General features: G+C 37.5%; 5 protein-coding genes across 7 annotated transcripts; all 5 read right to left on the bottom strand.

The window, feature by feature from the left end:
* Window positions 1–16,838: 16,838 nt before the first annotated feature.
* LOC128260591 (achaete-scute complex protein T5) lies at window positions 16,839–17,830 on the bottom strand. The gene has a single exon (XM_052993732.1). It carries the CDS (start codon window positions 17,723–17,725, stop codon window positions 17,066–17,068), a length of 660 nt encoding a protein of 219 aa, XP_052849692.1. The 5' UTR covers window positions 17,726–17,830; the 3' UTR covers window positions 16,839–17,065.
* Window positions 17,831–28,919: 11,089 nt separating this feature from the next.
* On the bottom strand, window positions 28,920–34,578 carry LOC128260588 (protein yellow). Its single transcript, XM_052993729.1, has 2 exons — window positions 34,152–34,578; window positions 28,920–30,510 (listed from the first exon to the last, which is right to left on the bottom strand). Exons 1-2 carry the CDS (start codon window positions 34,387–34,389, stop codon window positions 29,126–29,128), a joined length of 1,623 nt encoding a protein of 540 aa, XP_052849689.1. The 5' UTR covers window positions 34,390–34,578; the 3' UTR covers window positions 28,920–29,125.
* Window positions 34,579–38,584: 4,006 nt separating this feature from the next.
* Window positions 38,585–38,939, bottom strand: LOC128260594 (uncharacterized). The gene has a single exon (XM_052993734.1). It carries the CDS (start codon window positions 38,890–38,892, stop codon window positions 38,671–38,673), a length of 222 nt encoding a protein of 73 aa, XP_052849694.1. The 5' UTR covers window positions 38,893–38,939; the 3' UTR covers window positions 38,585–38,670.
* Window positions 38,940–42,459: 3,520 nt separating this feature from the next.
* LOC128260592 (uncharacterized) lies at window positions 42,460–42,981 on the bottom strand. Its single transcript, XM_052993733.1, has one exon. The coding sequence runs from the start codon at window positions 42,941–42,943 to the stop codon at window positions 42,557–42,559; it is 387 nt and encodes a 128-aa protein (XP_052849693.1). The 5' UTR covers window positions 42,944–42,981; the 3' UTR covers window positions 42,460–42,556.
* A 688-nt stretch (window positions 42,982–43,669) lies between these two features.
* On the bottom strand, window positions 43,670–53,871 carry LOC128260587 (mucin-19). Of its 3 annotated transcripts, none has more exons than XM_052993727.1 (6): window positions 53,752–53,871; window positions 52,919–53,087; window positions 46,950–48,520; window positions 46,476–46,634; window positions 45,137–45,847; window positions 43,670–44,372 (listed from the first exon to the last, which is right to left on the bottom strand). In XM_052993727.1, the coding sequence occupies exons 2-6, from the start codon at window positions 52,930–52,932 to the stop codon at window positions 44,143–44,145; spliced, it is 2,685 nt and encodes an 894-aa protein (XP_052849687.1). In that variant the 5' UTR covers window positions 52,933–53,087; window positions 53,752–53,871; the 3' UTR covers window positions 43,670–44,142. The 3 variants fall into 3 exon arrangements, with proteins under 3 accessions (XP_052849687.1, XP_052849686.1, XP_052849688.1); XM_052993726.1 differs by having other exon boundaries at window positions 53,723–53,870; XM_052993728.1 differs by lacking the exon at window positions 53,752–53,871 and adding an exon at window positions 53,553–53,650.
* Window positions 53,872–72,089: the final 18,218 nt, after the last annotated feature.

Here is a 72,089-nt window from a genome sequence, read left to right as displayed (position 1 = left end):
ACGACATTATTGATCTCTAGCAGGCCGATGATCGCTGGCGGTAGCGCCCTAATAGAAGATCACAAGCGATCAATTTACCCCTGAAAGGCATTCAATTTAAAATGGGTGGGAAAAGAGGTTGGAGCTTTGAAATACCCTCGCAGATAATTCGTTTCGATGGCAGATAAGGTGTAGAGAGTTGTATTCGAAGGTTGTGGAATCATATGAGATGTCGCATAGGTATGCTTAAACTTAAGATTTTCAGTCACAAGCAAAAGTTGTTATTACGGATTGTTTACGTGCATTTGTGATCACTATTATTTCATTATTGATTTCTCTTGGTTCGAAATAGAGACTTAGAGATGGTGATCTACAATCTTCAACAAGTTCCCCTAAAAGTGTCACTCCAAATCGATATGCATATGCCTCGGCAAAAGCTGAGCAAACACAAGGACTAGAGCAACGATGTGCAAACAAATAGACAAACACGAGCTCGAGTATCTCATGGGTTTGTGTATCTCTATCTGTGAGGTAGCAAAGGACACACACGCGTGCCCTGGACAAGCTGCAACTGCAACAGGAAGACGTGCCAATGTGCAACGCGTGCGCCTGTCTCAAGTGATAAGGCCTCCTCAAACACACAATCGTCTATATGTGTAGAAGAAATGCTTAGCCGTAGGACACGAAGAAAATATTAATTTACACTAGGCAGAATGTCAGCTGCCCGCTGTCATAAAAAGGGTACAAACCCCGAAGAAGGCATACACTCAAAAATGTTTTATATATAAAATATATAATTTATATATTAACGTGTTCAAAGTTCCTTTTGTTTTATACAAAATAACTACACTTGTATTTTCTATTCTTTTCATATACTAAAATTATTTAAAATATTTAATTCGTTTTAAGAAAAATGAAAAACAAACTTTTTTTATATTGCTTTTTGTTTTGTCCAACATTTTTTTTTAGTTTGCCAAATTAATTTAACTTTGTTCTTTAATTTGGTTAATTTTTTTAAGTGTAGTAGAGTATGGTGCCAAAGATACAAAATCAGAATGCATCTGCAGTCCTGGCACGCACGCCAAAAAATAAATATGAGAACCATCCATTTGCTAACCCCATCGTACCCACACCTTGCACACCTTTTTCAAGAAAATTTAACCCAGTGACATAGGAGTCGCAACCCAGAACGGGATCTATATAACTTATATCAGGGTGATCGAGGAAACGGAATCGAAATCAAGGATCAAATGCTAGTTGACAAAAAACGCCCCCGACATGTGCAACGATTTTTGCAGCTTGCCTGCGATTAGGAATCTGAGTCCCCACACAGAAGCAGATAGATCGGTTCAAAAGGAAGGAAAAAAGGGGTTATTCACTGGATTCCGTCGGTTGCAGTATGCAACAATGTTGCGGCACAGGGTGATAAAAGACAGATATAAGTTTGGTGGAGGGAGAGATACAGATATGCAAGAAACAGTCAGAAATAGCCTATGTAAATGATCTTTAAAGTTAGCTCAACACTTTGGTAGTTGATTCAATAAGTTTTTTTTAGAGTTATTACTTTTAATGTATATCTTTTGGAGCTAGTTTTAAATTTTAAGATCTTAATTTATACCTGAAATTGTTCTTCTTTTATCTTGAACAATAGAATGTTTTATTATTGTAGAACATTCTTCTTTAAAAATAAAAAAAGTGACAAAAATAATCGAATTTTTAGAGAAAAAAGTTATATACAAATTAAATTATATCTTTTAAGATATTTGTTTTTTTGTTGATTTAACCTCTTTCCTAAAAACCATTCCTCTAGTAAGAGTAGAGCACTCCCTTCAGTCTGCTGTCTCTAAACAAAGCTTCGTAAACTGTTTGCTTTTCGGCCTAGTTCATCCCGCATTTATGGAACGTACGATGTCTATGGATGCATTTGTCATAATTGCCCAGGGGATTCGAGGAGGTGAAACGAAGGCGGTTTTATGCGCTTTGCGGTGGTCCCTCGGTGGTCTGATCCACTGCGATCTGCTGGGATCTCTGGGATTTGCATTACGCGCTGGCCGCAAATGATGCAAATTTCCTTAGAGATTGCCGCTAAGATTAGGCAAAAGATCCTGGCGGCTAAGCCGCAACTAAATGCGGCTTAAACAATGTTCTTAGGCGTGAGATTTTCATTACGATCTGTTTCAGGTTCTCTCGGTCTTTCTGGATGGTGGTTCGCCCTCCATCCATTTCCATTTCGTATATGTTTGTTGTCGGCGAAATTTCAAAACCCGCTTCCCGGGAAAAACGGAGGCTGAGCGAACAGAACCGAAAAATAAAATAAAAACACAATGATCGGTATGTTTTCCAGCGGGTTTTCCTTTGCAGGTCATCAGGTCCTTTTTCGTCCGGCTGCCAGGATATGTGCGTGTCCACGGATTTGTTTGCATGCAAAACAGTTTGCAGACATGTGTGTGTGTATGAAACCTGAAACCCTCTGACCACAAAAGTCAGTCCACAAATCCAGATCTCAGCCACAGCATAGCATACATGTATGTATGTGTATATACCTTGGAATTATTCCCGAAGGAACAAGATGGTCCAAATGGCCGCGGGACATTCTGGGCTGGCTGCCAAAATAATTAAGTCGTTTGCTCCGACAATTAAATAATTCTGCAAATCGCTCCAAACGTTTCAGAACTTTCGGCGGCTCCCTGTTTTTATTTTCTCGTCTCTCGAAATGCCTGCGAAATATGTTTAATTGCGTTTTGGCTGCGAGCGACAGTTTAACATACGAGATGCAAAAGGTGGCGCAAGCGTGAGAAAAATGCATAATTTTTGTAATGTGATTTCGTTTTGGGTGCCGACCGGCCAACCCATCGCACATTCATCATGGATCACGCGAAACAGTGGGCCACTTGACCAACGAATAGAAATACCAAATGGAATACAAAACTATCAGAAATTGTACATTAAAACTGTATAAATTAAACAAATGTGAAATATTATTTTAGCAAGGCACAAAATACTGGAAAATTTTAATAAATATTAGCTAAACTTAGTATACTTCATTGAAATCATAAAATATCAAAGTACTTTCGAATTGACTAATTTTGAAGACAAGAAAAAAACGTTAAAACCCTCAATGTGTCCATATAAAATTGCCAAAACGTGGTAAATTTTATAATAATCCAATTTTAATGAATAATTTTTACGAAAATATAAGTAAAACGATAATCCCTTAAATTTGAAACCACTGTGACGTGTGGCGCTGGCTTTCACTGGCGTTGGCAGTCGGCGACTACTGTGCCACGCCTCCCATATTTTCGGCACAAAGGCGGTAGCATAATTACACTTTTGTTTAACATTTTGTCGGCCAGGCCAGGCCAGGCCAGGCCAGGCCAGGCGAATTCCAGGAGCTGTCCACATCCACTGCCACATCCAAATATTCCAGTTGCCAGCTGGTCATCTTTTTCGTCAGCCTCGGGCGTGAGTCGCAATCCTCGGTCGCCAAAGACGACATGCCTTGTGTTTGTTGTGCTGCCTCCTGGACAATTGTCATGAGGCTTTGTGTCCTTTGTGTCCGGACAATCATTGTTCTTCTCTTCTCGGACCACTCGAAAGCCATTGGAATCTGATTTGTGGGCGGACGAGATGTGGAAATCGCCTTTGAACACCGACTTTGGGATCTTTCTTCGGCGATTTTGTCAAAGGCAATTAGGATTCTTTGACCCGAAGGCGTTTGCAAAGCGGTTTAGGGCCGAAAAATCGGAAGACTCCCTTGATCTAGTTAGCGATTGCAATTGAACCAAATTGGGTTAGCCGGTGGTTTGTCAACATGTCTGGCATTTTTGACTTTGTCACCGTGTGCTGATCCATATCCGATTTTGCGGTTTAGTTCACGTGTCACGTGTGGGCGTGGCATGCGATGATTAGCCTCCCAAAGTCGCTCACTTCTTTGGGATTTAAGAAGACGACCTGCATTTCTTTTGCATTTATCAAAAGAAGGGTAACCGGAATGAACAAAAACAAAAAAAAGAGCCGTCTCGACTTTCAGTCGTCTGCATCAAATCAATCAAATTGATGCGCTTCGATCGGGGATTATTTAAACTAACAAAGTTGAAACCTACGATTGATGGTCTGCTTTTCATATACTCATTAGATTTTAAAAGGTATATTGGTTTCGGTAAGAAATTGTATTTTATAAAGTTTAAACTGTTAGAACTAACTACATTTTTATTTATTCTCCTTCAAATGCTTCGTACATAACAATCTTTTTTATTTTTCTTTTTATTAATAGTTATCTGGTATACAGATCCTAAATATTATTTGCCACTTCGCTGAAAGACAATGGGTATCGTTTAGTCCAAGTTCCGAACATTTTACTTTCTGGTTCTGCCCTCGATTTTTTTTTCTGGTTTAGCATAAATGCAATCATAATCCGCACACACTGAGCGCTGACAAAAAGTTGTCAATTAAGTTCATCAAGAGCGCATGGCAAAGACCCAATCTCAATCCCGAAAACCCGATCCTCTGGGTTTATATACATATGTTAATGCAACCTGCATGTAGTCAAATGGAGCATCCACTGGATTCTCTGCTGTCTACAGGGTCTTCCGTCTTTAGTCTTCTGAGTCTCCAGTCTTCTGCACAGAAAGAAAATCAAAGTGCGATTTTTAGAACCTTGGGTCAAATATATCTATACTTTGCTCATCACAAATATATGCATTTTACACATTGCTGATCGGAGGTTTCATTGCAGTTTTTAACTTTTCGTTAATGATATACATTAAAAACTCTGCCAAAGCGAAAATTAGTAATAAAAGGCATAAGTCTTATGCTAATGCATAGAATATATATCTCTGAAGTGCACCATTTACGAATCCGTATAAAGGTTTTTATTTTTTTTTACTATTGTTGGTAAATGCTATGCTTGGCCATTCCTGATCGTAATCAATTCACTTTTTTCTCTTATATCAGCATTATAAATAATATTTTAGTACTATTGAATTTATAATTTCAAAAATATCTGGTATAAAATAATGAGTTAAACCATCTAATTGATCACACATCTTATCGATTTTCTTTCTGTGTGCTTATCTTATGGATGGTGGATATGTCGTCACCACCCAGGCAGCGAACGCATTTATTATGATTGCATTTTGGCCAAAAATGTTGTTATATTTTTTTTGTTTTGCCCCGACTGCCGACTGCTGACTGCTGATGTTGTTATTGGTGTCCCGCTGCTTAGTTAAATGAGACATCAGTTTGGTTTAGTCCCTGGGATTCTCGACCCCATCATCCAGCAAACTGGATTAACTTGGCTACCGGTTGGTATTGGTACTCCTGCTTCTTATGCAACATATACGATATGTTATATATATTTTCCATTCCGCCGGCTCATTTGGGTGGGCGCACTTGCTCTTGTTATTGTTGATAATGATGATGTTGAAGCTGCTGTTCTCTGGTGGCTGTTGTTGTTGTTTTTGCATGTAATACTCGAAAGGGGGAAATTCCCCTTTGCAATAAGGAAAAAGAAAAATAAAAAGAAAGAAAAAGAAAAAGGGAACTACTTCAAGGCTCCCACAACTCGCAAGACTGTGAGAAAAAAAAAGCGAAGGAGCAGTTTTTAATGTCTTCATTACGCGCTACCCAACGAAAAAGACAGCAATATGGGAGAATCCGTGGACCAAGACGACTTCTGCTACATATTGTTTATTTATGAATGTCATTCAATTTATTATATCATTGTATATTTGAGCCGAGTTGCGTTGAGAGGGAAATGAACGCACAAATCTGGAATCCTCTGTCCGGTCTTCAGTCCTCGGTCTTCAGTCTCCAGTCTCCAGTCTTCCGACGAGATTTCAGACTCCAGGCTCCAGAAGAAAGGGCGCTGACCAGCTATCGAGCATCATCATCATCATCGTTCTCCTCCGCACTAACGGGCTTTTGAGGCTTTTGAGGCAGAATCTCATCGTCTTGTCTCCAGAGCTGGACTTTTCTGGACATCGGTTATCGTTCTGCCACAGCCATTTGCATCACTGACCAGCCGAGTCGGATCGGTGGTGCTCTAAACTGTATAGGGTATAGTTGGATCTAAAGGTTTTATTCGGTGGCGAAATATATGAGAACGATATATTCTTAGTTGCTGCTGAAAAATGTTAGAAACCTATAGAAAATCATGAATAAACTTATTATAATAATCTCTGTAATCTTCGGCACTACATCATTTTTTATTTTCCCAAGATCCTGTAAAATCTGTGATAAAATTATGTGCATTTCTTTTTCAAATATTAATATCTTAGATCAAAGAATAGTGATAGTAGCCTATAGAAGGGAAAATTTGTGATAGTCTGGGTTTGTATAACGTTTTACCACTTTTTATTGAGAATTAATTCTCGGTTCTGTATATATTCCAAGCCATTAAAGAGTGAGTGCCTTACAATTTTTAAGTGTTAAAGATAGGTCTTTATATAATCTGTTGTTCAGCTGAAAATCACGATTTTTTGCTTTTCATAACGCTTGATCAAATAGTTTAGAAAGTCGAAAGAGCATCCCTGAGTCAACTGTTCCCCTCTAAGCCAACAGCACTCTGCGATTTAAACCCGTTTCTCTTCTGGTTAGTTGCTCGTTTAGCGCAATGTTCTGATCGCTGCCGCTGCCCGATTATTGTATATCATCATGCCGGCGATTCTTCGATTCGTTCCGTTCCGATGCGGTTCTGCGATCCGCGACAAGTTGTCAATGCTTATAAGTCTGTATATAAGGCCTCCTCCCTCGCTGCGACTGTCGCTGTATTGCATAAGATAATTGGTGATTTTCATATCGATTTATGCATCCGCTGCTGCGACTGCGACTGCGACTTATTCTCCTGGTCGTCTGGTCACTTGGCCATTTAGCCAGTAAAACATTTTACCATCTTACCATTTGGCCATTAGAGAGCGTTTAACGCTCAGCGGGAGCGAACCAAAACAATAATTAAATCATAAATTTTCATGCTTAGATTCTGAGGGCAGTGTGGCTCACGCCCCCAAAAACTCCGACTAAGCTAAATCAACGTCAACACTTGGGAATTTATTGCTCTATTTGGTGAAAGTTTGCCCCAATCGAATCATAATAATAAAAATAGTCACACGCCCCCCAAAAAAAAAAAAAAAAAACTATCATACTATGGCTATGAAAGATTTTAAAAGACAAATTTATTTATTTATTTATAAAATAAAATTAAAATTTATTTATATATTTAAGATGCCACAAAAAATATATGTCTTTTTAGATTTCTGTTTATTTATTTATAATTATTTTCAACATTTTTGAAGGCTTTTGTTTTTAAATTCCACAATAATAATTCTGAGTGCACCCACCAGATTTGAGCCTTAGATAATCCTTAATTCGAGTCCTAGTTGCGAGTCCTACGAGTTTTAGGTTGCAGCGGGGGTCAAACGTTTTGTAAACAATTTCGAGACAAAAACGCCCGCTGCGATCACGTTTCACTTTCTCTTGCGATCGCGAAAGGGTGGACTGGACCTTCGACTTTGACCGCGCGATCGATCGGATGGGTAAAATATATAAAAGGAGCAGTGGACAGCGTTCTCGGAAGGCCAAGATGATGGCTTGTTAATGGCATTTTATGGTGCCTCATAATCAGCGCAATTATGTTGCATTTTCAAATTCCGAGAGCTAACAAGTGCCGCGAGTTCTGTGGCCGTCTTCCTTTGTAGCCCGCCGACCGATGGCGTCGTCGGCTGGTTTTTCAGTTTGCCAGTTTTCCAGTTTGCCCCGTTTTGGGTTTTAGTTTTTCGGCTTTCGGTGGCATATCCTTGTTATCCTGGCCAACAACCGCAAATGTGCTAACGAATGTTGCCGCCGACGCGACCCGCACACTTGCCCAATTAACGCGAAAACCCAAAACTGAAAATTGTCGGGGGAGAGGCGTTAAACGATCTCGCACCTCGCTGACTTGGCAAAAAATTAAGTAAAGGTTCTCGAGCCCTCGATACAGCCACGTTATATACGGTGTTCACTGTAGAAGCCATCACATTTTTGATACCCTTTGCAGGAATATAGTGTTAAACTAAATCTTAAAAAATTTAAAGAGAGAATTTCAAGAAAGATGGCTAAATACACTCCTTGCTTAATTTAAAGGACATTAATACTAATTTTATATATTGTAAAAATTTAAACAATTAACGTAGAACACTTTAAATGAATACGATAAATTACTTCAATGCATTTAAACCTTTTTTTTTTTTTTTATAAAAATGTCTCTTTTTGGGATATGCGTATTTTTTTGCGGTTTCTTTCAAGCATCTAAAGGGTATTGCAAGTTTTTTTCTTGGTTAATTTCCTTCCCCTCTGTGTGGAACGCACTTTTAGCAGAAATCTCGATTTCTGGGTGGTGATCGTGTCCAGTTGCTTGTTGGCTGCCCCCAAAAGCGGCCGGCTTACAAGATCGCCAGAGTGATCGACACTAATCCGCGGCAGAATCCGCTTACTGACAGTCCGCGTCATGGTGGCAAGTCGGTCCGATCGCACTAAGAAGCTGAAGCTGTTGAGTGGCCGGGTGACAAGTGAACGGATTGCAAAGGCTTGCTAAATAAATGCAATCGATGCCCAAGAAAGTGCGGGAAATTTATGCAATGAATGGTAATTAACATTGGTTGTTAACTCAAATAAATATACCTGACAAAAAAGGGAGTGAATATTATTTCATTTGTTTATTTCCATTACGGAAATAATTTTAAAATTTTTGAAGTTTGGTTTAAGATGAACTTGAACTTTGTTGATGATTTATTTAACTCTTTTCTAAATTTTGACATATTTTAGTGAGTCTTTTTAAATAGTCTTAAATAGACTTTAGTAATTTTGAACAACTATTTCCACCTAGTTAAAAATTTAAATACGTTGAATAATATTGAGTTACTCAAGCACAGATTAATAGTTTTCGAAAGATATATTTAACTGATTTGCTTTTTAGGTACTGGCTTGTAAATTAATGAATAAGTTCAGATTACTTTCTATACCTTTAATATAATTTCCAAACAAAGGGGAGACAATATCAATGTTTCATTTGTTAAGGACCCAATTTCACCGTCGAAGGTTTATTATTCTGGCATTTTAATTGTTATCACTTGTTGCGCAAGTCAACTTTTGTGCCCTTGATAAAGTCATTATTCACGATTATCCAATTGACTGGCTCTCAATGATGCTTGCGCAGTTATCCTGCGGCTTTTCGATCCACTCCTTTGTTCGATTGCGGCATTTCTAAACATTTTTCTTTTTTGTTATTGTCGTGTAAACCGCTTTCGAATCGCGCGCTGCATTGATCCCATTAGTACGCCCCATTTAGCACCTTTTTGTGGCGGATCAGGTGCATTAGGTCCTTTGATCTTGGCCCGCAGGAGCGTGAAAGAGGATGCTTGTTAGGCCATGATTACCGCGGGCATCTAGGGATCTATTGTCCTTGAACTGCACGCCCCACCAAATGCAGTTTAAGGTGTACTTTAACCCACTAATGGCATTATGGCAATCGAATCGATCGATTCCCACGACTCATATTCTGTGGACACAATCTTTTCCGTTCCGTTGGCCAAATATTTGCATAAGCCTTTGCGGAAACCGGAAATCGAAATACCGCCAGATCGATTCCCAAGCTAGCGGTTTTCACAGCTAAACAAACATGAAAAATAAAAGAGGAAGGAAGTGCTGTTGCAGTTCAACCCACATCACAACAAATTAAAAAAAAGATTTAAATCCAGGCAAAAGATTTTCAATCAATCCACTGACTCAAAATTGATTTCTACGCCCACCGAACGATCCCAATTTTTATTCTGATCCCAGCTCATCAGCATAACAATCAAACTATCGAAACCCTTTTGGCACTTCCCGCCCTTCTTTTTTCTTTACCTTTCGGAATTTGCCTGTTCTGTTTTTATAATTCCACTTTTAACACCACTCTTTGGAGATCCACCTGTTGAAAAAAAGAAGTGGAGGCAACAAAACAGAACGGGAGGCCTAGGCCATTAAAAAGGACTTTTTCGTAGAAACGCATCGAATGTGTTCGATTTGCTTAATTGAATTTTCGTATACCAGGTGGAGGAGTGAAGGAATCAGGGAACCGAAGGGATCGGGATCAGCGGAAGAATCAGAGGAGGATGCTGCTGTTTTAATAGATTCACACGCACGTCGCATCTCGGGATTTTCGTATGACGGGATGGGGGAAGTTAGGGGAAGTCTCGACTGTTTGCAGAACGGTGCATATACACCTAGGTGAAAACGGGCAGGAACTGGAAAAAGTATGCACACATTAGCGGCAAAATTTGGTGTGCCTTTGGTCTAAGCAAATTTCAAAGGATATCGGGCAAAACATTTGTTCCCAAATGATTTGTCATGGGAAAAAAATGATAAATTATTTGAATATAAAAAAAAAATGTTTTTTGAAAGATATTTTTTGTTTTGTTTTTATAATAAGTAAATTATTGAAAACTAGTTTATGTTATATACAAATATTAAACACACTTTCATTGCAGATAGCCCATTTTGATCATAAGTTTTTACCAAAATTATTGCTATTTTTGGTACTTGGCGCTTATATATTCGGGACCTTCCTTTGATGCGCTCCCATTCCTTTTGCACCATTAGTAATTTGCAGTTGTTCAAAAGAATTATTCATAATGGGCATTCAATTGAGGGGCTACCCACTGACTTCCTTCGAAGGCGATGTCCAACTTGAAAGTGCCGAAGGCTGTGGCTTCTGCTCCTGCCGCGTGTCGCCCGGGTGATGAGGAGGAAATCCCGGCAAATCTCTGGTCACCGGGTCAATTAGAAACACACAGATTCTTTGGGCGCAACCTCTGAAGAGGCTTACAAACGCCTTACACCACACTCCCTTTACAAATCGGACAGTGAGCCTTATGTAATTTGCGTTGACTACTTTTACCATTTTACCATTGTTACCATTCACAATGGGCAATGGGTAATGGGCAATGGGATTCCGGTATGCCTGGCATTATCCTCGTTGCGAGCCACGTGCAAAAAAGGATGTGTGTTTGTTTTCTTTTTGGTGCCAATCGGTTTCTCGGACATTCGACGCACGCTGCGTCCAGGACAATTGTCCATCCGAAAATCATATGCATAACTGTCACACAATCTTGGCCAGCGAGAGACTAACTGTCTCTGTTCGTCCCAGCTGGAGGCAAAATCACAGACACAACTGGCTTATGCAATGGGGCACCATCTCCTTAACGGAGGAAGAAGGAGAGCTTCAAAGTAGCCGCTACATTTGTGACCTTCGAGGAGGAGTGCTCATTGCTCAGTGCTCAGTGCTCAGAGTTTTCAGCCCAGCATTGCAAGTCGTCTGTCACGGGCGCGGTCATAACATTTCATTGCCATAATTTCTTATGCAAATATCCTGTGGCAGCGTTTCGAATTTATTAATTACTCGCCAAATGCCCGCCACAAGTTGGGATTCTCCTATGCAGCAGTTTCCTCTGCCTGCACTGCGAGAAAATCTTGGAAAGTTTTTTCAATTGGTTGGTTAGTTTCATTGATTTAGTCAACCTATTAAAACTGATACCAAATAGATTGCTTCTGTACTTGGCAAATTAATTGTTCTACGTTTTAAAAAGATTTTTTGTTTGATAAAAAATATTTTAAAATTGGCATCATTGGTAATATTTTAAAAGACAAGAACAACCATAAATATTAGGAAAAAAAACGGAAACATTTCTAAATAGATTCTTTTTAAAGTTAGGGAAAGTACTACATTTTCTGAGAGTGTATTGGGCTACCGGTTAAGTCGGGGCGCCGCTGAACATAGTGGTATCAACCGAAAATCTTCTCTTCACATCCAAAAAATATATCTCGCGTCTGTCTGTGTGTATAATTAAAATGTTCAAAAAAGCGACAGTGTTCATTTTTTCATCATAAATTTCAAAAAGATTGCCATTTTGGCGCTGGACGCGCGCGTCTCCCATTTGAAGTAAACCGCGGCGGCAATGACAACGAAGTCTGAGGATCGGGGATCCCGACGATGTGGACTGGACCACATTTAATTGGCATCGGCTCGGCTGCAACCCGTTTTTGCTGTTTTGCAGTTTATATATCCTTTTTTTTTTTTGTTTTTCCCTGCTTCTGCTGGCCGTGCTTTTCTGTTTTTTCGAGTAATTTTCAAATCAAACCAAGGTCTCTTATCTCCACCTTCGAGTCGCTGCCTTTTGGCATGCGCGTGCGCAGCGGCAATTTGATGAAATGCATATGAAATCAAAAGTGAATTTCGACGGGACGAGATCACATACTAAATACAGCTGCAGCAAAAACAAAAACACTTGTAGATTTAACGTTTCTGCTGTAAATGTAAAAGTCCGACTTTATTGCATAATTTTCTTTTAAATTATTACAATTAAAAAATATTATTATTCTTAATTATACATGTTCAAGTAAATTAAAAACTAAAATATATTATGTTTTATTAAGCATTTTCTTCTGTTTTCTTTATAATGGTTGATATAAATTAAAAATAAATATATATTTATGCAAAATAGACAAATTAACACTGCTATTTTTGTTGACGCCACTGTTCACTATATCTGGTGCAAAAACCGAGAGAGAGTGCTTGGCGACTAATTAGCCAAGACACGCAGTGAATGCGATTCGAATCCGAATGCATTTAAATATATAAAAGACTCATATTTTCAACGGCGTAATGCCACGCGACTTCGTCTAGTCTTGAGGACCCTGAAATGGCCCGCCAGCAGTTGAATGTGTTCGCAGCTCTTTTCTGATCCAATTAAATGTCGTAAATTTTATTAAAAAAGCGATTTCAATCGTCTGCACAGCCTAGGGACTTGAAAAAGCCATAGAATCCGTCTAGAAAAGAACCAAAAACAAACAAAAAAAAATCGACACTTTGAAAACTGCTTTTGTAGCCTTGGTACTAATGGTAAACATATAAGCCAAACAATTAATTTAGGAAACACTATAAAAAGCATCCAAGGTGCCGATGTTGTTAAAAACTATTCATATTTTGGTTAATTCTTTTAGTTTTCTTTTCATGCAAAATATTATCTTTATTAAATAATGATAATATTAGATTAAGAGATTTCTTCATATAAATTTAACAGGATGACACTTAAATGCAGTGAGTTTTAACCTCTGTTTTTTTAAGTAAAGTATTTTTTTTAGATCTTACTCGAAAGTTTTCCCCAGCCTCCAATGTCCCCAATTTATTTGTTTTCTTTGCTCTCTGGCAATTAAAGAAAGGTGCTTCCCGCACGAGTCTATAATTAAAGGAGGAAAGAACGCTTTTGATGATTGCCGGATGCCGCACTAAAGGTAATTAATTTAAATAATTTCGCAAAGTGAAAGCTTCGCGGTTGAATTGAGACATTTTGGCTTGGTAATTAAAGCATTGCCAGTGTTTTTTTTTTTTTTTTTCAGAAAGATAATGAAAGAAAGGAAGAGTCGTCACGTGACTCTATTTTAAAACAAATTAAAAAATACATAACATTACATTAAAAATGTAAAATGTATATATAACATATATAAAAGTTGCCCTTTTTTTTTTTTTTTTTGAAAGTACAAGTATCAAACTTAAATGTTACTATCCAAAATCGTAATCCCTTTTGATAGTTTTATTGGGCCCAATTGTGCTCTCACTTTCAATAATTTTTAATAGCCGTCAAATGTTGCTGCACCCCAGAGTAATCCCCCTAAAACGGTTTCCATTATGAATTACGTACCTCGAGGGACCAGAACCAGAACGCATCATTATCATTTCACCTGCATTGTCAAGTATAATCAGCTTATCTAATGAAAACTTCAGAATTCAATTTCTGATCCTGAAAGGCAGACGCACGCAACAGGAGATCCTTTTGGTAAAATCGAGTTTGGTGGGCGTTTTTAATTGCAGGGGCTGGGAAATTGAACATTATTTTCGTCGGTCAGGGAAACACTTGGAAACACTGGGAAACCCGGGAAACTGTAACAATGACAAGTGCACCTTTGTGTGTGGAAAATGGAGGACCGGCCCGGTTCTCTATTGTATTTACTCTCTTTGCCGCGTTGCACTTGTATTTCGCAAGAAGTTACATAACATCACAATTACGTGAACAATTGTGCACGCGAGCTATTGTCGGCTTTTTGTTTTTATCTTGGGGCTAACACACCCATTTAGAGATATAGACATCTAGATCTATCGGTGCGAATATCTCTAATTGCAATGCGGTGACATCTCTAGCACTCTTTGTCAAGAAAGAGGGGTGAGCTTCTCCCCCTTTTTCTCGCTGTGGAGAAATCCTGGAAAGATGTCAGGGCCGAACATAAATTACATTATTCTTTGTCAACATTTGTGAGTCAAAAAGTCGCGTTCATGTTAAACAAATAACTCACTTGTTGCTCCCTGGAAGTTATTTACGAGACATCAGTCAGCATCAGACGGTGTCTGGAACCGTGGTTGTGTTGTAATCAGAGCATCCTTAATAAATCATAAATTTATTCGCCCAGCGTTGCATGTAAAAAGCAACGCTGCTCCGAACATAAAAAGTAAAGAAAACCCAGAAAGAATGAGATTAGTTGTGTATTTCGAATTGGAGATACCCAGGGCTCTTCTATAACAAGAATATGTCACCTAAAAAGTATGGATCTAACTTTGGAAGTAATAATATCAAATCGTATGAACTGAACTGAACATACTTAAAAATAGTTTGAATTTATTTTTTTCTTAATATTCTGGCAATTTAAAAGTATTTGTTCAATCATTTATATACCAAATATATATGGTACTATTATCAATTTATTTAACTCCTTGTAATACTTCTGTATACACCAACTAGGATTTTGCTATTACATGCTTGAGCATACATTCAATATACCCTTAAAACAACTGAAGGAGGGGTACATTTATACGGCCAATACCCCTTTGGGGTTTTTAAGCGGCCCCGGGGCGATCTGGAGCGATCTGCTACATATTTCTGCATATATTTTTGCGATCGATCCCCTTTTCGGGGCCATGTCAAACGTATTATTAACTTCACACAAAAAGCGTTCGATTTTGCACTGTTTGCTGTCGCCGAGACATTGTGTCGTATGTCGCCCATTGAGACCGCCAATGGAGGAGGGCAACCCCCCTTGAACCTTTTCCGTTTTCGAGCTTGAAATCACCATCTCCCTCGCTGGGAGAATCCTTCCTTCCTTCGGCCCCGGAGATTTTGTTTTTGGTTTTTGTTTTAGTGCCAAGACAAAACGTTTCATATATGCAATGCAAAAACAGGAAAAACGCCGGAAATAATAATTTGATAAATGCGCCATGAAGAGAGCTGTGGGCTCCAGAACCGTTCGATTCTTCTCCAAAGGTGCCCCCAAAAAACATTGCGCGAAATTTAAGGCAAGCAAATATTATAGGTTATAGAAAAAATGTATTTACCCAACAAAGAAGCTTATATGTAAAGGGGTATAATTAGATAACTAATCCACATTTGATAAAAAAAAAACTGGACTCTAAAAAAGCTGTTAAACGTACCTATTCGAGAAGGCATTGGATACTTGTAATTGTCTAACCTAAGCCAATTTAATATAGATTTTAGGAGAATTCGACAGGCGGCTATGCCACTTTGAAATCCGGACAAGTTATGACTTCATTGGCAATCTTGAGTACCAAATTTAAAATAATATATAAATGGATTACTTTATTTTTTCACTGTGCAGCACCGTTCGAATTGACTGCTCTTATTTTGCACCGCATGTCGAATCGATTGGCATGGAAACTTGCCCGAAACAGCAGATCAGTTATAGGTGCAGTTATTTAGCCTGCGAGAGTCTCGATTAACGGAAGTGCGTATCCCCCAATATTCATTGATCTATTTAGGAGTTTAAGCTCTGGGGAAAACACAGGAAATGCGCGTGGGATGTAAAGAACTCCATAGTCCTATCCCATGGACAAGTTCAATGTCGTTTGGTATTTGGCTTGTGTAGCAAGGTATATATTGCTTATATGTATTTTATCTGTGGCAACTTCATCGCGACAGCTTCCGTTGCAAAAAAGACCCCAGCAGATTCCTCTTTATTTCTCAGCTTTGTCGGGGGCGATCTGAACAATTGCCGACCTGTGTTTTTGCCTCTTGTTTCGCCTGCATTGCTGGAATAACTCAAAATTAGTTCAACAATCGATCGATCGATCGCTTGGGAATTGTCGGCACTCAGCCTCTGATTAACTTTGCCTGGCCATATGCAAAAATGCGGCAAATAAATTACTTGGCTTCTTTTCACCCTACTCAATCTGAGTTTATTTATGCAAAGTTGCTTTTTTCGATCCAAAAACCAAGGTCCTGACAAATTGTTAGGATAATTTACTTTCAAGTGATCGGTGATCATGTAAATACTTAACGGTAACAGTTTCTGAAACTTTTCGGTTATTTCAGGCAATGAAATCATTTATTGAAGAAAATAACTGGATAACATAAAAGAGAATTGTCCAACCTCCAAAACTAAAACATACAATGTATCAATTCTTGAAATCGATGTCCAAGTGCATGCTACAATTTTTTTTAAGAATAGAAAATAGTAACAGATAGTTAACATAATAAAATATTTATAAGTCTAGGTAATAAAATATTTGAATATATGCTTTAAAGAAAGAATTGATTAAACTATTTTGTTAAGTAGACTAATTTTAATTTAAAGTCAAATATCTCACAATGACCATAAAATGACCTCGAGTTTGAAATCCAATTAAATGTGTACAATATTTTTTGTATAATTTTTTTGCTTAGAAAAGTTTTAAATTTTCTAAAGACTTTTTAATCATTTTCATCCAATTCTCCCACCCAATAAGAAAACTCATAAAATATTTCATTATAATTATCAGTTTAATGTCCTCCATGTTTGTTTAAAAAAAAAGAGATTCTTAAGTGTACATTGTCTTCCATTTACAAGCTAGTCTTATAAACTATATAAAAACTTAAACACTAATTTGTACAGGCAAAAAAAAAGTTGGTTTTGGGGAATATAAATACTTTGCGGCTGAGGTAATACTTGTTGGCCAATCAATGGTTCGTTGTGTTTTTTGATGGTTGAGTGCGACTAGCAATTGCAGGGAAGGATGTCGAAATCGAGATCCCTACAGATCGTCCTGCCAGAGGGATATGTAGTCGAGGATGTCCTCATCTTCGGCACCAGAGCTGCAGGAATTGTTGCGGTAGTCTTCGTAGCTGTTTTCCAATTTGGTGACAATATTGGAGGACGGTGTTGCTGCTGCGATCGCCGATGCTGCTGGTGTGTAATAGGAACTGCTGCTGCTGTTGCTGTTGCAGGAACTCACACTACCAGTGGGCGATTGCAATTGCAACTGCTGCTGCCAGGCGTAGAAGTGTTGCTGCTGCTGCTGCAGCTGCTGATGCTGCTGCTGATGCTGTTGTTGCTGCTGGAAATGCAGATGTTGTTGCTGCAACTGTTGCTGCGTCTGCTGCTGCGTCTGCTGCTGGTCGTTTTCATCAATGACTTTCTGCAAACGGCGTATATACTCTACGGCCATTTTGAGGGTACTGACTTTGCTCAGTTTTTTATTGGCACCCGGTCCAATTCCCCGACGACCATTGCTCAAATCGGCAATTACGGCCACGGGAATATGCTGCCGGAGTTGACTGAAGCCATTGTTGACTTGCTTGACGCGATTGCGTTCCCGGGCATTCCGCCGGATGACGGAGGGCCCGTTGACCGGAGAAGTTGCCTCCTCCTCATCGTCGTAGAACAAAGACTGATTCTCGCTGCCCAGAGCCATTTTTTCCAGAGATTTCGAAAGATTTCGAATTTATAACGTTGAGGTTGAGTATATAATAATGACTGGGATCGTCTCTACTTGAGCGCTGGCTCCGTTCTGATGCCCTTCCCCGTTCCGTTCGGGCTATTTATAGGGGTTCCAGGGCCTAGGGATCGGGATCTCACCTGCGTCATTATCATCTACCTGCCCCCCGACACAACAAAAAAGGTGCAACAGCATCGTCATCACTCAAGGATCGTCTCTTGAGCGGAGTCTTTTTCTCTGATTTGTATAAAGAGCAGAGCATTGGTGAGGTAGTAATATCTCCGGTTCCGTTCTCTCTGCAAATTGCAGCTGCTTTCCGGGCGAGTGTTCCCCTTTTCGAGTGAGAAGAGTTTCTTTCGAGTGGTTTTTGCCCATTTTCAGCTGCCAGCGTCGTCGTCTGCAAACCAAAACTTAAAACCCGGCTCTGTCGCGTGCCGGCTGCCAACCGGTTTAAAAAGCAGACAAAAAAAAAAGGTTCAGACCCCAGACCCCAGACTAGAGACCCCAGTAACAACCCCTCTGCGGACAAGGAGCTCCAGCGCCTAATGAAAGTGGCCAGCCAGCTTTAATGACTCTAATAGTTGAGCCACAATAAATCAGAGGGTCTAAACAAATCAAATACTAAAGTGTAGCGTGTTGACGAGGTTGTAAAAATTTAGTTCAATCCATGAGCATGCTTAAAATGTGTGCCTTAAATCAATAAACAGATTTAAAGCAAGGTTATCCATACAATTTTAGAATAAATAATAGAGTTAAATATATATATATATGAAAATGATAGCATAGGCATTTCTAAACCTAATCAACCTAATAAACTACAACTTAAAAGTAGGCGTAGTTAAGTTAAAAAACCTAGTTCTTTTGAAAATGCTTCAAGAAAAACCTTCATTGTCCTCAAAGATGACCTTCTTTTGATATCTTGAGCCATTTCGCAATCATTGAAAATTAGACCTTGTGCCGCTGGAATCCAAAGTTTTATGGCCCTTCAAGGCCGTCCCCTCGTCAACACCTCAAACGGTGACCCATTCGGATCTATAGGATCCTCACAGATCCTGCAAAGAAACCTGATCAGCCGGAGGCACTTTTCTATTAACACTCCTAATGCCCCGGGGTCCTTTATGTCTATCGTAGCAGTTGGATTTCCACTGGGCCGAAAGTCGAAAGCATTTCGAAAGCATTTAGGAGAGGTTGGTTGTGTTTCATCCAGTATTTCTGAAAACCATTGTCCATCGATCGCCGCTGGAGGATTGAGGATTCTGGTTGCACGCTAGGAAACCGTGCCGAAATAGATTTGAATTGGCATTTTCTCGGCCATAACCCACGCTGGGCCTCGTTTAACACTTCGTTTTGCTGCAGCCGCGGGGGATTGCATCGCATTGCATAGGGCAAGGACATCTAAGGACATCTGAAGGCACAGGTCACAGGGCATCCCCGATTTTAAACAGATGTCCTGTCCAGAGATCGAAAGAATCGATCATATCCGGTCGGTCATGCAAAATCCATGTTGATGCAATACAAATTCGCTTTGGCTCGTTGGAAAGAAAGGGAAATTTCTTGCTTATTTTTAATGTTAAATATTTTACCAAAATCTGGTTTATAACACTTTATTATTCAGAGAAACTATAACTTTTTCAGCCATCAATAAAAAATCAATTCAAAACATTTTTAGATTTATACAATGGTAGACACAGAAGCAAACATTAAAATTTTAAATTTTAAAATACACCCAAAAAATATTGTTATTGAAACTAAACTTCTGTTATATTAATTATAAACTATTAAGCATGAAACATTTCTGCTGCCATATCTTTCCTTGCCCATTTCATATATGTACATTTCGGACTGCTGCTCCATGCAGATATATTTTGTGCGGGGATCGAGGAACGACGATTGGTGATCGGCGATCGGCAGCAGGAGGCGCTATCATTATCTGACACAAAAATTTAATATAAATTATGTTGACATGTTGGCTTAAATATGTACGTACGTCGTGGCTTTTGGGTTTTGCCTTTTGCTGCTGGCTTTTTGCCTTTTTGCTTTTTGCTTTTCTCGCTTGCTGCTTTGCTTACGATCATAATTGAACTGGAGCCGAATCGAGGATCGACTGCTTTTCTGTCTTGGGGCCGACTAACTAGTTCAATAATTGCTAGTAAGACACGGCGACAGCAAAACGAAAAAACCTGGGGGATAAATTTGCTGCGGGGAATTAAGGGGTCTGCTGCATATATGGCATATCCAGCGAATGAAGATGAAGTCGTCATTAATATCGACTCGGCCTGTCAATAACTTGACATCGCATCATTTTTTCCACACTTCTTAAAAGCGGCACCCTTTTCGCCACAGTGAAGCTTCGATTAAAGGACAGCTTCCGTGGCATTTTGCGATGCAAGGTCAGTATATTGTCATAACCCTACGGATTGTGTCATTTTCGGTGCAAGAAAACGCTGGCTCACGATCACTTGGAGAGTTTCGTTTTGATTAAAAAGCGAAGGCGATTTAAGGATATCGTTTAATAAGGGATCGGATTTAAAATGTTAAAAGTATCATATGAGAAGAAACTGATCTTTTAGGTTTGTCTTGGTTTATTACAAATCATAGATAAACTATTACTTTATGACAAAAAGTACAAAAAATATTATTTAAGCATAACAGATCTATTAAATCACAACCATAATAGCTGAAGAGGGTTTTTTTTTCCTACTTGGTATGTTTTGATTTATGAAATATATAATATAAAATATTATTTGTGTTTATATTTATCCAAAGAGAAAACGGCTTTCAGTGGTTTTTTGCCCGCAATTTAAAGTCTTTGATAGGATCTTCTTAAACAAAAAACAAAACCCTTTTGTCTCGATATTGAGCCTAGATATCATTGAATTTTATTCCATTTGCTGATCGAATCAAAAGTCAACTGTCAACTGTTCATGGCCATCAAATTGCCGCCTGATCACCGATCCATTGACGATGAAAGAGCGAAAGCCGCTCTCGATTTCGATATATATATATCTGATATCTGATTTATGGGAGCAATGCGAATATGTCAAGGAATCGGTGCGACATCTAAGGTGAGCGTTTTGACGCCGCCAATTCTATTTGGCCAATGCCTTGGATTGCCAACTGGCAATGATATTTATGGCCAGAAGCAAAAGGCAGCAACAGCACCTCCAGAAATCCAACGAAGAAGGATGGCGATTTTTGATTAATTGTAATGCGAGAACTTTGATTAATTGCGGGCAGCAAGCGGCCCCAACATAACAATTTGTTTTGGCATTGCATTAAATCAGGCAAAAAGCCGGGTGAAGTCGGGGGATTTCGGTTTTCAGGCATCATCACGGCGTGAGATTGTAAGGCCAACACCTCGATAGCCTTTGCTGCCGTATTTATGAGTTGGCTCAAAATTTATGAATGGTCCACGGCTTTTGGCCTCGACCATCAAGCGGCTCTTTTCGCGGCGAAACACTTCAAAAAATAAGAATATTTTATCATGCCTAAATATTTTTTACTTCATAATTGTTATTCTATGAAATCTATTAATAGTTTTATTTTAATGCCCTAAAATCAGTCATCTTATTCTATTCTTTATATTTGTATGCAAAAACTGTTAAATTATTAAACAAAATTTAGTTAGACACATCGCAAAGACTCAATGGCTCCCCGAATATCAGATTTATTTATTTTTTTTTTTTATTATAAAGTAATTTTTTTTCCCTGTGTTTTCGCTCTTCTTCTTCGCATTTCATCTGCTGGCAATTGCAATTATGCAAAAAGTTGTCAAATACGGGAGGCACGGGGCGTGGCACAGCATGACTATCAACAAAATACAATCAACAACAACAAGATCAGCCGAAAAAATTACCGATACAAAAATTGTACCAGTTTTTGTATTCTCCGGCAGAGCTCTCAGCAATTTACATGTCTCATGGAATCAAGAGCACTCCGCATTCGCCGTACCGGAACCGCCCAACAAAACCAATCAACGCGTCTGTCAAAGCCAAAAAAAATAAAAATAATAATACAAAAAATATAGAGGAGGCAACTTGGAAGCGGTTGCTTATCGGTAGCCGCGCTGAAATCAGCTTCTGGCACTCACGATCAGCAGAAAACCCGCCAGTCGACAGTGGACAGTGGACAGTGAAGCCCCCCTAAAAACGAAAACCCCCCCGCGGGAGTACAGGTGACCAAGTGCACCTTCAACTGGAGATCGACCCTTTAGCGATCCGTGCTCGTTGCTCCTGTCACAATTACAACAGCAAGTGCAGCGGACTAATGACAACCACGGTGGCAGTTGCCCCGCACAGTGGGCCAATATTTTATAAAGTGATAACGATTTTTCAATATTATTTTTTGTTTCTGATATAATTATTATTTGACAGAGACAAGAGATTATATTTTTATTTTTTTAAAAATTTTAATAGATAATTTTTATGAAAACCAAGATCCTTAAATTGTTTTTGTCATTTAGGGTCTTAAAGAGAAATTTGACTTTACTTCTTTTCTAAAAATAATAATAATAAACAAATAAATAAAATTTTTTTTTTTCTTTTTCAAATGTTTTTATAACTAACGTTTGCTTTAAATATTTTCAAAAATAATTCAAATATTTTTATAAATTAAAAATCTCTTGTTTTTTCCCACATCTTAAAACCACTGTGCAAATTGACATGGAAACCTGATATTGCACACACGCGCCTCGTGGCCCGAGCCTTAAGTTGAGGTCTTGAGGTCTGGAAATGGGATGGGATTGGTACTGAATACTGGGTATATGGGCACTGGTTACTGGATACTGGATTTACTGGGCTTTGGGAGCCTTTCGTCGAGACTCAAGACTCGCGACTCGAGACTCTTTTTACCTTTTGGCGTGCGCGTGCAGTGCAATTAACTTTTGTAGTAAGTCAGCCTGGGCAACACTTGACATTGACTTGGCTGAAAAAAAAATACTATAATAAAGTGGAGGGGGGATAGGGATCCAAAAGCGTGGACTTGGGGCGACAATTTCACCTGTTGCCTTTTGCCGCTGACACAGTAACTTATATTATTTGCATGCGTCGAACAGGTTTATATACTATATGAAAAAAAGAGATAAAATGGCGCTGGCTGCCACGTGCAAAAAATAATAGCACAAAAAAAACCCAGAGAATGGTCTAGTTTTAGATTATAGTTTTTAGCAGGGGGCGTGGACAATTAGGGTCATAGTTCAGGGGTCATTTCAAGGGGTCACACGCTGAGAGCAAGACAAGGGATTAGTGAGGAATATCGGTAGGAGTGATTGTGGTAGGCGTTGACTCATGTCTGCCAATTTAATTCGGGTCACTTGCGACCCGTCGCAATTACAAATGTTTTCCCAATTGCCAGGTTATTTATTCCCTTCCCTTCAGCACATCATTAGTTCATTTTTATTGGATGCAATTAATATGGCTTTCTGTTGAAAAAAAGATCACCTTTATTTTGCAGATCGCAATTGCAAATAATAACAATTTATATTGTTTATAGTTTTTAATTTTATAAAGTAGTCATATCAATTGCATATCTGCCTATCTGGTAATTTTTTGTGGGGCAATTGACTCCGGGGCAATTACAAATGTTTTTCCATTTGCAGGCTATTAATTTTCCAGATGCCCAGCCACTTCAGCCCATCATTAGAGTGCAGATATTGTTCAATTTTTTGTGGCTTATTTTTCGCATTTTTCTGGCTCTGGTATTTTATTTTTTTCAGTTAAGTTTTTTTTTATTTATTTTTTTTTTCTTTCTTTGGTTTTGCTGAATGGGCCGATTGCGTGCGCTGCGTGTGCTGGAGGTCCTAACTGATTCTCATTGATTAATTGCCATCATTAGCATACGGCAACGACGGCATGATTGATATGGATATGACCAAGTACGCATATATATGTATAGCATATTTATATATGCTATATATGGCTGGACCACCGGCGAAGTTTCACCTCGACGAAGTGGAATGTGGAGCTCTTAATGCCGCTCAGCACCTTAAAAGGCAAGTGACTCTGAGTTTTTGGCATAGAGAGATCCAATGGGCGCTAATTGTTAACAAATTGTTGGCCAAAAGGGTAAAAGAGGGGCGAAAAACACGCAAGGTTCCTTCAGTATCGGCGTGTATATCACCCCATGTATTTTTTGTTTTTGGGCGGCGCACGCAATCCTCGCGTAACTGAGAAAATCCATTACAAGTCTTACAGGGTCACGCAGCCCAAATCCTGAACCCCTTTCCGATTGCATATGGGTGCGCACAGTAGTCCACAGAAAGTCGGTGCAGAGCGGCATTGGCAAGTTTATTAGACCATTCCACTGGATGGATGGCATAAAAATAATAATGATGAAGCACATACCGGAGATAATTTCAAGTCCCTGGGAACCGTAATTGAATATTAAATGCAAATTTTACATAATTTGAAACACCTGAAGGTCCAGAAAGCGCTAACAACATTTTGATTAATCACAATTAAATTACAGGTGCTTTGATATACATTCTGTGTTCTTGTCAATATTATTGTTATCTTACTTGAAGCCTCAAAAGATTATACGTTTTATTGGAAACTTAGCAATAATAAGTAGAAGGTTGGTATTGGTTAAGTAACTCGCTTTGATTTTATATACTCTAGACTCTATATTATTTGTAGCCGTTTTTGAGTTCACAAATTATCCGTATAGCAGTGATAAAGTCATCAGCTTAGTAATTAAGCTGATCAGAAGGCAATGATCCCAAACTTAGATATAAATTCTCCCCATAAGTTTTCCCCTGATATCGTGATTTGTCCTGCATTCAGTGATGGATAGACTCACCGAACGGACTCGATTTCTCGTGGATCTCATTCACACGTTCTCATGTTTCCTGTCCCCACTTGGGCACCCATTTAATGGCCTCCACCTGCTCCTCCTCCATTCCCACTCCCATCGTCAATTCATATGTGATCGATTGAATAGACGGGGCCGCCCCATAATCTAGAGCCATCGTGATGATCGTGGCTCGTCATCATTATGCGGCCCATGGAGCTGCCATAACTTTCCATCAACAGTTTCAATTTCAATATATGCCCCTTGTCGTCCAGTTCCCTTGGAAGACCCCCGATTTAGCCTCCATGTCCCCTGGCCACTGTCAACGATCGGGTAAAAGTAGCTAACTACCAGTTTTTCCTTCCTTTTCATTGCCTTTATGTTTCTTTTTGATTTAAATACCCTCCCAGGGAGTATGCAAAGCTATCACTCAATGAGATATTCGAGGAATATTTTCTAAAATCTATATAATCTATAGCTTTCACTAAAAATATATATTTAAAAATGTTATCAATTATGAACAAAACTTTAAAAACTTTACAGTTTTCGACTCTTCAGTATGGAAATGAATCCAAAAACTATAGGCGCTATATTATTAAGTATTTAATAATATTTATGTTTTAATGGGTGTACTAAAAAACAGTCCCTTAAATTTTTCCAAGCCTATATTAAATGAGATACATTGTTAAAGTACGCTTTTTTTTAATCATAGTCAACTATGACTTATTTTAATGCATTAAATATAAAATGTGATTTTGGTTTACGAATATCATTAAGTGGCTATAAAACATTGACGAATTTTCTGTAAATTGATTTAATTTATTTAAAGGGTGTTGAAAATTCCTTTTCCTTTCTTATCTTTTTTTTTTTTTTTATTTTGTTTTTGTTATTTTTGCCGTTTGTATTTTCGCTGCTGGGGCTTCGAGGAGGATGAGCTGGGGACTTTTGGAAACACCGCCTGGGGCAACAATTTCATTTTCACTCCTGAGGCAGCAGCTCATGATGATTATGATGACGCGGATGATGATAACGAAGTTTCGGGGACCGCAGGCAAAAGTGTGCCCCAATTTAATTGAAAGCGGTTTTCGATCGGCCTTGGCCACTCATTTTTTTTCTTTTTTTTTTGTCTTGCTTTTTTGCAGTTTCATATCGAGGTGTTGCATTTTAGCTTTAGCTTTATTGATTGAATTGACGAAATGGAAATTTGTCAATTCTCACCTGGCCATGTGAAAAAATATTTGTGGTTGAGTGTTGAGTGTTATTGTGTGCGTGGAGTCCCCGTTTTTCCAGATCTTTGCGGTCGACTTTCAGTTTTACGTCTTTCGTTTGCGAGGCAAGGTCAGAAAGTCTTTAAGATAAGGGGCTGAATAAATACCCTCAAAACCCAGACAACTCAATCGAAATCCTTGCGGCTAAAGTGTTATCCTGCCTACAAGAATAACCTTTTAATTAAACCATGACGATAAGCGCGACGAAAAAAAAGAAAACGTTTGACGCTCTCTTCACGCGTGTTTGTCATATCGGAAATGAAGAACCGGACTTATCGCCACAGTCCTCCATGAATGAACTCTCTCACATTTTTAGGAAGGAAAAAAAAGGGAAAAGGGGATTTTTAAGAAGACGGGGTATCGCCTCATGAATGAAACTCGTTTGACATTTGGCAAACGATTAGATTGGACTGCAAGTGCATTAGTTTTTATCCAGCTGCACAAGTGGTCTGCCCTCTTTTATACCTGCAGATACAATTGTATCTTTTTTATTTTTGTGTGGCTACACGCTACACGCTCGCTATCCTTATCGCAGTTTTCTGGAGTTTCTGGTTCTCTACTGGACCGTTCTTCCTTTACGATCGTACCACCAACAAAGTCTTTTTGGCCAGCAATTTCGCGGTTGCCCCTTCTGATGTTGTCATAAAGTGCGGCCATTAAAATGCAATTTCAATTGCAGCGGAATCATCTTCGCATCCCAAGGGGCCAGCCGATCCCGAATTGAGCGATTAACTTGCACTTTCCCTGCTCCCAATCGCGAGATCTCTCTTCCTATTATGTTCAATTAATGCATGAACTTCTGTTAAAAAAAAAAAATTGGGAAAAATAACAAACATAATGCTTGAAAGGCATTTATGAATGTTTGTGATCTTTAAAAAATTGTATTTGTGGTAAAAACGTATTGGAAAAACAAAAAAAAAAAAACAAATTATTAAATGGAATTTAGTTGTGTTCACTTTTTGCGAAAATAATTTATCATAAATGTAATGTTCCAAAGTATTTAAAAATATTATTTGTATTTTCAAAAATATTTTTTTTTTTTTGTTATTGTTTTTCGATCTATTCATTAGTAATGAAAGTTTTTTTTAAATCCTTTGTGGCACCGCTTTTATTTCATCCCCAGTTAAATTTTCCATCCGCTCCTTTAATAATTTTTTATGGGGCTCCTAGCTGAGCTCGCATTTCACGCCTTCTTGCGACCTGCTGCAATCAATTAAGTTTTTGATTAATAAGCATAAAACTTTTGATTTGCTATGCTTTTAATTGAATTCAGTGGGAATGCTGACTGTCAAATACGCTGTCTACACTATGCTTAAAATTGCCTCTTTTTAACGTAGCAAAACGAAAGACTTAAGCGACGAACTTGATTTCTATAAAAAGGTATGAAAAACAGCTTGAGATGACTTTGTAGCCACTGCAGTTTTTCATTTTTTTCAGCACAGCGGTGGTTCAGTTTGAACTAGGAACGAGATGGCGCCTTCAATTAAGCTCAAAAACTCAGCGAGTCGCTGATGAAGCAGCAAAACAGCGGCGGTTGTTTCTTTTTTCTTTTTGGCCAGCGTAATTATGAAACCGCAGGATATTCAAATTGAAAATGCAAATCCCAAAATCCTCAACCGAAAACGAAAACTCATGCGAAACGGAAGCCACAAATGGCAGCGTAAAATTAAAGGGCGTCTAACGTGAAATTTGCAGCTCGTTTGTTTCAGCGGATTTATGGCATTTGAATAACTCAAATTATAGGGCCCCACCGACTTTTATCTCAATATTTGTTTTGGCCGAAAAAGCTGAAGGGAAATTTCTATAATTTGCATGGACTGGCTGTTGCGGTTTGGCTTTATTTTTTGGCTATGTAAATCATGCGGCCTTAACCGCAAATTAGCCACACGTACGATGCTCTCATTTCTCGTTAAGCCGACTCCCTTAATGTTAACCAATAAATATCAGACAGTCTGGCGTGTTAATAGAGCAAGTGTTGTTTTGCTCACTTTTGGCGTTAAGTGTTTCGCACAGGAGGCTTTTTCTTCGTACGTCCATCCATGTCCGTACGTAATCACTAAGTAAATAAATGTTGCCTGCTCCTTATTCCTCTGTTTGTTTTTCGAAAGTTGGACAAAATGCCACGCCCCCGAAACTGGGGGCATAAATCATCGCCTGGGTGTGGGGTGATGTGAATAATTGCTGCTGCACAGAAAAAAAAACGCTTTCTTTTAATTTTATTTAAAACTCAAATAGTTCAAAATTAATAACAGCAAGCCCTTATAGACGAATCCCCCTAATTCATTTAAAAAGGAGCAAGTTCAAATCCGCCTGCTGTCCTAATAATTTGTTTCTTACCATTGCTGATACAATTTGACAGCTACAATATTAAAATCAATATTTTTGATCCAAATTTCCGTATATCATAAAAAGAGTAATCATATCACCTAAATTTTTTTTCTCTGTGATTTTGTTGCCGTTAAGCCGCAAGATTCCATATGTGAGGCCACACTTGTAATTATGTGTGAAATCCTTACACTTTTGGGGGGCGTTGAAAACCGAATATTTGCATGCAAAAATTAAACTGGTTTGCTTTTTGGTTTTCTTCAGCCCCAAAAATATGTACCCTTTAGTAAGTAAAAAAACTGCTATGTAGAATCTAAATACCACCATCTATCGGCTGGTTGCTCAAAATGTAAAAGTCTACTTTGTGAACTTTAACCAACGCCCTCTATCGGAAACTGTTTCTTAAAACATTAAATATCCTCATTTTAATATTAATTTTTTTTTAAATTAAAGAAATATCTTAAGCTTACCAGTAATTGCTTAACAGCTTTAAATGAGAGCATAAAGAGAGTTTAACATATTTTTTGAGACTAAAAGTATGCAACAATAAATATTTATAAGTCTGTAAAAAGACATTTACATATCGTCAAAAAAAACTCATTTTTAAAAATTAGAAAATCTTAACCAAATAGAAATACAACTATCCAATAGAATTTATAATATTTCATTATATTCTTAATAACGTTCAAAGGTTAGGTATATTAAGATCATGCTTACTTTCTTGTCGGTTTTCCTCTCTTTCGATAAGTTCAAAAAACGCCATGCTCTTTTATGTTTAAAAAAAATTGTTTTATTTCTTGCTTAAAATTCAAAACTAGGTGAAATTCTTGATTTGCCACTTGCGAATCGAGTTTTATTTATAAAATAACCGCTGTTGCCCTGGGTATATGCTTCGCTGTTCATGAGTGTTTTTTTTGTTTTTTTTTTTTTTTTTGCGTGTTTTTAAATATTCTATACAACAAGTGTGATGATCCCCGTATACCAATGTGGGTTAATATTAACCCTGATGCTGGTGGTGCCACCATCCAGATTGACGGGCATTCACATAGGTTTTCAATCCATTCTGTGCGCTCGATTGAGCGGGTTGATGGGTAGGAAACAGATGTGGACCGCTGGTCTCATAGTTAATGCCATTGTGCTGATTGAAAATGTACGCTTTTGGGACCTCAACTCCGGCCGGTCCCACTGTATTTGTAGAAACACTGATGCTGGAGACCACATTTCCCGGATTGGCTGGCAAATAAGTGCGACTGGGAGGCGGCGGTGAAGAAACCCAGCTCGTCTGCGGTTTTTGCGGCAAAACAGGACGATATTGTTTGGTATACAATGGTGGACCAATGGGCAGAGCGGCCTGTTTGGGACTAGAAACCGTATTCGATGGTCCAAAGGCATTGTTACTCAAATCGCACACCGTATTCTCGATTAAAGTGGCCAATGGAGCCGTGTAAATCCGGAAGTTGGTATCTGCATAGTCCAAATCAGAGAGCAGGAAAACAGGCATCCGATCCGACAGAACCCAGACATTTTTGTTCTCATCAATCTTGACGTCGGCTGGGAATACCAAACCCACATCATCGCGATCCACAATGCCGTGGAATTGTGGGGTGTACGGCATCGATGAGTGCCAGCAGCCCACTGCATTTTGATCGATTAAATTAAACAGTTCCACACCGTCATCGCTCATTACTCGCGAAGTGGTATGGCCATTCGGACCACGTTCATCTAAGGCCACAAAGTCATGGTAACTATCCTCCGTTCTGGTCTCGTCCCTCAAAATCCTCGTGGAGACGGCAAATTGACGATGGCTGGCCAAGGGACTAAAGTACAGGGTGCGATAGCCATCCGATCGAATGGGCGAAAGGGACATTCCAAAGATACCCTCCTCGCCCCATTGGAAATTAAGCCCAGCCACATTGAAATCTCCCCTCAAGGGATCGGGGAAGAAGTACGAATGCGCCGAGAATCTCCAGGATTTATTCAATTCCCATGAGTAAGTGATCAAACCATAGCCCAATTCATCGGCAAAATAGGCATAAGCATCATCGCAATTCTTGCCAATATCCACAGCAATATTGGCAATAAAAGTATTCGGATTGGTGTCCACGCCAGGAAGTTCGTACCTCCGAATCCGCGTATCCGTGGCCAAATCGAACACGTTTACGGCATACGGACACGGATTGGTGGTGGTATTGCCAATGCCCACGGTTCCGGTGTCCAGAACCCACAGACGACCGCACTCATCCACCTTAATGCGGTAGGCGGTGGTGATGCTATTGGCGCAATCTCCGGCCGTGTTTGAACGCCAATCCGGATACGGAATCAGTTCCGGCGAGCCCGTCAGACTGCGAACCATATCTATATACGTCAGAGTGGCGGGGATTCCTGAAAAAAAAGAGGGAAAGCATTAGAGGGTAAATAATGCTATTAATATTATCGATAATTGCCGAGTTAGCGTAGTTATTGGATTTTAAATATATAATATGATTGTCTAATCCTCGATAGAAGTTTAAATAAAAGTATGTGAATTCAAAAAAAACTTGCCGCCAATAAATAAATAATAATTATAATTTAATATGATATTTATATTATATTTCTAACCGTCTTAATAATAAATAATTATTAAAAATTAATTAAAATGCAAAAAGCAATAGTATTAGTGTTAATCAACTTAAAATGCATTATTCAGTTTGCAAATTCCTTTGTCCGCAAGATAATGTATTCAATTGTCCATAATTCTTAGCTAGAAACTAATAAAAGTCTTTAAACCCGTCTTGGTAATGTTAAAGAAATGTGGGCCATAAATTAAGTGCACAACTTCGTCATCGTTTTCGACACGCGGAACTTGAAATTAATAACCATTGCGCTGTGCTAACGACACTTTTAATTTCTGGAATTGTACAATTTCTGGAAGTTCTAAATTTGGAGCCAGCAAGCCCCCCACTGCTTTTATAAGCTTGAGTCATATAAATTGGCTCGTGTTTGTGGCACTAATGCAAGTAGCGTGCAATTTTCGATGTCATTAGCGGGGAAACTGAAGCAACTCGCTCTGACATCATCATCAATGTATATACTATAAATCGGTGATGTATATATATATTTATATATACATAAATGAACGACTAGCGTCATCCGCAGTGTTTCAAACGATTTCCGCTCCAGTTGCTTCTTTTCTATATATCTTGGTAAATTGATTTCCCAGGCATTTCTGGTTTTTGATGTTCTTTAATTTGTTTTTATTCGACCGCTAGTCGACGGATATGGCCACGTCCCCTTTGTGAACTATTACCCGCCCCATGCTATCGGGGCCCATTTATCATCGATTAAGCTGACAGCAATTTTTCCGCTCCATTAGCGCCTTTTAATTCGTGTGTAATCCTTACTTATTAATTTGTAAGATGTGGAAGTGAGAAATTGGATTATTGGGGGAAATAGAAGAAAAATAAAACACTTATTTTTTAACAATACATAACAATAAAGATACAATAATTTGTATTTTAAAGTATGCGAGCAAGAGATTAAAATAGTTAACCATATTATTCATTTAGTTCGTTTATTTTTTGTTATGCATAAAAATTTGTTATCAAGCTTTATTTTGCACACATTTAATTTACAAAATGTTTTATGTAGATTTTGTTATTCTTATTTTTTTTTTTTTTGCTACTTTGAAAGCTGTAAATTTGAATTTGATCAGAACTCAAAAAATATATAGCTTAAAATATTTAAGAAACATGTTATAATGGAAAGGAAATATTTGGCATAGCAAACATTTTATTGAAGTATAAACATTTTCGTTTTTCTGTTTGCCTGTAACGTTGTGTAAACTTAATCTGTGAATCAAGTCTCAATTCAAGTCTCCGCCCCCTGAAAGTCAGCCATTTGTTGCGATCTCATTTGTGATTGAGATAAACCTTCGTCTTGAAATGGGCCACACAAATCGAGTGCTTAATGCGTCCACTTGGTGGCTCAGTGGCTTTAGTAGCTAAAGTGGCTAAGTGACCGGTGGTTGGTGGTTCAATGGCTGGTCGCCTAATGAATCTGTATGAAATACGAGCTATTGAGTCGCTGTCCGGCCAATTAATGTTGGCAATTCTCGGTTTTGGTTTCAGTTTTTCGATTGCATTCTCATTTCAATTTCAATTTACGATTTCTCAGACTTGATTTCAATTTGTAATCCTGTCGCATAGCTTATTACGTATGTGGGAACACACTGTGTCCAAACAGAAAAGAAATGCTGCAATGTGATCGGATCAGATTTAATCGAAGCTTCAGCGAGGCAATTATCTAATATATTTGGATTTTCTTTATCTGCCTGCGCAAATAAGACCCATTAATCATAGCTCATAAACTGTCAACTTGAAGTGTTTTTGAAGTTGTTATTGCCACCGCCGATTTGCTCTGACTAATTGATTTGCTTCGATGGCCATTGAAGCGTGCCTCAAAATATTCCACTTTACCACAACTTTCACGAACTTTTGTTTGCTTTAATTTGGGTTTTATTTTTTGCCGATTCGGCCTTCAGGGTATTTTAATGCTTTGAGGTAGGCATTCGAAATCTTAAAAAGACATCAAGGCTTTGCCAGAATATGAGGATATTCATTTAAAAAATTTAAATTTAATGCTTTTGAATCATTTATATTCTTTAAACTTTAATATTCAATTTCTCTATTAAAAATTGCCTTAATGTCTTAATTTAACGAAATGTGCCGCATAATAATTACTTTTAATTTAATTACCTTAATGTCTTAATTTAACAATATGTGTTGTTTATCAACTACTTTTAAATTTAATTGATTATTCATTAACTAAAATTGAGTTGTAAAATGAATGATCATAAAAGTAATGCCGAATTCGCAATGCCGCAGAACTCTTTTGAACCTACAATGCAATATTATTTAATGGATTTGGTTTGTGAAATATTTGTTTGAGTCATTTTGCAAACTCCCCAAACAAAACACCATTGCCAATTTGTGTGTGAAATAGCCTGCAAGCCGCAGAACAATGACTTTATATTTAGACTTTGTACAACTCTCACTTCGATCCGACTGAAAGCTAATCATTGGTTAATGGCATAATGCCATAATATGTTATTGTTTGTGATTGGATTTCCATTTCCATTTTTGTGTGGCGACCCTGAAGAAGCCTTCACAATTCAGATGGTCATATAATACCATATTACTTTATACCTTATAATGCCAATGCCGCGCTATTGGCTCCGATTTTACAACGGTTAATTGTTTAAAGTTTTCAAATGTAAATGCAGCACGCAAGTATCAACCGGATTTATGAAAGGTCAACGCGCTGCTGAAAACCATCAAACAATTAAACTTCCCGAAATATTTGTCATTTTTTTCTGGAACTTATCGTTACAGTAGCCGGTAATTAAGAAAACTTTCGGTATTATGTATTTTCTTTTTCTTGAGATAAATTAGTTAAACAGGAAGGTTAGCTAATTAAAAAAAAATTACAAGTTAAAAAAAAAGTTGGACACAGAGCTTCTTTAAATATAGTTTTTAGAGCTATTACTTTTTTTAAATATTAGTTTCATTTCCATAGGGCGCAGCTTTGAATATAGGAATACATTCTTTAGTGCACATTTACTATTTTAAATAATTTTTTGGTTTGCTTATTGCATGTTTTTCAAAGAATTTTATCTCTTAAAATTAATTCTTACAAGAACAATATTCCTGAATTTAAAAAATTAAAATAAATTTCGCTCTGCAATACTTAAATGATATGTGATAAATCAAATATACCCAAAACATGCTGCATTTTGCTGCAATTTGTTGTAAATCCTATTGAATCTCATGTGGATTCTATTTTGGAACTAATTTCCTTGCTTCACAGTCCAAATTGGTCAATAAAACCATGTACCCATGTACGAACTGTCAACAATTACTAAATCATTCAGATTCCGCGCCCAATTTGTAGGTGCTAATGATGCCCAAAATCAGATCGGCTCGCTAGCAATCTCCATTAGGAGTCGCTATCCAGTTAACAACTTGGGGATCAGATTCCTGACTTACCATCTCGCCAGCGGGGAACCGTGACGAATAGCCTGTTGCCAAAGTGCTCGACTCCAACGGGAAGACCATTTTGCGGAATATAATCGCCACTGGCCAGAGCCTGATCCTTAAGTCGGGGGTTCGGGAAGGCGAAGTCCAGTTGGTTCCAGCTGTATCGCTCCTGGAGCTTATAGGCCGCCCACGAGGGAGTTGCCAAGGTGATCAGGGTCACCAGGATCCATCGTTTATCCTGAAACATGGCACTACTAAACACACCCAACACTTTGTCCGAAATGGGTTGGCAAAAACAAAAAAAAAAAAATAATCTAGAGCTTAAAATGCTTCTGGTTCTATTTTGGAGATAGTTCTATCCCGTCTTGGACTTTAAAATATCTAATTTTAATCCTCTTCTGTAGGCCGTGGCGCGCTTACGACTGTTGGCCGTAACATATCGGCCACGTTTTATATGAGGTTTTTTTCTCCAAAGACGAAGACAGGCCAATGAAAACGAAAACGACGAAGGCGCCCACTTCGTCGGATACCTCGTGTTTTTCGGTGCTGTATGGTGGTTTTCAGTGGTTCGGGTGGCTCGGTGGTTCGGGTGGCTTGGTAGTTCGGGTGGCTCCGTGGTTCGGGTGGCTCGGTGGTTCGGGTCTAGTGGTTCCCATCGATCGGCCAAGTTTGGGCATTTTTGTGCGTGGCTTTTGTCTTCCATTATTGATTTTTCACGCATGTTTAATAAATACAAGTATCGTATCTCGAACCCCCGAATTCACTAAACCAGCCAACACCTTTCGCTGGATTTGCAATTTTTCATACATTTTTGAAAGGGTATGGGCTGGGCTCAGTAAAATTCCTGGCCTTAATCGGCATTAAAGCCTTGTCTGATTTATTTGCAAATCATTTATAAAACATACAAAAAGAGTAATACGAATATTTACTGAAAATATTTTAAAAAGTATTGAAACCCAAGGGATCTAACTATTTTACTGAACTGATTAGTAAAAAGTTATGTGGCACTCTTTTGGGCAGTAAGAAATGTACAAGCGGAACGACTAGAACAAAATATACATTTTAAAGTCTGTAAGCATTAAAAAAATGTTTTTAAATTATTCATGTTTAGATTTCAATGTCTATTATGTAATTTAAAGATACTGTTCTTACTTCATTTAAAAAGATATGGCTTTATATAATTTTGGTTGAATTGCAATTACTTGTCATTAATTTTCAAGATTACAATATTTTAATTAATATTTTTATTTTATAATTTTTATCCAGTTTTAGAAGCAACATTGTTATATAGATCGTGTGGGTGGTATCTCTTCAGTCTTATTTTCCAGGTCAGCCCTTTTGCCAGGGTACTAGGGTGAGTGCCAAGTCGCTTGATGTAACTTTCCGCGTGCGTCCGACAATCATGGCCAATCTTAGGGATTTCAAGGTCTCTTTCTACATCTCTTGTTCTCTTGTTATTGCATGAGCTTAGATTTCGATTGGGCAGCATCGATGATTCACAATTCACCGAGGGTCAAACAATTGGTTTCCGCTAATTATAGACAGGTGATTTTTGGCAAATGTACGTATCACTCCAATTTGAGAGTTACATAAGGTATTCAAAATTGTGGAAGCGCGTTTGGGTAACTCCACGCAACTGTCTGTAACTTGCAATATTGTTTTTCCTGTGGACCACTCGGATGTTTAGGGGTGCCCTAGGTGGGTAATGCTCCAACGACCACCGCCGCAAACAAAAATGCAAAAACCTACAAATTCGGTCCGAATGCGTTCGCCTTATAACTGTTTTGGCCCAAATGCACCTGGTTCAGCAACACGTTTAACGAGCTCTGTTGATGAAGTGGTTTGCATTAATCTTCAGACACACAGTCTACACTCGGAACTCGAAAAACTTTCAAAACATTACTAAAAGTTGGGGTTTCTTGGTTAAAACATAGGACTAGCAGCCTAAAAATTTGTTTAAAGAATATGTGTTGGAAACAATCACCACCAGTTGGGTTATTTGAATTTAAAAAACTGAGGAGCTCTAGAAGACCTAGAAAACATTTTGACGAATGTTTTTAAAATGTTTTAATTTGTAGAATACTTTAGCAAAAGTTATACATAAATAAATTTTGTAGGTAGATTTTCACTGGTGATCTATAGTTGCTATTAAAACTAAGAATTAAAATTTTTTTATTTAATATTTTGGACCAATTTTTGGGACTCTTGCCGATTGAATTTGCTGATTTCGATATGCTAATTTCATGCAAAATGTGTAAAGTGTTAATGTGTTAGTGGTTCATAAAGCTGTTTAGCCTGCTTCCCTGGCCGCTTTTCGGCACACCCACGGTAAAATATTTATATGTTATATATACATCCATAAACAGTCACACTTAAAAAGACCACTGCGTTTTTATTAATTAAATGTGTGCGTTGCCTTACGAAACCGTGTAGCTACTGAAAATGGCTTTTAATGCTGCGATCGCCTGCTGCAGCCGTTGAACCTCTAATTTAAATCGAATAGACTCGTTTTTTAGTAGTTTGTCATGTGGGATGCTGTGCTTGTTTTGCTTGTGTTTTGATTTGTTTCTTTTACAGCTTTCAGTTTTCATTTTTTAATTTTTCGCCGTTTTGAACGCTTGCCACGATAATTTATACGCTATTTTCCCAATAATTTAAACAAGTTTTTTGCACTATCGCACAAAAAAAAAAAAAAATAAAAAACAACATTATCAAGTGGCGCGCGCTAAGTGCCCAAAAAACAAAAAGTTGCGCGAATCGAAAATAATAAAAATAAAAATGAAGAAAATCTATTTGACATAATTGCCTTACGCGCTTATGCAACCGGCAGGCAAACATTAGGCATTATTTACACACAGGATCACTTTGACTTGGGCGGAAAATCAAACCGAATGCCGAAAGACATTGCCCGGGACCCGTGTTTCATGTTTTGTTTTCCTTTTTTCCCACTTATGGCAGCCTGAACATTTTCCTCGCCAAATCGCGAGTTAGGATTTTCATCTTGCATTGGCAAATGGAAAACCTGTTGCCCAACGGCTCTAATCTTAGCCAGACAGCACTTTCCGTTCGGTTTCTGTTGAATGTTTTCAAGTTCAATGTACATGGCCCTGACCGCCGGAACCCCTCTTTTCAGCTGGATTTATTTGTCTTGGCCAAAATCAGACGGCGCGCAATGATTTCCTGTTCACTGGCACTCATCGAAAATTTCCCCGTTTGATATGCACTGCGCAAAAATTATTTCCTTAATTATTTAATCTTTGTGAAGCCATAAAGTGGTTTATGTAGATAAATTGAAACTTGTATAAATAAAATATAAAAAGTGTTGTTCTTGCTTTGAGTTTTGGTTAGTTAGTTAGACTACTGATAGAAAATATATATATATATGTATTAGCTTTTTTATATTTATGGGTATTTACCATATATGTGTTATTTGAAAATTACAGCATGTTACAAAAGGACTTGCATTAAAGATCTAAACTAAAAAAAAACTTGTAATAGTTGAACAAGGAATTCTTTTAATCTGTTTAAGCCATAAAAAAAGAAATTTAGATCTGTCCTTCTCTGAATTTGAGCTCCGTAAATTGCATCTTTTAATGGAATAAGTAGATGCCAATAAAGGCATTGTTCGTTCACTGCGCAAAAACAAAGCAAATAAGTGAATAGAGGTTGCCGTAATTTGATTTCTGTGTAAACTTGCTCGAAACATTGCCTCAGACATAATTTGACTGCAATTGCGGTGCACTTGTCTCATGCAAGCGGAACAACCAGCGGTCGAAAAAGCTGAAACAGTGTAAATAAACTATAGATCGCTGAGGGGAGTGGATTAATCAGCGGGTTGCATTCGAAATTTATGAGCTGCTCTGCGACTTGTCTTAAGTCATCGTTGTCGGTTGCATTTCTTATGGTAATCGGCCGATAATCGATTAATAATCGCCCGATCTCGTCAAGGCAAACATTTCCATTGGTGACGGTTGTGGAAAAGATAAGTGTGAGTAAGTGTGCATGATATATTTTGCATTAACTTGTTCAACAGCTTTTTCCAGCAGTCATAAAATTTATAAACCATAATTTGAGGCTTTTAATTAATATACGAAAGTAAATGGAATATATTCATGAAAAGCACTTACTGAATCTAGGTTTATTAGCCAAACTTAAATTTCGCTTTTAATATTTATAGGTAAACGGGAATATATGCATAAAAAGTGTATACTTTCTGAATTAAGGATAATTGACCATTAAATAAATAAAAGTCGTTTCTTGAGTCTTATGCAACTGGTAATTTCAGGTTATTTTAGGAAAAAAGCTGACAAGTTTTACATATTTTTAGGGCATTAATTTACCTTTTTTTTTGCACCTAAAAATTAATTAAATTTTGATTATATTTTTGTTGTTTTGTTTTCCTGATTAAGTACAATCATTATACTAGTTGGAATATGTTTATTAATCGAGCAAAACATGTAGTCCTATGGAATATTAATACAATAATTGAATACAACCGATTTAAAAAAAAATTTTTTTTAATTAAAATTTAGAACCACCATGGAGGAGGAGGACGCACATAGTCTCCCACATTGAGATAATCCTGTTGGACGTCCTGGGGCGAAGATTCATTCGATTCCGCATCTCCGATTAGGGATTCATCCGACTCATCAGTAGCATCATCATCCTCCAGAGATTTAGCGTTAGTCAAGGAACTCATTATGGCAAAAATGAGCACCAGACCCAGGATAATTTGATAGAACAGCTTCATATTTGAACTACTTTTCGATTTGTGAGTGGAGAAAGTTATCCACTTCTGCTTTTTATACCTAAGCATCTAAAAACGGAATTAGAGCTCAAGTGTTTTGCTGCGTATTTTCCTGCCAGCATTGTTTGCCTTTTCACATAATAAAATAAACTGGGCTATATTTGCCTTTAATTTTTGGCACGAGAAATTGAGGTGGCCAGGGTTAGTTTTTTAACTCCCAATTTAAATCTGCCTGCTACTGAAATCGAGATGTGCGTGCTGTGTGCTGTGGACTTACGTTTGTTGATTTCCTGGTGAAATGCTGTTGTTTTTCAGCTGCTGCCACTGTCACTTTTGCAGCCAATTAACTTGGATAAATAGTTGCAATGTTACTTTGTTGCAACATTGAAAACTTCACAGCCATGTCGTCCACTGTTTTTGGCACTCGCCTCGCCGCAGTTAGTTATCAATTAAATACTATTTAAATCGCAATAGCTAAGCGACACTTATTTGGCTTCCTCCTGGTTAATGGTATTATTAGCCGTTTGGAAATTCTTCTCGGAAGATAACTACGGTGGGATTTTCTTGAATCGAATAATTTTATTTTATTGTTATTGGATGATCAATAAATTACATTTTTTAAAAGCTTTTTAAAGTGTTTTGAAACATTAATTTGTCTTATTTTAATGTTTAACAAAATTAAATGAGTATCAAAGACTCCTTAGCAACTTAAAAATGTGGCACTATTAAAACACAATTTAAAGAGTATTGTTGGCTTTTATTTGTTGGAACGCTGCCAATAAGAAAATTGATGTTTTTAAACAATATTTGCTTAAAGAGCAAGTTTTATGAAGCACATCGTACTATTTAGAAAAACACCTTATTGTGAGAAATTCCATAACAGAAGTTGGACTGTATATAATTCTATTATTATATTCGGAAGTAGTCGAACTCGTTCAGGGTTAAACATCGATAAACGACCCACTATTTTCTTACACCCCCCACAGCGTTTTTGATGGTAATTAGAGGTATAGTTTATTTTTGTTATTATTAGTTTTTTTTTTTTTTTTGGCAATGTGAAGGACTGTGTGCTGAAATTCAAATTGTAAGCCTTCAATTATGCATAAAAACTGTGCCTTTGTCTTGACCAATTAAAAATTTAGCGATAGGCAGCAACAACATATTATAATAATTATCAACTGAAGCTGAACCGGCCGAACCTAACTAAATTTTTGTTTAAACAACTGCTGCTAAACGAAGTTCTAAGTGGGGTGATGTTTTTTTTTTTTTTTTTGTTTTGGAATTACCAGCTGGATGGGTAGGTTTAAGAGAAGCTAAACGAGCGACCTTGCATTTGGCCACGCTCTGCTTCCTCGCCTTTTGACGACACGCCGTCCAGAAAGTGCACTACACGGAGAAAAAATCAATAAACTAAATAAATATCAATATTTTTTATTTTTAATCACATATTATAGGTAATAATAAAAAGGATAGGCTTGAGTATTGACCTTTTATATTGTATATAAATGTAATATATTACATCATGATACTGTTCTTTTTCATCAAAAAGTTGTGAACAGCGTTAGTATATACAATTTTATTTTCTATGAATATTCTCAGAAATTGGCCAATATATCAGATCGGAAATAAGTGTGGCCGACAAAACAACAGAAACAGTAAGCCAAGAGTTCCGCTTTGGCTTTTCGATTACTTATTTTGGGGGCGATTACGCATACGCCCCGGTGTCAAGGCTAACAATGATTTGCTCCAAAAATGTATTTAGAGCCGCAATGAATGTATGTACTTCTACTATTGAATTCGATTGGATAGTGAAACAAGAAATAAGAGATTGCTGATGTGATCGAAGTACGCAGTACGCTTTAAAAATGTTTTTAAAATGTGTACTGATACGTATATTTAGTATCTTTAATCCAAAGAAAAAAATTATTTATGAAACTACGTTTAACAACTCAAAATGTTGGTTTCAGTTATTAAAAAATAGCTCACTATAACTCATTAGATGATACATTTTTATTTTGTATTGCCCAATATACTTTTTGTAACAGGGTATCAAAAATACCTGAAAAAATTTCGCAAATTGGCTGGCCAAGTATGCAAATATCCGACTGACTGAGTGACCCACCACACCCCATTTTTTATTTGTTGGTTTTTTTTTCCCTCTGCCCACAAGGCTGTAACGGTTTCGATTCCGTTAGCGATACCCGCCGACGACCAGCAATGCATCCATCCATCAATCAATCAATGCTAACATTTCACTTTGCAATCAAATCGACTCGAATCAAAGCAAACAAATTGAGCCACAAAGCACGGGCCAAAATCGCTAATCATTTCCCAAGTTCCGATCGGAACCGGTTCGTTGTGGTTAAACTACATGGTTCAAGTAGAATCGTTATTCCAACACCTCTCCGTACCCCTGTCTTTTTCTCTAGTGATCTTGCTCATTTTGGAAAAAAATTGGCTCAAAAGCTTTTAAACATTTGGTAAATGTTTTGGATCTCACAAAAAAAGCTTAGCAGTGAATGGATTGTGTGATGGGAATCACGAGTAATGTTTATATCTGGTAAAATGTATGGGAATTTTAAGTAAAATGTAGGAAACGCTTCAAAAGTTTTTATGTATTTACATAAATGTTATAACATTATATATTTAATCTAGATTTGCATTATAATAAATAGTTTTTTTTTTTGCTTATACAAATTTATTGAAATTAAAATGTATGTTAGTCTTGGAGAAAAATGCATGACGATGTATTATATTGTTTGTTTAATATGAATTTTATTATAGATCTGCATTAACCACTTGAAAAAAAGGGTAAAATATTTACACAAATTTGTTTCAAATATGCAGCCGCACTTAAAATAACAAAAACAAGAAAGAAAGCAAACTTCGGCAAGCCGAAGTTCATATACCCTTGCAGCTATTGCAAGAATTAAACATTTTTGAAAACATTAAAATTATGATTTACTTTCGTATATGTTTAAAAACATTGAAGCTATGATGATTTGCAGCTCAATTATTTGATAGTTATTTTATATATTTTTATTATTTCTAAGGGAGCTATATGATATAGACGTCCGATTTTGATAAAATTTAAACCATAATTCTGAAATATTTAACCATTGCTATATGTCGAAGAACTAAACAAAAAATTAAAAAACAGAAAAGTTATAATTTTTTTCATTTATTTTTCCGATTGTTCCTATGAGAGCTATATGATATAGTCGTCCGACTTTGATGAAATTTAATCCGTAAATCGGAAATATTTAACCATTACTAAATGTCGAAGAACTAAACAAAAAAATAAAAAACAGAAAAGTTATAATTTTTTTTCATTTATTTTTCCGATTGTTCCTATGGGAGCTATATGCTATAGTCGTCCGATCCGGCTCGTTCCGACTTATATACTACCTGCAATAGAAAGACAACTTTTGGGAAAGTTTCATGCAGATAGCTTTAAAACTGAGAGACTAGTTTGCATATAAACGGACGGACAGACGGACAGACGGACATGGCTAGATCGACTCTACTAGTGATGCTGATCAAGAATATATACTTTATAGGGTCGGAAACGTCTCCTTCACTGCGTTGCAAACTTCTGACTGAAATTATAATACCCTCTGCAAGGGTATAAAAATATATTTTATATAAGGTACAGGTCTAGTTATTTCTAGTTGAACCACCAGGGCGCAGGAGTGGGTAGGTAATTGTTCACATTAATGTAATCTGGATTTGGTACGTCCTGGTAATTTGAAGTGGATGTAACCCATGCTCGATTCTCACTCTTTTCGGGCTCATCAGGATCTGGTATAGTCCTCCTTCGATTCCACTTTAATCTTTTGCTATTGAGTCGCTGTTTGATTGGATCCGAATTCGAGCTTTGAATACTTTCATGCAACCGCTGACGTTCGAGCTCGTTTATGGCCTCCAAAATGAGATTTAACTTTTGGTTGCCTTCCTCCAATTGTGTTTCGGAACTTTTCATTCCACTTTTAACTCCGGGTGAGAGGATAATCACCAAGATAACCTCTATGAAAATAATCCACCGGCCCGACATAGTGCTGCACTCAATCTAAAGTGATCGCATTTAGTTCTCCACATATTTATACTCCACAGAAAAAGCGAACTGCTAAAACAGATGAACAGATAAGATACATATACGTATATATTGCATCGATTATAGTCTTGACATCGTTTGGTTCTGTTTGGAGAACCCCAACACGTTACGTAATGTTGGGTAAATGTTTGGCCAACATACAATACCAGAGATTAAAGTATAAGAATTCGAGACCGCAGGTGGAGAAAACAACAATCTGCTTAATCAAGGTTAAGTTCAAAACTTTTTCATTCAGAATTTCAAACTCAAACAAAATGGAAAATTTATTTTGGAAAAATCGTAATCACTTGTTCAGCTGGTGAGAAGGGTTCACATTTTTATATACATAGTTAATCTATAATTATATCTATAGATATTTCGAATATTAAAAATATCTGCATTCGGATTTAATACAGGGTATTCATTACTTAAGATCAAGAATGTCTCGCAACATTACCAAACTAAAAATAAACAAAACACCTTTGATTAAATTTTCATGTTTTCCTTTCGTTTTTATTCAATATATAATTAAAAGTCGTTTTTTGTTCATAATTGTATCTCAGAAAAAAAATATAATAATAAATGTATCTGCTATGCACGCAACGATTTCCGGATGCGTGTTCAGAGGAAAAAGGAGGGGGGCAAGGTCGAGGTGTACATATAGATATGGATATACTACTATATGTATATATATATATTATAGGGCAATCGCATCTCAGTTACATTTTTCGGGTTTTTTTTGTGCTTAGTGGTCTACGAGTGGCTTGGAATCTCCTCGTTCTTCGGCTCGCTCCGTGAATTCCGTTTTGGTGACTTTTTCTCTTGACGCAAGGAGGGATCCTACTTACATTGTATATCCGCATTTATCAGTAGTTTAATTAGTGTAATATGTGTACAAAGCTAACGAGTCCTTGGGAGGAGGAGTACGAGGAGGAGGAAACTTAAAGGACGTACATATATGTATATATCAAACAATTTGTAAGAGTTATTATCGCTTGTGTGGGCCATCATCCCGATTTTAGGATTATGCAGCAGCGAATCGTGACGAGTATTCTATTCAGGATTCAATGGGCGGATGGCGATTTGTGGTTTGGACTGGTTGGGATTGGATTGGATTGTATTGGATTGGATTGTGTTGTGTGGATTGGATTTGAGTGGCTTTACAGAATCGTTCCCGGCTTGCGAAGCGGCAGACGACGACGCTGTCCCAAGAGTCCCAATCCACGGGCCTGCTGCTTGGTGGTTGCCTCCGTCCCCTCCGTGGTTTCCTGCTCCTGCTTGCCGGCTCCATCTCCGCCAGACTCGTCGCTTCCTCCGGCGGAAGCCTCCTCCTTGGCGGGCTGCTCCGCAGAGGAGTCTGCCGAAGAGTGCTCCTCCTCAGCGGGGGCTTCTGCAAATGCGAATTGATAGTTTTAGTATCTATTTAGAAAAGTGAACTATGTGAATCTGGGAGTTCTGGTATCTACTGCAATTGAATTTTAAAGTAATATTCGTCTAAAATTTTCTGCACTAAAAAGTTTGTTTTTAAAGTTGTCATTTGCTAGAAATATCCAAGTTTCCGATGGCTTGTAGAAAAGTAACCCAAAATTAAAATTTAATAGCTCATAAATTTACCAAATTAAATCCGATTTAGAAGTGGCACATCTGATACATTTTTTGACCCATTGTTAGTTAGTTAGTTAGTTAGTTTTTTGTAAGTTTCCTATAGCATCATCAAATCAAATCAGACCTGGGACTTAATTATTTATTAATTTGCATTTAAATTTGTCATTAAAACGTTTATCACGTGTTCAACCCATTTGTAAGATTGTTTTTATGTTTCCCAAAATTAAACTTCAACTCATGAAATTAAATCCGAAATTAAATTGTCATACCTCTTTCAACCTGTGGTTACAATTTCTAATAATCTACATTAACGTTAGGCATTTTAACGTTGATCAATTTTTCAACCCATTCTGTATATGTTTCCGATATCAAAAGTGGCATACCTTTACAAGTTTCTAGTTTAGTTCTTTAACAAATATATTTAAGTGGATGTTCGTTGTTAAAAGTTAATTCGAAAACATACACAGATCATCTCTTTCCTAAAAAATTCAACAGCTTTATAGCCTAGTAGTTAACAGCAACGATAATTTGAGTCTGAATCTTCCTTACCCGTGGTGGAGGTGGCTCCCAGGTGGAGTCGTCGCTTGGCCAGCAGGGGATTGATCTTCCTGGGCGCGGGGGCGGGGGCTGCGGCTGCCTTCGGCTTGACCGCATCAGTCTTGTGCGTTAGGGCGTTGAGGCGTGGCCGGGTCTTGAGGCGATTAAGCCCGGTAACGGGAGACGCAGGAGCAGCGGCGGCGGATGGATCGCCCGCCTCGCTGTTCGACTTCTCGCCGGCCTCGCCGCCTGCCGTCTCCTCCTCCTTGACGTCATTGTGATGGCTACTGCTATCGGCGGCTGAATCTTCGGCCGCTGGCGACGATTCCTTGGGCGCCTCCGTGCTGACTCCCGATCTTCCCAGCTTTCCGCGTGGCAGCAGCCGGTTGCCGCCGGCCCGGTGAAGATTGAAGCGGGACGGACGCACTGGCTCCGCGGGAGAAGCGGGAGCAGCTGCTGCGGACTTGGCTTCCTCGGAACTGGTGGTGGCACCACCCTCAGACGCCTCGGCACCACCCTCTGCGTTGGCGGGTGCCTTGGTGGTGGTGGTGCGACTGCGTCCACGTAATCCCAGTCCGGGACGACCACGCAGCGTGCTCCTTGCAGTGGTTGATGAGGGGGCGGTAGGTTCCGCGGGGGCGTCACCTTCAGCGGGAGATTCCTCGCTGGGACGCTCGGTGGTGCTCGTGGTGGTGGAGCCGCGCAGATTGAAACGGTTGCGAGCTAAAATGGGGAAAATGGGCGTCAATACAAATTGATATATATTTTTGTTATATATAGTGCTGAGCCCTACAAACTTTACACAAGCAGTTGAATATATCCTAAATTCTTTCATTAATTTCTTAGACCTTTTATTTAGACCTCATTATTCTATGCAATTTAGAGATACCTGAATTAACCCTGAGCTAAATATTCATTACTTTAACTAGTGTTTTCACTTTGCATACAAATCAAAGCTTATATCATAACAACTTAAATTCACTTTTCCAAAGGCCTCATATACAATTTTGGGCTAAAGCGTTTCGCCCTTGACCCAGTTTTAAAAAAGTCAGTAGCCAAAGCTAAAGGGTAAATGCTAATAACCGATCATTTAGATGCTTTATTTAAAATAAATTTGATTTAATCAGCTTTGATAGCTGTTAGCTTATTCGACAAGTATTGTTGCAAGCGGATTAAACAGTATTAGTCAAGATATGTTAAATTTACAATGTAAAATCGTTGCACTATTGGTAAATTATTAATACATTTCCTTGAATACTTAAAGTTTATTGAATATTGATGAAGACTTTTTGTTTGAGAGGGTCAATTTAAAACCGAAAGATTAAAGATATTAATAATACGCAATACTTACGTCTGCCGCGTGCGAAGCCCGTGCTTACGGGCTTAACTTCCTTTGCGACCACAACTTCCTCCTCCGCGGATGGAGCTGCCGATGATTGGGCTTCTGGTGCTGCGGTGGTGCGAGCTCCAGGACGAGAACGTCCTCCAATCGAGGGACGCGAAAAGCGATCTTTGAGAAAAAATGCTTATTAATATCTAAACTTGATCGTTGAGAATATTTTTTTTTTTGCTTATGTAAAAAGAAGACACTGATGACAGAAAGTGGTTGTTTCTAAAAACAGATTTTTTAAATAAATATAAATATTTAAACTTGATCTTTAAAAATGTCAAAACTGCGCCACATTACAGATGTTAAGATTTGGCTCTTGAGAGGTTTTAAAAGAAAATAGTACATGTTTGAATTTTTTGCGGTAGGTTCCTACCATCAGAGCAAGTTGAGAAAGATTAATTAATAATAATTTTCTTCGAAATTAGGTAAACTTACTTCTGCCAGTTTTTGTGGTTTCGGTGGCTGGTACCTCGGTGGTGCTTGTGGTGGTGCTGCCGCCCTCGGACCTGTTTAGCTTGAAACGATTGCGACCGGCCAGACCATTCAATCCCGACCTCCTGCCACCGAAGAGAGAAGGAGCTGCCGTGGTTGTGGTTGTGGTAGTGGTGGTAGTGGGTGCCTCCGTTGTGGTGGTCGTGGTGGTTGTCGTTGTGGTCGTAGTGGTGGTGCTGCTGGTCGAGGAAATCTCATCGGTCAGCGTGGTCAGACCGCCGGCGTCATCCTGATCCGTGCTGGCGGTGTCTGGAGCAAAAGTGGTGACACCCTCGGATCCCTCGGTATCTGGAAAGGCGGTGGTCTGCTCGTTGTTAAGGTTTTCATTGGTCAAAATGGCGTAGAGATCGAGGGCGGCCTTCTCCATTGAAGGCGTGGTCTGTTCCGATTCCTCTTGTTCGGCTGCCGCTTCGGCCTCCTTTTGCTGATCCTTTTTGGCCTGCTCGTCCTTGGCCTGCTGCTCCTGCTTCTTCCTGGCCGCCGCCTCCTCCTGTTCGACGGCAATCACTGGCTTCAGTTCACTTTCACCACCCTTGCGAGTGGCCTTGATCTGCTTCTCATCAGTGTTGAAGGTAGCACTGTCCACCAACTCCAAACTGGGACGCTTGACACTGATCTTCTTGCGCTCGGCGGCGGTTTCCAAGGAATCCAAGGCGGGCGTTGGGGGCACTTCAATGTTCTTGCCGCGACTGGGGAACCTGGTGATCATCGGCAGACGTTCGGCCTCGATATCTTCAGAGGCATCTGAGGATCTGCCCTTGGCCTTGCCACTCTGCAGACTATTCTCACTTGGAGTGGCTGTCGTGCTCCTATCGATATTCGTGTACCTAGTCTTACCGCGCACCTCGGGCTCAGCAGACGCCTCCACTTTGCTGGGCTCCTCGTCCTCTTCGTAGTAGTAGACATACTCGTACTCGTAATCCTGACCATTGGGTCCCTTTTTGATCTCAATGCGAGATTTCTTGCTGTTCTCACTGCCTGCACCTTCCAGGGCGAAGTTTTGGTTGACGAACTCTTCGTGGGGATCCACCACAATATCTTCATCCAGGTTATCGATCTTCTTGGCGGCTGTGGGCAGGGTTGTCAGCAGTGGAGCAGGCGCCTCAGTGGTGGTCGGTTCCCTCTTTTGGGCCAATTCCGCTTGAGCGGCCTCCTCAATTTCACGCCTCACTTCGGCCAGCTCCTCCTCTTCGATGGCTCGTTTAGCCTCGATGCTCTTCATCACATCCTCGTTGATCAGAGCACTCAGAACGGGATTCAGCTCGGGACGCTCCTTGGTGGGCAATAAGTTCATCGAATAGTCGGCGGAATCTGTGGCCCTTATGCTAATTCTATGGGAGGTATGGAAGCCTTCCTCCCGCTCCAAGGCGTCGGGATGTTTGTGTGAGGTCTCGAAAGGGACCGCCGCAGCTGGAATTTCCTCGGTCAACTTTACTTGACTCTCGCTGGCAGATGTCGCCAGGGGATCCGCTGAGTCTGCCGAGGATTGGGAGGCCAGAAAGGCCAGGATGAAACTGTTTGAATAAAAACAAGGCTATATTAGCGACAGCTTAAAAAAGAATCTTTATAACTACTTTTCGGAAATCCGAACCAAGTTCTTAAGTATTAGAAAAGAAGGAAGTCATATTTATGGTCCTTTGAGCCGGATTCCCACAGAAAGAGCTCAGCAACGCGTCCTTCTAAAAAACTAAGCTCTTTATACGATTCATTAGCTTATATCTTTGCATATTTTCTCTTATCCAAGTGGATATTACATTGTCAGCTTAAGTATTTATAAAACAAAACTTATGTTGGACAGCTGCTAGTACGTAGGATTAAAAGCTAATTTGATTTGAAATTAATTTTAGACTAATGAGCCTATATCACTTGCGAGAGGTTTTCTCTCATGGCTTGACTTTAATAGCCTAAGTAAGTGCCAGCTCTGTATTATCAGTACCCCTTCGTAATTCATGGCTTGGAGCATTCAGCCATGTCTAACCCAATTAATCTTCCACATAAAAATCTATAATCAGACTTAAACCTCAACTCTTTAAACCATGGTAGTTTAGCTATCCGGAAAACCAGGTGAAAATAAAATATTAAGAAAAGCATATAATAAAATTAAATTTGTATTTAGGTTGAGCGTTCTATTTTGAATTTCAACAACAAATAGTTTAGTAATTAATCTTAAACTATTTTATAAATTAAAAGGTTATTTTCCGAATTATTGATTAAAGTTTGTTAAATGATTCGGCAGTTAACGTATGTCAAAGCTAAGTACAAGTATTTTCATGGTATAATTGTTACCAACAATTTTATATAATGATTAGCAGTTATTTTTGTTTTCAAAGTAAGATCGTAAAGTGTATTTATGTCTGCTTTTTTTGAATGAAAATACCACTGGTTGTGGAACAAATAAACATAAATACAGGGGTGGTCAAAAGTATTTATACAAATCAAATGAAAAGATGATAAATATCTTTAAAATAATATGATTCTTAGAAACCGATAGACATTTATTTAAATAAAATCGTATTAATTTTGTTTGTCATTCAAAGACTTTTGACTTATTTTGTTAAATTACAGATTTTTGGTTTAATTGGTTAATTATGAAATGGACAATGTAATTATGTAGGGTATTTATAAGTTCGTGAGACAACTTATGGCCTTTCTTTCTGGTTTGTGATTGGCGCGTGCTCTTAATCAGCCATCACGGCTAGCCGGTTTTTAGTTGGCTTTTCAGCTTTTCAGCTCCATCTGGCGATCTTCGATGTGCTGCCTCATCTCTAATCTGGCATGAAAAACCTTTCACAATTTCATTAGCCACACAAAGTCGATTGCGCATGCGATCATGATTTGGCCATCATGTCTAGCCATTGAATGGAGCGTGCACCACCGGCTATATGGCTATATGAGTATATGGCTATGTAGCACCACCGGCACCGCCACCACACAATAGTTCATTGGGCTCTGCGAATCCGCATTGCAATGCAATGAAAGCGATGCTCAAGGCGAACCGCAAAACGGTTCCAAAACGACCGGGAAACTAGAGCCAGGAATCACGAACCGGTTTTCCATAACAACAAGAAAATACAAAAGGTGTTAACCCATTTCGATTCCAGACCAGACCAAACAAGATCGGAGGTCCCCAGTATTCAGATTTTTAGTTTCCAGGCAAGAAAACCGAACGTGGACACAGGAAAAAATTGTATTATTCGGTTCCTTAGAAATGTTTAAAAAATATATTTGTTTTATGGTAACTCTTTAAATCTTTAAATATTAACCATTAATATCAATAAAGGCAAAACTGAAATTCTGCAATATATTTTTTAGCTTTTCGATTTTTTAAATCCATTTATTTTATGATTTTATTTTTTATGATCTCTTTGGCAGCATTTTTTTCTGTGCATGCGAACAGAGCGCTCTTGACGATAACTTTTAACATTTTGAATTATGTGCAAGTCTGGCTAGCTGGCGTTCACTTCTCGAACGAGTTTTCGGGGACTAGCAAACAACCAACAACCAAACAACCAGCAACATGGGCTGGCAACACCTTACTGCAAAGGTAGACAACTTCAACTTATTTTAATTGCAACAGCCCCAAAAACGGGCAGCTCAACAATGGCCAAAAGCCATAAGTCTGTGACTTTAAGAAAAGTTATAATTATGGCCACATCGTGGTGCACATTGGAGGTGCATTTACGATGGTGCAGTGGTGTCTCCCCGGACAAAAGGGTCTCTCAGTGGTTGTGCCATGTCATGCATGAGGTGACAATGCGCACACCGCTCAACACATTCAAATATATATATATATATATGTATATATTCCCATTCACAATTGCAGTAATCGCAGCAAAATAATATCCAACATTGTGTACTTAGTCAAAAATAATCGATATCTTATAGTGGCCACTATCGTCCATTTAACCAAAACTGAGTCTGCAAATAAATATTTAATATATCTTTAAACATAAAAACCAAAACATTCAATGTTTAAATAGACTTTAAAAAATCAACCGATAGTTGCGATAGTGCTATCGATTGTAATGCCAACACTAGAAGAGAGTTGAATGTCATTTAAAAAACGAGGACACGGGCAAAATTATTAGGACTTTAACTGACTCATTAAATGTGTGAATATGATTCCACAATACCAGAGACATATAATTTGTACAAGAAACAAAAAAAAAAAACACTGACTACTTAATTAGCTTCTTATTCGATTTCAATCATGTTTCTTGTTCGAAACTCACGTAATATCCCGCAGTTTATTAGCTTCAATTAATTGCTCAGGTATAATCTGCTAATGACTCACACAAAATGCGTAAATCGAATTCCAAAGAATCATTTACACTTATTCATGGCAGGATTGCCTTGACTTGGATTGCAATTAAACACCTTCAACAAAATTGGATCATTTATTGCCTGTTTTTTCGAGCATTTAACGGTATCCAATGGCATTTGGCTACTTAAAGCAGTTAAATGATGGAAATTAACAAAGCTGAGTGATGATTTTGTATTTTTAACTGCTACACTTTGAGAAAATACAAATGTTCAACAACTGAAATTATTTAATGGATCTGTTTTGGATATATTAAATAAAATAAATGTATTTTTTTGGAAATATGAATTATGAAACTTCAAACAAATAAAAATAGAAAGACAACAATCAAAATAATAAATAATTTATATTTTTTTGAAAAAAAAATGTTGGCCATGTTTTTCTGAGTGTACTATTACTGCTATTGTTGTTTAAAACTCTTATGTATTTTAAGCCCTCATATTATGTGGGTAACTCTAGATGGAACTCCACTCCCAATCTTAGCCCCTTGTGGCCCATTGTCTATATTTTCTTTGGCGATGCATGCATGAAGTGCAACCTGAAAGATCGGTGGTAGAGGAGTGTTGTTAATTTGTTTTTTCTTTCAGCTTTAAGCGGGAGTGGCATGCAATTTGTATTATAATTTGGCAATTCATTTGGCCAAAAACGGGAGAAGAAATATATCTGCGAGTGCTGTTCGGTTTTACCTTCGGACTCGGAATTTGGTTTTCGGTTTTTCAAACTTCGGCGGCCATTGACGTTTTTTAAAGGCAGTGAAGCGGTAATAAGACAGTTAAAAAAAAATTACTACTAAATCGGCAGCAACATTTGCAGCCATGAAATGTAAAGTAAGTTTTGCATTGTTAAGTGGATGCGTCGTCGTCTTTGCCAAAAGGTTTGTTGACTTCACCTCTCGCGATTGTGATTTTTCCCCCACATAAATAAAAATATATTTGTTTTCTGCATAGTTGACCTTTCCGAAAGAGAGATCGCGGCACCTCGCCGGTTTGACCTTTTGCACAAAAAAAAACACAATGAAAAGCATCATTGCCACGCCTTCATCATGCATATTAGCCCACTGATTGACTAACTGCCTGTGTGATTGGCCAAGGCTAACACTCCTCTGCGGGCTAACATTCGGAATTAAGCAAACTGTCCACTTGGCGTATACTTATTTTATTATAATCTTTTTTTATATTTGTAGAAAACGTAATTTGGGTATTATCAGGATTTTTTGTAGAGGTTCTTTTTATTTATCCTAAATGTATAATATTCTGATATTGGAAATCAAAGCTAAGATTACCATTTTAAAACCAAACTCTTTTACTATTTTCAATCAATAAACCCAAATTACGCAATTTTTAAGTAAGAAGTAGAGTTAAATTCATACACAATACTACCAAAGAAATCTGGGTTTTATAAAATTGTGTTAAGAGTATTTTCCAAGGAGACCTAATAACTTAACATTATTATAATACCATAATAACAACTAATAGACCCTTAACACTTTGCGAAATCCGCTAAATCGATAACTTGACCTTGAGCGGCGGCAGTTTTGTTTTCCTTTGGCCCCCTTCCCTTGATAATTTCTATTATTTTTCAATTTACTTACATTTTGAGCAGCATTTTGAGCTGTGTTTTGTTGCTGTTGTTGTGGCTCCTTAGGTTGCTCTCCTTGTTGTTGTTATTGTTGTTGTTGTCAATGCTGTATCAACTTTTTCGTTAACTGCTTTTTTACATAAATTTTATTGACACTTTTGAAAGTCAACTGCCTGCTTCAGCTTCAACGAAAAAAAAAAATAAAACAAAACAGTAAAAAAAATGGGTGTAAAAATAAATATACAGAGTGTAAAAATTGAATGACAGAAATTGATTTTTCGAAAGATCTTTAATTGTTATGCACTTTAGATTTTGTGTGTGTTTTTAAACATTGAACACATTAGCTTGTTGTTGTTATTTATTTGCTTTTGTTGATGTTGTTCACTTTGGTCATTTTTTCAAGTTGCACTTTCACTTTTCACTTTTTATTTTACGTTTTGTACACTATTTTTGGTTGTTTGTATTTCAATTTTTTTTTTTTTTTTCAGCAACAAAAAATCAAATCAATTAAGGAAATCAATTTGTGTATGAGGGTGCGTGATGTGATGTGTGCTGATTAGCTGGGCAACAAAAAAAATTAAAATAAACCTGGGAAAATCTTTCAAAAATTGTAAAGACTTGTTGCAATTATTTATAAAAAAACTTACAAAAAAATATGGAAAAAAATTGCGTATTTTAAAATGCAGTTATGCCGCTTTCCGGCTTTTTCGGGCTCAAGTTTCGACTGGGTTTTGATTTCTTTAACCACTGGTAGCTCTTATTTTATATGGCCAACCAACACACACACACTCGTACACACACACACACACACACACACCTGCCGGGAGGATCTGTTGGCAGTAGTACCATGAACTTTTTTCTGAAGACCTCTCTATATGTATAGATATATATATATGTCTTGGGTCTTCGGGAGCAGTCACTTTCGATTTCGCTGCCAGCTGGACGTGAAATGGCAAAATGATGAACGCTCCAACCATCGAAAACCGTTGCCGTTGCCATTCTGCCGACGTCGACTGTGGCAGCGACTGCGGCAGAGGCTTCGACTTCGACTTCAACTTCGGCTTTAACATTTCGCTAACATCGGATATCGGGGGTCTTGACTGTGCGAATGGGAGGGAGAGATAGAGAGAGGAGCGCAGAATGATCGAAAGGAGCAGAGTTTTTTTTTTATTTTTGTTTTTTTTTTTTTTTTTGTTACGGCCATGTTAACACTAAATCATTCACACCTGCCGCCGATCGTTGTTGCTTTTCAATGGCGTTTGGCCACTAGGAAGTTCAAAACTGCACTAGTTTCGGTGGTTCGAAGGGGGATTCCAAAGTTTAAAAAACCCACACATAGAGAAATTAAATGAATTTAGCATTCTTTATGTTTAAAGGATATGCAGCTAAAGAATTCTCTTGGGAACATGGTTTAATGTTTTACAAATTATTGATTTCTTCTATATCTAAACCTATTGCAAATAGAATATATAATTTTTATATTATTTAACCTGTGAATTTCTGTGAATTTAATACCTACTTTTCGAAAATAGAATTAATGAAATAATAATTATTTTTGTACTTTTACATAAAAATGAACAATTTTTTTTAACCCTTCTCCGAAAATTTAAAATAAAAATGTTTAGTCGTATTAACAAGCCACTAAAAATTGGGGCTAACAAAAAGCTTAGGTGAAAAACTAAGACATCAATATGAAACCTATGAAACATAACCGTATCATGTTTTATGAATTTTTTTTTGTGCAGCAGCGACATTCACTTGCATTTTTTGGGATGCTCTCCGGCCGCCTCGGTCTCAGTTAACTGCTGCTGATTTCATAAGCCAAAACTGGTTGGCAGCTGGTCTCAAGGCCGTTTGTTCATTCGTTCATTCGTCGTCGTCGTTGATTAACCGCATTACACATACGCCGCGTTAGCCGCAGTGGCCGCTTTTTTTTTTAACCGCTTCGCCTGCAATTAGCAGGGCACGCAACATGCTCGTATGCAAGCCAACCATCAGATCATCACCCCGGTTTCCCCAGTTTCCTCCGGCTACCTACCGCGCCCCGCCAACGATATTATCCAATCTGTGGGACTTATTGATTAACCGTTGCTCATTTGCTTACCGAGCATTTATGCAATTCCAGCAGCGAGATTTCCAACTACTGGCCAACTGGATGTCCCATACTTGGAGATATATCGTTAGTTTCCGACTGTGAAAGGTGGGGCAAAAACCAACCTGCAAACCAAAAAGTTCCCTGCAAGTGTCCAACTGACACCTTTTAATCGCCATCCAGGGTGTTGGTGGGTATACTGGCTGCATGTTTAATATATCTTTATAAATTTAGTCGATTTCAGTCGATCGATGGTTCAATTTATTATCAGGTGAAATTGGAAAATTATACATTAATTCCTTTGAAATCAATTATTTTTTAAACAATGTTTGTTTTTTGCTTTAAATATTTAATTTTCACTTTTAAAATAAAATATAGAGGTATTTTTAAGTCCAGATATTTACTAATCATCTTCCTTTTTTTATGTATATTTCTGCTGTTTTTAGTTGGGCTTCTGTTACGGTTTAAGTTTGGTTTGGTAATCCCCACAAAGCGGATAAAATCAACCTGCACAGCGAAGGCTACCTCTCTTTCTCTCTATTACTATGCCTGCTCTCTCGTTTTCCTTTTTGGTTTTTTTTTTTTGTTTACTCTGCGAATTATTGATCAATGGATTTTCTAATTAGCATTGATCGATAAACTGGAACGCAAAGTTTTTTTTTTAGGATCTCTTTACTTTGCTGTCTCACCTTTTTATTTCTTGGTTGGCTTGCAAATTCGATTGTATGATAAATATTTGCAAATACCAAAAGACGCAGACAGAAGAGGCTAAAAGCTTCCTTCTTTGTAACAAGTGCAGCGAACCGGGAAGTGATCCTGAGTACCATTTATGCCATATATGTGCATAATTAAGGGATCCTTGGGCACCTCTTGTGTGGTCTTGCAGCAGCTGCATGGACTGATTGAATTTCAAGTGATCGTCTTTTGGGAATATAAGTATAAGCGACTCAAGCTATGCCGAGGTCACGTTGATCAAGTTACCCGGGCACATTGCTATGGATGCCACGATACGGACATAAAAAAACCCCAGCTAAAAAACAACATGAAAATGAGTAAAAATAAAGAAAGAAAACCAAGCCAAGCTTCGATCGGGGGGAAACAGGATGCATTTCGTGGGGAGCGCCTCGAGGTCAGAAGTCGAGTTTTCGATGGCCATAAAAAAGCGCACGGCGAGTGCTAATGGGCTGGAGGCGTGGCACTTGGGGCGGTGTCTCAAGGACGGAGTCTCAGGAATAAAGAGATATAATGATTGATAATAATGATGGCGGTGATAATTACAATGGCAATGATTAAAGTCTGGGAGTGGGCAATTTAGTAATTGCATAAGACAGAAAAAATGAGACAGAATTAACAGGGAGGGAGAGTCATCAGAGTAGCCAGATCTTATAATTGTATAAATAAATTTAGAAATAAAATAAAAATAGTAGTTTTGTTAAAGAGGCCTCTTGTAACATTAATGTGAATGCCAGCAAAAAGGCAAGTAAAAAACGGGAAAAATTCTGAAAAATCCATTAAGATACCCAGAAAATTCCTTCATTTATTCTATACATCAAAATTGACACTCTGTTGCCAAGATAAAAATGTAACATTTTAAGTGCGAAAATTTGATGAAATTTAATGTTGTAATCCCAAGATCACACATTTAAGAGCATTAACCAAAAGCCAAGACCGATGACATCACAAAGCGGCTTTTTCGGCCGGTTGCTTTGGCCAATTCATGGGCCAAAAAGTAAAGAAAAATACCATTTACCCGGTACCATTTCGAAGGAACCCAAAACAGGGAGATAAAAACACTTCAGGTACCGACTCTTTTATGTATTGTAAAAAACTCATAAAATTGTAATAAAAACAAAACCAGTGGAGGGGAGAAAAAAAGAAATAAAACAACAACTGTTATCCAACATTTCAAGTGTTCGGGAGAGTATATTTATATATATATATATGTACCTATATATATTTGCTATATGTGGCCATATCTGCATACAGATGTACGCAAACAGGAGTGGCCAACTTGGAATGTTAATGCGGCCTGCAGTCAGTCGTTGGCGTCGCAGAGATCTCCAATCCCCGATCCACTCCAAAAAAAATACAAAAAAACACGTAGGCCCAGCCATTGATCCGTCTCTTTCGCTCACCATTTATCTGTCTCTTACTCTGCTTCAGGTGATGTCTCTTTCTGTTGACAAAAGTTACGTTAACTTTAAAGGGAGCTGAGGGTGATAACTGACCGGCAAACTGGACAAGAGCCAAAAGAATTAAGCACTCCTCAAGACAGCCTACACATAAAAAAAAACAGTTTTATTTGTTTTTTTTTAATGTTCAAGGCGAAAAAAAAAATGGAAGTGTATATTTTCCCAGTAAACATTTCTTCATTTTTAAATTTTTAAAAATTGCCATTCCTCAAACCCCTATCCTAACAAAAAATTTTTTTTTTTTAGTTTTCCAAATTTTGTAAATATTTTCTTTTTTCCAAGGGTAAAAATTTAAAATTTCTCCTGTACTATTTATTCCGAAATATATTTTCGTTCAACTGTTGATTGGTCTTTTAATTTTTTATAATATGATTCCTTTTATTATTTTCGTTATATTTTCTTCAGTGTATATCGACTCAGTTTTTCTCAGTTTTTCTTATATTTTCAAGCTGGGCGCGCATGTTGAGCCAAGTAAAATTTATAACTGTCAATTATTATGCAAGAGTTGTGTGTATGTTGCGGGGCGGGGGGGCGTTAAATAGTGGGGGAGGGGGCGTGGCTGGGGCAATGGAAGGAATGGGGAGACTCCTCTCGCAGAGCAATCAGGAAATACCTAAAGCTTATGGTTATAAACACCTCCCTCGGCCTCACAAAAAAGCAACCACTCGCATAATCTGGACACGTAGTACCCCCACATTTTGTCCCCTCACCTGAAGACCCCTGAATTTTATATCTTTTTATCAGACAGAACTTTTTTTTACCGCTTCTTTCTTTTTTTCTTCTTTGGGGTTTATCTTTTTATGTTGCGGGGTAATGAAAATATTTTTAATTTTTTTCCCCCTTGATTCTTTTTATATTTCCCCAACTTTTGAGGAGTGTCGCCGGGAGTTCAATGTACGTCAATTGTTGGCCTTTCAAGAGAACGCCTGCGATGCGTTATAAAAAATATTTCAATACCCATGCCGATCATAAAGATGTTGCCGGTCATCATCATGATGGCTTCCACGTAGGCTGCAATTAAATGAATCACTTGGATTTTTTTCGTCGAGAACCTTAAATCGGTTTTAGTTTCGGCGACCTTCCAGCAATTTCCGGCTCAAATATATACATATATGGATATTATAACTTCTGCGCCGAATAGTTTTTCACATGCATAATAACGAATAATGAAGCGTGAATCTGAAGTGCAACTTCATCGCGATCATTTGTCTTTTGTCTATTAGTGGGCAGAAATCAGTGGGAGGATGAGATTTCCTCATTTGTCGAAATATGGAAATTAAGCATTAAAGTTCAACGATTTGTCGAACTGCTTTTGATGGTTGTTTTATATACCACGTCAAAATTAGATTTTGGTGCTGATTGCACTATGCTTTCATTGACTTTACAGTTTTATTACAGGAAGAGATCTGATTTGAATAACACGATCATTCTCGATCTTTTGCATTATTTTTTTAGTATTTTATTCCCGTACAAAACATTTATGATTTTAAATTGTTCATTGCAGCGTTTATTTATTAAATCATAGCTACAAAAGAATAATTGTAATAGCTTGAGCGCAAAATACATCAACCTTAAAAGTACACTCTTTCACTGCCAACAATTTTTTATTTAACCAATGTTAGATATTTAACATTTGTCCGTCTAATTTGCTCACGAATTATAAGTCATTAAACCGAGTCAATCCGTCAATCAGCCCGCCCATCCTATCCATCCATCAATCACGGAGCCATTGAAATTATGCAGCAAAAAGCGAAAAATTCCAAATCACATATTGTTGATTAAATTATGATCGAGTTGTGGCTGCAGTTGTAAAGTTTTAAGTTTTATTTTATTTTTTTGTAATCATTTTGTGACCCACTTTGAAGTGCTTTTGGTCTCGCTTTTTGGGTGTTGTTGATGCTCTCTGCGGCTTTTATTTTATTACGAAAATTTGTTTAATTTTAAACTGTTTAACTTGAAATTGAGTCACGACGGCGACGCAAAAGCGGAGATCAAAGTGGAGATGGAGATCGAAGTGGAAACGCTGCCCGAAAGTTACATAAATTGGCATTAAAACGATTCAATAATCGAATGGCAAAGGGGGCGTGGCAATAGGGGGAGGTCAGCGAGAGGGACAGCGGACTTAAACTCAAGAAACTCAAACCGAAACTCAAACTCAAGCCTCAAAAAGAAAAAAAACCTGAAGCAACCGAGACGAACCACCATTTGGCATTTGCATACAAGTGTGTGTACAGCAGGCACAGCCAGGGGCAAAATACTAGGGGTCATGTCAAGGGTTTCCGCTCCAAATTTGCATAAAAAGAAAGGTCAGTTTTATCTTCTTGGAGCTTAAAAATAATTCAAAGCAATCCAGTTTTTAACATAGCTCTTGAAAAAGTCATTTGGCTTTATGTTTACTTTAATGTTTTAGAATTTATACACATGTAGTTTAGTTCAAACGTTAAGTATATTTAATAAGTGTTTTCTTATTTCTTAACATATTTTAATGTTTTTAAAAAAAATATATTTTTTTTTTTAATTTAATCAAAGTCGTAAAGTTATAAAAGAAGTAACAAAATTGAGTTTGTTTTTTTTTTTTTTTAATTTATCTTTATATAAAAAAACGTGATTAGTTTTTTTAATTACAGTAATGTCCAGCTGCCTTTTGGAATTGTTTGTAACTATTTTCATAGCCTCGTGTGTTTTCGTCTGGTGCGATCAGGTGAACATTGAACAACATGTAAGTGACAGTCAGACCCCTTATTTTCCTTTTTTTGTTGTTGTTTCAGACCCCGACTGAAAGGTGAACAACATATTTTCAGTCCCCCCTTTCTCGCTATTTTCCCCTCCTTTTTTTCTGCATTTTTTTACTTTTCTCGATCCGTCTTTCGATGGCATTTAACACTTTGACATTATTGCCTCAGCCAACGTCTGTGATCATTGATCATTGGGCCGGCGAGTGAACCACCTCACAACTTCATTAAATATTTAGCTATTTTTGCTATTTTGCATGGCAAACAACTTGGTCTATTTTTTATGATCGAACTTAATGGCCGGCAAAAGCGCAAAAGCGCAAAAGCGCTCAAGGTTAAGCCTTTAGCCCAAAGACGACTCTATATGCTAACTAACAAGTTGAACTAGATTCGAGCTCGGTTTTAATCCGGTATTTTGATTTTATTTTCTAGGGAGGATTCAAGAATGTCCGATGAGTAAGCTTCGGTTTCGATTGGCTTAAAACGTTTGCAATCGTGATCGCGATCGTGTTCGTGATCTACTTGTCAACACCTACACACGCCTTGGGATCATTGAGTGCTTTGAGTGGTTCCGGTTTGGTTTCAGTTTCGTTTCGTTATGGTTTTTATTTTATCTGCACAGCGAGAAACGATTTTTTCTAACGGATCTGGTTTTAAACGGGGAAAATTAATAAACATATTTGAAATTTTTATAAACTTGTAATCAATCAGCTCAAGCTTTACAAGTCATTCACATTAAAAATGTAAATCGAGAATTCTTAAGCTTCATATAAAAACTATTTTTATATAAGTACTGATTAATTTTTTGATAGGGATTGTTAAGTATAATTAAACCAGAAAGTGATGCGCGCATTTGATCACGCTTTTCTCGCCGTGTAGGCTTAAGTGATCAACGATCGGCGGATCCAGTTATGCATTTGGCATGCGGGGCACACTGATAACTAATTATGCGACGGCACTCTGACGTAAGGCCCCGAAATGAAGGGCACTATAACCGATAATGCCCGAAAGTCGGAGAGAGTGATCGATTCGGTTCGGATTGGATTGGATCGCACCGGATAGGGAAAGAAAGTGACACCTAATTGCGATGAAAGCGGTGACAGCGATTAGGGATATAACGCATTATAATAACCCAGCGCCGCATAACAAGTGAAAGATAACTGCGATTAACGATCACCGATTAACGATTTACAATTAACGATGCTGCCCGCGATCACTTAGACATCCCAATACACGTTTATGGCCTTGCGATGCGTTCATTTCCCCGAAGAAATCGGAATCGATTAAAAATACCAGAGACCAGGCCCAAAAGTCAAGACCACTCACTCTCATCCTCAATCAGACAACCTGACTTTTGTTTACCTTCCTTCAAACAATTGACCACTGTCACTTGTTTATAAGAAAACTTGTTGCAAAAATCAATGCAGAAGAGGCGACTACTTTCATTATTTGTCTGCCTGTTGAACCAACCTCCAATTGTGTGTGTGTTTTCTTTTTTAAGATTGGCAATAGCCAAAGAAATGTTTACAGCTTAAATAAAAAAAAAAGAGTAGTTTGCCTTCTAAAATCAGAAATATAAAAGGTATTTTAAAATTGGGAAATATTTTTTATAGTAACTTTTTAAGCATTTGTATTATAATCATAATATCTCTTTTCTGTTCATCTTATTTTGAACTCAGCACCGCAACAAATTGCTCAAAAATATTTAAGAAGACTACATGACATTTATTTAATGTTTATTCTGTGTTTAAGCTTATTTAGATTTTATCTGCTGACCAAAGCCAAATTAAAAATTCTATTTCCGTTTGCACAAAATAAAAACCCTGAAAGAATATTTTCGGAAATGTCACCAATTCAAGAATTTCCCAAGTTAGACTCATTCCAGCTAAGAACAAGTTATCATAATTTTATCAAATTTAATTTGCATTAATAGACATAAGATCTCGTTAAATTTGTTCACACTTTTAGTTTGCTTAAATATTTATGAAGCTTTGACGTAGAGAGTTAATTTATACCACGAATTATTTTTCTATTAAGTATTCCGCTGAAAAGGTAGAAATATAAAAAAAACATATAAGAGTAGAATTTGGGATTGTGTTTTTCCTCACTTTTATCCCTATGTATTTCCCCTTTTGTCAAAAACTTTTGTTGGTCAAAAGTTTTCTAAGCTTGATGGGCCACGAAATGAATTTTACCTCTATGCTATGGAACTTGACAGTCGAGCAACCAAAAACTACAAAGTCACTTCACTTTATTTCACCCTTTTCACATTCCGAACGCGAAATTTAAATCAAATCGAATGTAATTTTTTTTAAAACTTCAAAACTACAAAAAAAAGAAAAGAAAAAAAGTAAAACGGTGAGTAAGAGTTATGTCTGCTCTTTGTTTTCCGATTTATGTTTTTTTTTTTTTTTTTTTTTTAGGATTGGGACTTCAAATGGATGTACTGGATGAGTCCATCCTGCTATCCCCTCTCCATTTTTCCTTCCACCACGTTGAACGCGTCCAATTACCTCCACAGACTTTCCGTTAATGTTTCGAATTTCGAAAAACTCACGGCAGAAAAGCCAAAAACAAAAAAACAGGCAAACAATAAAAGAAAAACAAGAAAGAAAGGCTCGGTTTGGAGAGTCGAAGCCTTGATTACCCTTAACGTGTATGACTGATAAAAATAATAATAACAACTTTTTTTTTGGGTAGGTCTTAAAATGGTTTCCATAATATTATCAATGGCTTAGGATGGCAATTATGAATTAAGGTAAATAATAGCTAAACCAAATAAATATTTTGATCGGATTAAATATACTCTATAAAAAGGGTATTATCACAAAAAAGAAATAAGCAAAGGAAAACGGAAAACTGAAAACCAAAAAAACATAAGACAGTAGACGAAAATGTGAGTTCAGGAGAATGGGACAAAGCTGCAGCTGGAGAATGGAGAATGGAGAATGGGGGAGTCGCTGCACCCGTCTCTTTCTTCGTTAATAGCTCCTTCTCTTTCATAGTTTGTGTGGGAGCAGTGCGGCATGCAATTGCACTCGCCCAAGTCTTGTGACTGGAATCAGATTGGAGAGAAAACGAAGGAAATACCGCCAAACTGTGCACGGTAAGAAAATTATTCATTTAAAATATTAACAGTTTAATTTATCAAAATATTTATTTTGAGTTATTAATATTGTAGAAAAAATTGTCAGTATTCGAACTCGTAACCTTTTGTACAGTCATATTATATATTTTTTTCTATATATTTTGTTTCAGAAGAGTTTTTGCAATGAAAGAGAAAATCGTGATTTTATTCACAAATAAAACAGATATGAACGGTGCAAAAATGTTAATAATCGATCTGCTTAATTTGTTTTCTGTGTACAAAATGTTGCCCGAGTCGCGACCAGAATCGCTGATGTTGTAATTGTTGCAACTGGCAACTGTCGCATGTGTTGCATGTTGCCGGTTGCCTGTTGCTGCTGGCCAGTTGTTGCCGTTACTTCAGCGGTTTTTATTACCCGATTTCTTATGCGGATCTCGTGTATTGCTGCCAATACCAGTACCCCTCCTTCCTAACCTCTAGATTTTGGTTTTTTTTTATTTTTGAGGGTATGCAGAATCGGTTTTATTTGGTTTTGTCTCTCTTTTTGCTCCAACCAGTTGGCACATGAGTCACGGGACTTGATCGATTGATCGACTAAGCCACGCTTGTCAATGTCTATGGCAATGTTAATGGACTTGTCAACGACAGGAAAAGTGTCCAAAGCGGCGAGTAAAGAGGGGAAAAGAAATGCTTAAACTGGTTTATTTATTGGTTAATACAACTTAGTAGCAGTTAAATGTCAACAGGAATTCAGAATGTTTTTTTCTAGCTGAAAATTTCCTTGAGCTTCGATTGTGCACGAAAACAAAGACAATGATTAAAAAGACAATAGATATGAATCGTTATGGATGAAAATTGTTGTTCCTAGATTTTTTTTTGACAAATAATATATGATGAACTAAGACGAGTTAAGCTTGCATTTTATATAACCTTTGTGTTGTGTTTTTTACGTACAATGAAGAATATGATTAAGTAATAATTTGTAGCTATATTAAATGCTATATTAAATGTGTTTCTATACGAAATTACATAGGCATCTTCAAAATCTATAAGCATATCGATTCGGACCATGTAAAATGTTTACAGCTTCTTCTGTTCAAAGTTCAACTTAAGTAACATTTACTATTTGTTTTTTTTTTTAAGTTTTATCTTTCGAAATTACGAAACTTGGTACTAAAAACTCGATAAAGCAGTTAATGGTTCGTGTATCAACTAAGTGTTAGTTCATGCGATGAACGCACCTTAAAAAGGGGGCGACACAGTGCATTGCCGCTTTATTTTTGAACTAAAAGCACATTACGTTTTATTAAAAGCCCTGGATTTTTAGTGTTCTTAAACGTAAAAATTTGAATGGCAGAAATTGGCGCTGTCAGATCAGTGTTGACTAATAAAAAAAAGTCATATTTAAATTTATTTTATTTGTTCAAACGTTTCCAGATTTTCATGTTTATCGCAACAAAAAAAAAATTATCCCATGATTGCTTTTTAATCTTATTTTCATCGATCATAATCAAGATACGATCTCAATTTGTTTATTGGAATGATTTTAATAGCAGGACCTTATCGTACGGCCCGAATATATTTTTATTAATATTGATCATCTCTCATAAACTTCGTCCCACTTTGCTGTTAATCGATTTTATCTTTCTATCGTTATAATTAATTTCGCTTCAATTATTATTAATATTTTGCATTTTGGCGTTGGCGATTGCGAAAAGGATTTTCGTGAGCAGTGCTATTATGCCACACAGAAACTCAAGATTCCAGTTGCATTTCCATTTCCAGTTTGATTTGTAATTTGGGTTCGATTTCCATTCGATGGATTTCCTTCTTTGATTGTGGATTTCTTATTTATAACCCCTTGCCCATTTTTTACACACTGAAAAAGTTTTTCTGTGGGTGGTATTCAGTTCTATACGATGTTGATTTGTTGATTGTTGATTTTAAATAAATTTTTCTCTCCGTGTGATATAAAAAATTTGCGTCTTATAACCAGGTTTGTGCCATAAATCTCGAGACCTAGCACTCGCTTCGTATCCGTAGGGCAGACAAGATACAAATGGGTGTCACGAGATACATGGATTCATGTCAACCCATTGGTCATGGCCCCTGTGAAGACAATTGTGACGGGGCGTAAAAACTTGTCTGGAAAATCATAGCCAAAAAAAAAAAAAAAACAACATAAAATCTGAGCCAGAAGAGAAAACTATCATTTTAATGACAGCCCGAAAATGGGAAAAAAATAAATAATAGGGGTGGGGAGATATGGGGAAATGCATTTGCTGCGCCTGGAGCAGGAAGTCGATGCTGCAGATCGACTCCGTCTCGAAATCCAGACTTGAGACTCCAAACATCGACATCGGCGACAACTGCGAAGAGTGCGTAATTGCTTTTTAAGCCTGATTTTTGAGGCACGCCCTGGTGGCCTGCTTCCCCTTTTTTCCCCCCTCTTTCAAAAACAGAAAAAAAAATGCCTTACTATTAGCGCTAAAAGCCGAGCACCAAAACCATGAGATTACGGCGCATTGGCGGAAGAGACGTTGCCATGTCGTCGGCCAAGTAAGTATCCCAAAAGATACACATTTCGACAGACAAACGACCGCCTACATATGAAAATAATCCATAGAGCAGGAAAAAGGGTGTTTTTCCATAGAAAAAAAAAACATGACACAATAATAACGACCATGCAGGAAAGTAACAAGGAAGAAAGCGGTTGATGACATTTTTCAATGCATAAATAATGAATTTATCAAAACTAATTATCAATTAAAAAACAATATTTAAAACTTAGGTTGTTATCATGACTGCTCTCCAACTGAATCATTTAATCGAATCTTGTTTATGATAAAAATGATAAATCAGTTCACAAATTTCATGGATTTTCTAAAGGAACTAAATGTGAAATACCAAACTAGCCCAAGTACGATGGCGATAGGATTTCGAATCTGGAGTGTGTAATCAGCGTTAAAGCTTTACGCGAATAAAAATAAAACACCAATTTCGCGGCCTCAGCGCGCAAAGATGATCGGCGATAAAACCAATTCGATAAGGCACTCACTCGATGGCACATCTGGCCGACGATTAATTAACCAACTCCTCCATCTGGTTATGGCCATCGATTTGAGCGATGTTTGGACATTAGCTTATGCAAAAGATTCGCAGGCCTGTTAACTTGTTCCTTTTGGCGTGCGTTGTGTCTTCCATTGCGTGTTTGCTTTAACGCAAATGTCAAGACTAATAACGCTTAGGGCCCATTATTGGCTTAGGGCAGAAGATTGATCAGCGATGGGAGAAAGGTTTGGGGGGCGGGGAACCGCATTAATTTTCAAGCCCTCGCAAATGACGAAATACAAGGGATTTGGTAATTAACATTTCCCCAGGCAATAATTTTTTAATCCCAACTTTTTTTTTTTTTTTGGAAAGTCAACAGTTGTGTAAACAGTCCCCATTTGTGTTTTTAAACATAGATTACTTTCTGGCATTCATTATCGGCTTTCCTAAAAATTAGGCTCAAACCCCTTGATTTTGATTCCAATAACATTACGTATTTAGAACCGATTCCGAAAACAATTAGCCACCGGATTACTGGCATTGTTCTAAAAGTTGAATAAGTTTATTAATGTAAACTTATCAATTAACAGGCCATATTTAAGCTGGAATTCATACTGTTCTTGATTTTCCCCAACATTCTAAGAGTTTCTCTCTGATGCTTGATAGCTTGCCTGGGCCCAAAAAAATCTCGAACCTTATTCACATCTTGAAACCGGATGTTGTAATTGGAATTTTAAACTTCGTTTCCGCAATATTAACGTTTTAATTCTTATTCATACACTGACCTCACCTCTATCCACTTTATATCCAATCCCACCGAAAACTTACTTAAAATAACCTAAAAACATATTAACACATTTAATTGGTTTATCCAATAGAAAAATGTAAGATTTCAATTTTTTTGTTATTAATTTTTTTTTAAATTAAAATGAAAGTGAAGCACACTTTGATTTAAACGCAACACCTCTTGGAGCTAAATCAGTACCGAAAATATTTAATCCAAAGTGAAAATATTGGATTTACCATGATTTTTCTCTGGATTTAGCTTTTAGTTTTAACTATAGCTATTAGCTTTTAGTTTTAACACTAGTTAAATAATATTAATAATAATAATTTTTTTTCTACCAACATATGGGTGATATCCTTGTCCAAAAGCCTATTCCTACTGTCCCTATCTACCTTGAGAGCGATCAATTTCTACCGCCTCACGTGCTGACCCCTTTGAAGCGGCACAGTGGCAGCGCAGCTGTTGGGAAGCGGTAGCCGCGAGCGGCAGCTAAAACAGTTGTACAACATTTACCGGTTTGTGGGGCACGCAGCCTAACAAGAAGCTCAACAGCTGATCGAAAGCGATCTCCTCGGGTGTTTGTGTTTGAGTTTCGAGTTTGAGTTTCGAGTTCCATTCATATTCATGAAAAGCAAGCAGCTCTCTTGTTGCTCTCTTGCTCTCTTGCTGAAAAGTTGCGATGGCTTAAAAGTTTACGACGGCGCAGGCGCGCCGCTCAGACCGTTGATGGCGTTCGCAGCGACCGCTTGGCACACGTCGCGTTTTTAGCCGCCAGCGCGATTTAAACCGCCAACCAAACCGCTCAAGTGCGTTTTTTTTCGACCCCTGCCTTAACCCCTGTAAGCCACCCCGAATCTGTGTGTGTTTGTTTTTATTTAGGAAGTGTGGTGGGCTACTGTAAAAACCAAATAAATTAAAATAAAAAAAAATAAAATAAAACGCAACAAATAAACTCACAAAGTCCTTTTCCATTTTCATTTTCCTTCACAAATAACTGTTTTTTTTTAATGTTTTTTGTTGTTTAAGTGCTTATTTCCGCATTAAGAAACAAAAAATGCTTGAAATTGAAATAATAACTACTCGAAACTTTAACGAAATGCAAATTAATTACAAATAATCGAATGAAATAATTTTGTTGTTTGGATTTTGTGTGTATGTGCGTTTATTGTGGTTCCGCGCTAATAGTTTCCTGCATAACAACAACAACAACAAAAGCAGCAACAGCGACTACAATAATAATAATGAAAACAACAACTTTTAGCCAAACTGGCCAAATAAAATTGTTGCGAAAGTATTTTTGTATTTGGTTGTTTTTTTTTTTTTTTTGTTTGCGTTGCATGTGGCAGCAAAAGCAAAAGCAGCTGCTGCAAGTCAAGTTAACTTGTTGCCGTTGCTGAGCTACCTAACAAAATAAATTTTATTTTTATGACTTTTATGCGAAGCCGATAAGATGACAGGCATAACAACAATAACACTAGGCACCAGCAGCAGCGGCAACAAAAACAATATTGGCCAAAACTGCAACACAATAGGCACAAGTTGAATATATTATTTTCAGAGGCAATTCGAAGCTGGATTGCTCTTCATATTAGGATTTTTGTTCCAATCAGAAATCTTTGTAATGGGAGTTATTAATAACTGGATTATTAATATTTTTATGACTTCCCTTTTGGCATGATGAGAATTCCTCTTTAAATTAAAACAGGCTTACTTTTAAAAAAAATTAAGCAACCCTATTATATTAAAAGTAATAACCTTATTATATTTCATTTTAAAAATGTTTCATTAAAAAACCTAGCCGAAATTGAGTTACTTAATGAAATAAAATTGGTTTTTAATATAACATTTAATTTTGAATTTACTTTAAAATACTAAATACATTAAAGCAAATATTTTGATTCTTAGAATGTAAAGCAAATTCAAAATATTCCTTAAAAAATTTGAATAATAACATAAGTTCGTTTTATAGTTTGAAAATGTTTGAAATATTAACCAATCCATATACCTCACGAATTTTGTATTAGAGTATTTTCTATAACCAAGTTGGAGTGCGTGACCCCAGCTCAAAAATTCTGTCTCAGTGTGAGTGTTTTGTATCTGTGTATATATTTGTATCTCTGTGTCTTTTTTTTGTTGACCAGACTTGCTCTTGGACCAAACAAAAAAAAAACAACTTTTGAGCCTGATCCCAGTTAAATCCACTTGAATGCCCGAAAGTGAAATTTCACTTTTTTGTTACCGTTGCTGCGGTTGCTGCTTTGCAGCTGCCTTTTAAATTTAATTCGAACCCTTGTTTATGGCGGCGATATTAGTGACCAAAAAGAGTGATTATTAATAATTTATTAGAATTTTACTAAAACGCACAGAAGAGACCAAAAAACATACAAAGATGGCAACGAGCAGAATTGGCAGCAAAACCTGCAGGAGCAGCAGATCAAAATCATCATCATCGTCATCGTCAGCAAAATCAGCAGATATAACAAACCAAATCAGCAGAGGATTACCACTAAATCACTCATTTATTTACTGCTGCCTGGTAATAATCTCCATGGCGTCTGTAACCATGGCTAAACCACCGGATCAGGAAGCAGTCCATCACAAAAATGGTAAGTTCAAAATGTTGTATCTGTGACTTAATTAGCTAGCTGTGAAAGTGAAACTGAAACTGAATCTTTTCGCTGCCGCGAGAATTATGGGGCTTAAAGTCATCAACCGGCGGCCAACGGCCAATGGCCAAAGACTCTCGACTTGGGATCAAGTTGAGCAGCTGCTGATGGCTTTGATTTGTGGCAGCAGCGCTTTCACTTTGAAAGCATTTGTCTCGCTATTCGTAGAAATGTAGCCACAACACAGGGGATAATACAAATTTAGCTTAACTGAGAATATTAACTGATTTAATAATTTGTATCTACAGAAACCAAACGGATTTCCCAACAAATATAAAGTTTTTTTTATGATGAAAGCTAATTAAAAAGGCTTCGTTTCACTCTAAAGTAGGGTAGAAAAACATGTAAAACCATCTCATGTTTCAATTTCCGAAGGTTAATTCTATCAGCAGATTTGAAGATGACACATGTGCCATTTTGCTAAGAGCGATTACAAAATTTGTCATTGATTTCGTTTTCGGTTCAATTAAAAGGTGAAAAATCTCAGTTTGAGTTGCTAATTTGTCGGTAGCAGTTGAGTAAGCCATTTAACAAAAGGGCGAAAAGAAAGCCAAACAAATTAATCAGCAGAAACGAAGAAGTAAAAAACAAATAAAAACTGGGTGAAATGAAGGGGCCGTGGGGATATGATGCCACCTAAAAAAAAAACAACAAAAACAAAACCAAAGACATTTTCCCAGACATATCGCGCTCTTACGACATCTTTAGCAATTACTGGAAGAGTTGTATCTCTGTGGACTGTAGATTGAAAATCGGGGAAAAGGCGGGTGGGACAGGAGAAGAAGGGGACAAGAGACCCACAGACCGCATTTTCCACTTGCTTCCGTATGCTGGGTTAATTTTCCTTTGTTGAATGGCAAGACAACTCCATCTGGCCGTCGTTTCATCTGCCTTTTCCCAAACACTTTTTCCCCCAAGTAGTCGCTATGGTCTGTGTGTCATTATGTCATTGCAGCCTGTACCATTTACAATTTACCAATTACCATGCATCTTTTCCCTCTACTCGAAACTAAAAACATTTCCCCCTGTGACATTTTCCTGTCCAAAAAGACAATACACGGCAATATTAAAAGAAGGGCCACAAAAACCTGTATGATACTGTTTTGAACTGTTCAAGATTGCAAAAAAGAGGTTAAATAGAATATTATGATAGGACAACAGCTTCTTGTTTAAAATAAAATAATAATTTTTCAATTAAATTTTAAATCAAAGTTATAAACCAAGAAAGAAGGTAATTAAATTTTGTATTTTTTAAGTGCTTAGGTGTTTAAAAACAAAAATACTTTTAGAAGTTTTTCAATTTAAGAATCGCATAGTTAATTATTAAAATGTAATTTCAATGAGTATTGTATATTACTTACTGCTTTATAATTAACATAAACACTAATAGCATACTTAATAACATTTTTTTAAAAATTACTTTGTTAGTATTTATGCAAATGCAAGCTATTTCAGAACACTAAAGGTCGGTGATAAATGTTTATTTTATTTGGCTGCTTGTGTTGTGCTTGTAGCTCAAAAATTAATCATGCACATTCAAGTACAGCTTCGATATTATATTGTACCATAGATTTTGAAAGGCGTGGAATAACCTTTTGTGGCTGCAGATGCGTCTCAATATTTAGCAACTCATTGGGCCAAAGTCAAAAACCACAGATTGCATCACGACCCGACCGCAGCTACCTTGTGACAATTTCCCAGGCCATGGGTGTATGGTTTGTCAAAGAGATATATAAGCGGCCAGATCTGAACAATCGGCGCACTGATGATGACGCCCCCAATTTGGGCCACAGCTCTCGACTCTCAACCATATAATGATCACATCGGATCCGAGAAAACGAGGCGGTAAAATGCAACCGGAGCGAACAACAATTGCCATTCATTTGCACAATGAATGAAATTTAATGAGCGCGGCTCGCATAATACAAATAATAAGTACGCGAAATAATAAGTGAAAAGACCCCTCGAAATAACCAAAGAAAAACATGAAATAAAATCAAAATATACATGCACAGTGAGAGAGGAAATTAATTTCTGCAATCCGAAGCTTAAATACTCTAGATTAAATCGTCCGATTTTTATAGGTTTCTAAATGCCCTGCCTTAATAAAAAATGTAACTAGCTCTCTGTCCATTTTTCTTATCTCATTAATTTAATTGTGGATCAACCAATTTACGTAGTTTGAGCTAGCACTTCTTTTCTAGCTTAAGTTAACTTATTGACTTACCCATTTATCCTCCATTCCGATTTAAAAATATTTATTTCCCATTGGGGAAATACAAATATACAGTCACAAATAAATTAAAAGCAAACTGAGCTGTACATTTTCAAATTTTCTTAACTGCGATACAATCTTTTGACTAATATTATTATACCCTTGCAGACAAGGGTCTGAAAATTATTAATAAAAATACGTCCAAGCGGACAAACAAATCTTAGCCATAACGTAATAACTAGAGGTAGAAAAGATCGGACAACCGAAAAGCTAACACGAAAGCCAACAAACTCTATGTGGCATGCAACTATATATTAAATAACGAGTATGAGTACACAGAAAGAAAATATAAAAAGTGATG

The sequence above is a fragment of the Drosophila gunungcola genome, assembly GCF_025200985.1.
Source record: "Drosophila gunungcola strain Sukarami chromosome X unlocalized genomic scaffold, Dgunungcola_SK_2 000034F, whole genome shotgun sequence".
Taxonomy (NCBI): Eukaryota; Metazoa; Arthropoda; class Insecta; order Diptera; family Drosophilidae; genus Drosophila; species Drosophila gunungcola.
This window is presented reverse-complemented; position numbering and strand designations above follow the sequence as displayed.

What these genes read in the sequence shown, in the direction of transcription:
- LOC128260591 (XM_052993732.1), bottom strand. Translation starts at nt 17,725, where the DNA reads ATGGCTCTGGGCAGCGAGAATCAGTCTTTGTTCTACGACGATGAGGAG.
- LOC128260588 (XM_052993729.1), bottom strand. Translation starts at nt 34,389, where the DNA reads ATGTTTCAGGATAAACGATGGATCCTGGTGACCCTGATCACCTTGGCA. An exon ending in GGTTCCCCGCTGGCGAGATG is followed by an intron (nt 30,511 to 34,151) that starts GTAAGTCAGGAA and finishes CTTTTTTTTCAG; the next exon opens with GAATCCCCGCCACTCTGACG.
- LOC128260594 (XM_052993734.1), bottom strand. Translation starts at nt 38,892, where the DNA reads ATGAAGCTGTTCTATCAAATTATCCTGGGTCTGGTGCTCATTTTTGCC.
- LOC128260592 (XM_052993733.1), bottom strand. Translation starts at nt 42,943, where the DNA reads ATGTCGGGCCGGTGGATTATTTTCATAGAGGTTATCTTGGTGATTATC.
- LOC128260587 (XM_052993727.1), bottom strand. An exon ending in GGGCTTCGCACGCGGCAGAC is followed by an intron (nt 45,848 to 46,475) that starts GTAAGTATTGCG and finishes TCCCCATTTTAG; the next exon opens with CTCGCAACCGTTTCAATCTG. An exon ending in GGGAGCCACCTCCACCACGG is followed by an intron (nt 44,373 to 45,136) that starts GTAAGGAAGATT and finishes TCGCATTTGCAG; the next exon opens with AAGCCCCCGCTGAGGAGGAG.